This window comes from Cupressus sempervirens, chromosome 6 (genome assembly GCF_028749045.1).
Source record: "Cupressus sempervirens isolate cs-2001-9-10 chromosome 6, ASM2874904v1, whole genome shotgun sequence".
NCBI lineage: Eukaryota > Viridiplantae > Streptophyta > Pinopsida > Cupressales > Cupressaceae > Cupressus > Cupressus sempervirens.
The window spans coordinates 50,739,484-50,811,572 of record NC_143123.1 but is presented as its reverse complement, the minus strand read 5'-3'; positions in this window follow the sequence as shown (position 1 = coordinate 50,811,572).

Here is a 72,089-nt window from a genome sequence, read left to right as displayed (position 1 = left end):
GCAGCAACAAGAGAAGAAAGAAGATGATTATGTAGTGTTGGATGATACTCCAAAAGATGATGTCCCAGTCATTAATTGTGATATGCAACAATAGCAACAGAAAATACCACACACACTAGTGAATGTTAGACAATCAACAAGGCAAATTAGACATCCAGAAAGATTTTCTCCCTCTTTGTATTCTATTTTACTTACTGATGCTAGTGAACCTAAATGTTATGTTGAAGTTGTGTAGGTGGATACTAAGATTTAGTTGAAGTCTGCAATGAACAATGAAATGGACTCTTTGTTGAAGAATAAGACATGGGATTTATGCAAGTTTCCTACTGATAAAAGGGCTTTATAGAATAAGTGGGTTTACAAGTTAAAAGAAGAGGATGGAGGTAAGAAAAGATTTAAAGCCAAGTTGATTCTAAAAGTATTTGCACAGAAAAAGGGCATTGATTTTGATGAGATATTTTCTCTTTTTGTTAAAATGACTTATATCCATATTGTTTTAAGTATTGTGGCTACTAAAGATTTTCATTTAGAGTAATTTGATGTTAAAACAACCTTCCTTCATGGTGATTTGGATGAAGAGATATATATGACTTAGCCACAAGGATTTGTGGTCAAAGGTAAGGAGAACTTAGTGTGCAAATTGAAGAAAAGTTTATATGGCTTAAAGAAAGCACCTTGGCAATGGCATCTAAAATTTGATAATTTTATGCATGAGCATGGATATAGTAGGTGTCATTTAGATCATTTTGTTTACTTTAAGAGTTTGGATGATGAAAACTATATTATTTTATGCTTATATGTTCATGATATGCTTGTAGCTGAGTCTAACATGGATCATATTAAGGGGCTGAAATGTCAGCACGTGCATTTTTTATGATGGATTTGGGGGCAGCAAAAAAAATCCTTGGTATGAAGATTCTTAGAGATAGGAAGAATAGGACATTGACACTATCTCAAGCTAATTATGTTGAGAATTTGTTGTAATGTTTCTCTATGGAGAATGCTAAAGCTGTCAACACACCTTTACCTGGTTATTTGAAGTTGACTAAGGAAATGTGTCTTAAGACACAATAAGAGGAGGATAAGATGTCCAAGGTACCCTATGCTTCAGCTGTAGGAATCTTGATGTATTCTATGGTATGTACAAAGCTAGATATTGCACATGCAGTGGGAGTCGTTAGCAAGTATATAGTCATCCAGGAATTGAACATTGGAATGCAATAAAATGGATTCTCAGATATTTGAGAGGAACATCTAGTAAGTGTTTACATTTTGGGGGCTCTAATACTAACTTACAAGGCTATGTTGACTCGGATTTGGTAGGAGATATTGATACCATGCGGAGTACTACAGGTTACGTATTTACTATTGGTGGGGCAGTAGTGAACTGGGTTTCTAGGTTACAAAAGGTTAATGATTTATCCACTATAGAGGTAGAGTATGTTGCTGCTACAAAGGCAGCCAAGAAAATGATATGGCTTTAGTTCTTCTTGAAATAATTGGGACACCCTCAGAGGGATAATTATTTGTTTATAGATAGTCATAGTGCCATTCATCTTACAAAGAATTAAACTCTGCATTCAAAGACCAAACAAATATAGTTGCAGTACCATTTCATTTGGTCAGTTTTGGATGATGGACAATTAAAGCTGGATAAGATACATACAGATGACAATCCAGTGGATATGTTTACAAAGGTAGTGACAAGGGAGAAGCTAAATTCTTCTTCAGCTTCAATTGGTCTTCTAGACTAAATAGGAATAAAAGAACAGCAAAGTCCAGGGTTGTTTGATCCAGTGGTAGTCCCATATGGTAGCGTTATTGTTACAAGATCAGTCTCCAAGTGGGAGATTGTTGTCTAGTGTGGAGTTTGATTAGTCCCCATGTGGGAGATTGTTAGTTTGTGATGACTGGTCAGGGAAGTACTATACATACTTATAAATTCTTTGGGGTTCGGGGCATCGCCCCACAAAATAAATTTGGTACTATTAGCCAATTTTCCACTAAAGTTTGGGCTAGTATTTGCCAATTTATGGCCAACATGTTGTAACCTTAAAGTGGCAAAAAATACTTATATAAAAGGTCTTAGGGTTAGGGATTGTTTCATAGTGAGTGATGCAAAAATTGGTTCTTGCGATGGTATTGAGTTGTAAGGGATAATAGATTGTAATAAGGTTGTAATCACTAGATCATAATAATATTGGACTTGTTGTTTGGTGGACGTAGCCTAGGGATTGGGTGAACCACATTAAGTCTTGGTGTCTTGTGTTCTTTTTTGTGTGATCTATTATTTTTTTATTATTGGTTACATTTGTATGTAATTTTTATTTCTATTTGAGGTTTAATCCTAACACCCCTTAATACCATAAACTCATAACAAAAACATATAAACAATAGAAAACGCTAGAAAAAAATATGGACTTCTTATTTGTACTGCAAATGTGGAATTATAGAATTCATAAGTGCAATATGCTAACCCACATGGGTGCCCTCAATACAATAATTTGCAAGACAAGCTATGAACTATCACCCAGAGCTATCCTAGACAATGTTCAGACCTTTCTTAAATAGTCAGTTTTATGTCGCTCGGGAAGGTTCTAGATGCTCAAACTTAATACCTAGGGCTAACAAACCCTAACAATACACATAGAGTTAGCTAAATACATCTTTGACAAATTATTTTAGAAATTTTAATAGCCCAACTTCTAAAGGCCATAACTCATTAACCGTTGCTCTAGTTGGCTATTATAATCACTTTTTGGAAATGTCAGCTCCTAATCTATAGGCTCAAAACTATGCTAGTGCCCTTTCGTCGAGTTTTTGGATCTCATCTAGGCACTCTAAGGCCTCCAACGATGAGCCTAAATATTTTTTTTGCAAATTTTTCTACCAAAAATCTGCAATAACTTCTTTGATACTAATGCTTGAGCAATGAGATTTTTATGGTAGGCTTACAACTCTAAAATGAACCTTCCTATAGAAAATGAGAACATTCCAAGATCATATGACAAACTTACTAAAAATAGTAAGTTCCCATAAATAGTAACCATCCTGTCTACTAGTCCTTATTAAAATAGAAAAGACTAAAAATAAAATATTTTTTGGTGATGCAAGATTGCCCTTGCACCCAAGATGCTCTTGCATCATAGCCTCATCCGATTTTTCCATGAAGAGAAAATATCCTTGTCAAGCTTTGCTACTTCTCTCTTATATATTTTCATATCTTTTTCTCAAGTTCCTTCAAACTTCTTCCTTTGAGCACTTAGCTCTGACACCAATTTTTAGATAACTGGGGGGGTGTGAATTAGTTATCACTAGTTAGCCTATAGTCCTTAAAATACTTTAGTACCAACTTAAACTTCTTAAAATTTCATATCAATAACTCAATAACCAAATCTAACATTATAATTCAAACTTATATTGACTTCACATCAAATTTTTATCTTATTGTTATTTACTATGCCAAGTATCAAAGTAATCATCTACCTTATATTGAGTTGTAGCACTAAACAGTTAACATGAAATAAACTTGCAACACAATAAGCATTCACACATTTGACACAAGTATTTAATTTGGAAACCCTATAAAGGGGAAAACCACCTAGGAACTAGAAACCCAAATAATTTCACTCTTCTAAAGTGAGCTCTGTTAGGAGCCAACCTTGTTGAAGGTTACATGCACATTTTTAGTGTGACCTTCTTAGAGGGTTTTCACCAAAGATCATCTAGATTTAATTACTCCTTGACATTTCTTAAGAGTGGCTTGCTCTAAAGGACTTACAATACATTCAAAAGAATGCTACCTTATAGTATTTCAAAGACTTGTTAGGTCCACTTAGTTAAGATTTTTTATCTGCTACAATGGTAAGAAAATAATAGTAAAATGATTTGTTAGGTTTAAGCACTACCATGCTTGTTCAAATATTTGCTTTGCTCTATCTCTTTATTATGATGTCTTAATGGCTGATCCACACACTCACACTTCAACTTAGTAACACTTCCTCTACTCAATCTTTATAATATTGTCTTTATCATTTCACCTTCTATCTTTCTTTTTCAACTTCATAAACATTCAACAATGGTTACCAACAAGAATCATCTTGTTCATCCCTTTAAATAGAAAACTTTTTCATTCCAAAATCTTCCAGATTTTTCCAATTAACCAAGGTCTTAGATCTTAGATTCAATGAATCTAGAAACTCAAAAAATGTATCTCCGTCTTGAACTTTGTGCTCCATTTCAAATTGTTAATTCTCCTTCATCAAATCTTCTTTGAATTTCTCCATTCATTGATCTCATAACTAAATTTTTCCTAATATTTGAAACTTCTCGAGCATTCATAATTTTCATCAAATGTCATCCTCAGACTAAATCTTTTCTTAACTTTTTCTTCTCAATGCTTGATGAACATGTTAGAATATTTAGAATAATTGAGAGGGTGTGGGGTGAATCATTTTTCCAAGGTCCAAATCTAAAAATTGAACAAACAAACACCTAAACAACTTTAGATCTTATCATCTCATTCCTCGGTCTCTACTATAAACTTTCAGTAACATCAGCTAGCGGTCTACTATGTTGAAATGAGATTTTTTTGAAGCATAGAATCTGTAATGAAAAAAACATTATTTTGTCAATGATTTCAAACCTACTACTTGTTGGTGAGACAATTTCTTTTTGGTTTGAATTCTATCATGTGGTTGATTGATGAAGAGGATTTGAAAAGAGAAGATAACAAGAGAGCCTAGAGAAATGTTGAGTTATTTAGTGTATAAAAGGAGCACTAAGACCAAGTAAGACATTGATACTATAATGTATTGTTTATCTACTTAAATTTTGTAATGAAAGATTACTCAAGATAAGACTAGAAGAATATCAAATAAGAAAAGTGGCTACCAAAACTTTCCAAGCAAACAGTGCAAGCTGAGCAGAAAATAGTAGAAGCTGAGTGAAAGTTAGTATATGTTGAGTAAAGTTTAGTTGGTGTTGAGTGTCAGTAAACTTTAGTGTTTTCCAAGTGAACTAGTGTTGGCCAAGTGACAAAATAGTATAGATGTGAGTGCCAACAAGCAGTGTTAAATCAAAGATTTGATGAATCTTAGCCAACTAATTTGATTTCTTGAATTATGTGAAGTGTGTGGAAGATGAGTATGATGAGTTGGTGGCACAGAATTCAAGGTAAACCATTTTGAGGGGAATTCAAAGAAGATTGTATATCAAGAAGTTTCTAGAGGAACTTAAATGAAAAAGTGGGTAGATTCATTGAATCTTACCTAACCCTAAAATGGATGATTGTGGTTAAGTGGAAAAAGATTTAAATTCTCTATTTATAGAGATAGCTAGCTAGAAGAAAAGGTTTTCATGTGCAATAACCTAAGGAAGACAAGAAGTCTAGGGTGTTGCTTCATCTAATGGCCAAACAGAAGAGACTATAGTTGGCATGCAAAGCAAGAAGGCTTAAGGGGATGAATGCTTGAAGGGTGAACAAGCTATCAAAGCTAAAGAGTATGAATGCCAAGCAGAATGGATGACTAAACCAAAGATATGTAATCTGCAAGTGAGTTGTAAGTTTTTATCAAATCAAGTCTTGTTGTTGCTTTCTAACAACTGTACTAGTGTGGATAAAATCCTTTGGATTAAGGTTGACCTAACAATCATTTGTAAATCCTCTAACTAAGTGACATTCTAATGGAATGTTATAAAGTCCTAAAATAAGGCTCGCTCCTAAAAAGGTGATTGAAATTCTCTAACTAGGTCACATTTAACAATGTGTGTTGTAACCTTTAACAGGGTTGTCTTTTCACAGGGCATCACTTCAGAAGAGTGAAATTGGGTAGCATGTTACTAGTGGTTTTTTCCAAATTGGGTTTCCACATAAAATCCTTGTGTCAAATTGTGTGAATGTTCTTATGGTATTTAGTGTTTACATTTATGCAAATTTATTTTGACCTAGGACAGTAACCTACTAAGTTAAGGTATTATATGATCTAATGAATCCATGCATGTTATGGTTTTATGGAAATGGATATGTTAAATGCTAAAAAGTTTTATTTGTACATCTGGACCTTGGATAACTGATTCATCCCCCTTCTCATTTATTCCAAAGAATTCCAACACACTTATCTAAAAATAATAGATTTGCAAAATGTAAACATTAACCAGTAAAACATCATAATTACATCCACACAAGTTTGACACTAGGATTTAACGTGGAAACCCAATTTGGGAAAAACCACCAGCAACATGTTACCAATTTTCACTCTTCTAAAGTGAGCCATGTTACCAACCAACCATGTTAAAGGTTACAATATACATTGTTAAATGTGACCTTGTTAAAGGATTTAATCACCTTGTTAGAGGATTTACATAAACTGTTAGGTCATCATGACTATTAGGTCAACCTTGATTAAAGGATTTCAAATATTGTTCATAATGGCTAGAAAGTAACAGCATGTTTGATTTGTAAAATACAACTCACTTTGCATGTACAAATCTATGTTCAGCACTCCTGTATGGATTCACTGTTTGACCTCCATTGTCATCTCAATCTCTAATTCACTTGGAAAACCATCAAGAAATCATCCTTCACTTCTTCTCAACTTAATTTAGCCTTCTATTTTGATTTGGCCATCAACAACATAAGTAATAGCTCCAACTCTCTAGAACTTCTTCAAATGTGCATAGCCTATATGCCCATTAAAAAAGTTCATCTGTGTGCCTCCTTAATTAGGTAATTCTAATCTTTTTCCTCTTAAACACCATCGTAGATCTTAGGGTTTAAAATTTGATCCATCAAATACAATGAATCTGATCACCATTCTATTTATCTCTACTTTTCTATAAACTTCTCTTGGAATCCATCTCTTCGGTTGTTTACGTAATCCTCTCTTGGAATTTAATGATCCAACTCATTGATTCTTATCTTCACCACACTTTCCATATCCCAAAAAATCAAATTAGTTGGCTGGAAATTATGATTCCTCATAAACAGTTAAAATGTTGTTCCTCGACGAACATTATGTTCTAACACTCGACCATCACTAGATTATTTGGTCACTATTAAACTTCTTACTTGGCACCAATACTGTCACTTGGTCAACACTAACTTTTCTTTGCACTTACTATGGCTCGGTTTATAGTAGCATCACTCGGCATATACATCAAAAATCTTTAATCTTCTACTCTATTACTCAGTCAAGCCTATACATTTGATCCATCTTTGTTCACACTTTCAAGACTTGAACACTACTATCTTCTCCTTTTGCAACATGATTTGAACAATCACTTTATCTTATCAATGTCTAACTAATCAAATGTCCATTTATTGTTTCCTCTTCATAACTCAACCTATCCTCTAGATGTTTTTGTTATGAATAACTTCTCAAATCCTCTTCATTAATCAAATAGATATGACACTTAGATTAGATAGAAAACTATCTTACCAATATATTTGACATCAATGACAACATAATAATTGTTTCGATTGTAATTTCCAACAATCTCCCTCTTTGGCATTGATGGAAACACCTCTAGAAAATATTTCAAAAATACTTCAAGTTACCATAGAATCCCAAACTTTTACCAGCACTAGCAACACCCTCAATGTATCAGATATTCATTAATACCCTTAGTTTCATTGTGAATTCATATCTATTGAAATCATCTAAAGTAAATCTTACAAGATCCCTCTAAGTAATCTCTCCCTCTTACTTAGCATGACTCTGCCAGCTTTCACTATCTCCCTCTTTCATTATGATCTTTATCTATAACTCTCTAATAATCCCTTCCCTTGAGATATTCTCTTCCTCCTTATATTTTATATAATCTCTCCCTCTTTGATAGCAATGCTAAAGATATTATCTCTATCTCATGCATCTTGATCATGTGGATACCTTAATTTCAATTCTAAATTATTCATTTGTCATCTTCATATGACTAATCCATTATTTTGTCCTTCTCTTTTACTACTACCTTAGGTAATCTCATAAAGTAGAATTGTCTACATCAATGTGTAAGATAGTCTGATTAGCACAATTGATGCAATGATTCACTTTTTCTTAAGTATCTTTATCTAGGGGAATCACCCCCATTTTACCTCTAAGATGTTCATGAGCATCCCTAGGTAAAGCTTTAGTGAATATATCAACTATTTGCTCACTCTGATTTCACTTCTTTGTCTTGAACTAGCTCTCTCAAGTAATGATACTTGATAGCAATGTACTTTGTCTTTGTGTGTATAACAATTTTCTTTGATATTTTAATAGCACTTGTGTTATCACAATAGATAACCATTGGATCATTAATCTCTTCCTGCATACCTTTCAACAATTGCTTGATCCATATAATATTTGAACAATTCACTGTTGTTGCCACATACTCAACTTCAACTATAGATTGGGAAATACAGTTCTAGTTATTGCTTGTCCATGAAATCAATCTCTTTCCTAGAAAGAATGCACTACCACTTGTGCTTTTTCTATCATCAGCATTTCCTATCTAATCAAAGTTAGTGAATACCTTCAATTCAAATCTATCATTCTTTTTATAATACACTTCATAGTCATATGTTCCTTTCAGATATCTCAGCAACCTTTTTACTACCATCATGTGATTTTCCTTAAGATTTACTGAAAATCTACCAACTATCCCAACTGCTAATGCAAGATATGGTCTGTTATGAATAACATATTGCAGTTTACCAATCATTGATTTGTATTGTGTTTGGTTCACATTAGAAGAATCATTTTTCTTACATAATTTATGTCCAATAACCATAGGTGTACACACTAGTTTTGAATCCTCCATCCCAAAAAGATTTAGTATCTCCTTGATATATTTGGACTAAGTAATGAAGATACCTTGCTTCATTTGATACACTTATAAAGCAACACAGAATTTGACCTCACCAAATATCAACATTTTAAATTCCTTCTTCATTTCATCAACAAATAATTTGCATAATGCTTCCTTGCCTCCTAATACAATATCATCAACAAAAATTTTAGATGACAATACCTCATTGTTTATGCCAGTCTTCAAATGTTGATTGTTGTTATCATTTGTTTTTGCAAACCCAATCTTCACCAAATAGTTATGCAGTCTTTCATACCATGCTCTAAGGGTTTATTTCAAACCATATAAAGCTTTGTGTAGCTTGCACACCATATTTTTCTTACTAGAATCTACAAATCCTTCAGGTTGTTCTATGTAAACTTCTTCTTCAAGTATCTCATTCAAAAATGTAGATTTGACATCTATTTGATATACCTTAAATCCTTTATAAGCATAATATGCAAGCAGTGTTCTAACTCCTAATATTTCTATAGGGGAAAAATTTTCCCCATAGTCAACACCTTCCTCTTGTGCATATCCTTTGTATACCATTCTTACCTTGTTCCTTGTGACCTCACCTTTCTCATTCAACTTGTTCCTGAATACCCACTTTGTTCCAATAACATTTTTGTCTTTACTAGGGACCATGTTTTATTCTTTTCAATCTATTCAATTTCTTCATTCATAGTTTGTATCCAATATTCATTCTCCAAAGCATCTTTCATGGATTTGGGCTCAAACTCACAAATTAAGCATGAATCACTTCTAAGTCTTTTTCTTGTCATAACACCAGACTCTTTATCTCCAATTATTTGTTTAGGTGCATGATGTCTTCTGACATATCTATCTAACACAAGATCTTTTCTTCTTTGTTCTTCAATAGGTTCATCTTGAAAAATGATTTCAAGCTCATTATCTCTCTCTTGTTCAAGTTTGGGTTCATGTTCTATATGCTCTGCATTGCCTTCCTGATGTTCAACTTCTTTTATCTATGACTGGTGATGCAGGAGCTTCAGGAAACTGAATTCAAATTCAGAAGATTATCTACCTATGGTCAAAATGATATTGTAATAGTGTCATTAAAGTCACTTTAGGGGATTAATGATTTATAGATATCATGTGATTTTTATTTAAAATGTAATTGTGCTGATGACTTTATGAACCTGATAAAATCAATTATAGTCTAGAAATAGTTATGAGTTAGTTTTGGAGCTAGTGATTAGTTATTTTGGGGTCTATCTTAGTAGTTATGGAATCTCTTTTAAAGAGACAAAAACACCAATTAAGAATAGAGGAGGCTCGAGTTCAAAGGCAGTGTTATAGTTGCAAGAGAAAAGGAACCTGATAACAATAGAGTGTTCAAGTTTAGTTAGTTGAGGAGCAATTTTGAATGGGTTGGATAATAATGGAGGAGAATGAACATAGTGGGATAGTTTAAACTGATCAAGAACAAAAAAGGAGGGAGATCAATTTTTGAATAGAGAGAGGGATCAGGTCTTCAATGTAGAAGAAGCCCAATGACAAGCCAAGGAATCATGATTTAACATAGTGAGGGAAAAATAGAAATGGTATTTGTGTATCAATTTCATACTCCATCATTTCTCTTAATTGCATACATTCTTATTTGTATTTACAACTTGATAAGAGATCTCAATAAGCAATGAACATTTGGTAAAAAAAGAAAGAAAGACCTTTCTATGTACTCGCTAGAGAATGAAGTAACATGGCAATTTGTGTAATAGATGCATGGCTATCGACTTCCTTGTTTGGAAGTAATTTTTCTTGCATTTGCAATTAGATGGGAAATCTCAATAGGAGGGGGTATTTTGTTTCCTAGTATGGAAATGTTTGATAATTCAAGAAAGAATAGTATAGAGCATCCATGCATAATTGGTTTTTTTTTTAATAAAAGGTTGAGTGTTTGTGGTCTCAGTATTGAGTTTCAAGATTATTCACTTAATGTGTAGATGTTGGAATATGATAGAATGTCATCTTAAAATGAATTCCTTAATCAGTTGGAAGATAGGAATATTGAGGGTAGAAGTCAAAGTTCAAAAATTGTTGTTAAAGATTAGGGTTGTTATGATTTAAGTGTTTTGGCATTGAATTTCTAGAAAGTAATTGATTTTTCTTTGATCAAACCTTGTAATCAGTCCTTTTCTTTGGGACTCCATTTCTCTCTAATCTAATAGTGATTACATCATATTGGTATCAAAGCAAGCAAAATATCTAGGTAGAGATAATGCTTTCAAGATTCCTAACATCACCATGGATGAAGAATTAGAATGAAGGGCAAGATGTGCTCAAAGACATTCAATGTTTCAAACAATGTGTAAAACCAAGAATAAGGTATGCAAGGTTATTGTTGAGAATTGTTCTTTAGATAATATAGTATCTATTGAAATGGTTGAGAAATTGAATCTACCAAGGGTATCTCATGAAGAGCCTTATAGAGAATTTGGATTTGGTGATGAAAAATGGGTAGATGTTTTTTAAAAGAATATGTTCCTTTCAATATTGGAACTTACCATGACATTGTTGAGTGTGATGTTATGCCTTTGAGGGATTGTCATCTAATTTTGGGTCAAGCATGGCAATTAGACAAATCACCCATATATAATGGAAGGGAAAATACTTATGCCTTTAAGTATGATGGAGTAAAGTTTGTGTTGAACCCACTACTAGATGATGATGAATCATGGCCAAGCATGAGAAGTGTAGGTTTGATTGAAATAATTGACTTTCCAATGCATGAAGCCAATTAGAAAGAAGTTGCAAATAAAGTGATAGAATGTTTGGTTGAAAAAAATGGAGTTTTGGAATAGCCAAATAGAAAGAATGTCGAAGTATCTAAAGATGGATTAGCAGTATTAGCAAACAAAAGAGAAATTGATTCAATGGATGACCCAGAAGACAAGATGCAACAAATAGACAAAGAGGAATCAAAGGAGATTCAAGATCTTAATGAAAACCACATAGAGTAAAAATTAGAAGGACTTGAGAAAGATGTAGTAGCAGATATGTGTCCTTTGAAAAAGGATACTCATAGTAAGGTTATAATGATAGCCTTAATGATAGATCAAAAGATGAGTTTCCAAGAGGAATAAAATGATAAAAGAACTTCATATTGCGATACCTGATTTTGTCTCAAGCAAAGAGACTATAGTAAATTGATGAGAGACCATGAGAAGGCTAAGGAAATTATGTTCTTTCCAAATATGCAGAGGTGGCATGAGGAAGACAATGAGTTGGTAGCAATAGGTATACAACAAGAACTTGATTTTTGGGAGAAGCATGGAGCCATTGTGAAAGAGTTGGTCAGCAATGTAATGTTGAGGCACATCAACAAGAAGATGCTATCACATGGGTCTATTCTACAAGAGTGCAGATTGGATTGGTAGATGCAAGGATGATGGTTCATACCTCATAGCCAAAGGTGAGGATGAAGGAGCTCATGATGTCATGGGGCATACAAGTCAATTTGTTCAAGATAAGAGTTAAAATGAAGACTTGGTTTTTGTTTTGTTTCCAATATCATGTCCAAGAGACTTGGCAATTTTTCAATATGGGGAGTATGATGTAGGAGCATCAGGAGACCGAATTCAAATTTAGAAGATTAACTACCTATGGTCAAAATGATATTTTAATAGGGTCACTAAAGTCACTTTAGGGGATTAAGGGTTTATAAATACCATGCGATTTGTTTAAATTAATTATTCAATTGTATGTTGTCATTGATGTTACACAAATGTCACACTCTATTGCTAGTAGTAACCAAGCTCAAAAGACTCTAGTATCATTCGTGCAGGATTCAGAAGGTACAAAGTTTAGAGATCCAGTGTAAACCAAGTTATTTCAGTCAATGAAGGATTCCAATTCAAATCGAGTCAGGTCAGTTACCAAAGGAACTCAATGTTAACCAAGTGACTTAGTTTTAGTGTCAGTTGAGTTATAGCAGAATAATTTTGTTTATGCAAGCCGACCTAGTGGATATTAATTATTTGTTTGAAGAGGGTATTCAAGCTTACTTGACATGGGATTTCATATATGAAAGGTCAAGTTGTGGATTGATAAAAGAATTAGTAGACGAAGAATAAGATATGAGTAAAGAAGGATATCTGATTAAGGTAGAACATCCAAGGAGTTGCAAAGAATATTCTAATCAAGAAGGATCCAGATGATAAACCAAAACAGTGGTATGAATATGCAAATCAGTTGCTTCATCAATCAAGTCGATCATTGTTACTCTCTAACAATTGTAGTAGTGAAGAAATCTCTTAACAGAGTTGACTTAACAATCATTCTTGTAAATCCTCTAACAAGGTCGCATTTCTAGATTGAAGTGTCTTAAGACCTAACAAGGCCACTCCTAATAAGGTGATTCAAATCCTTTAATAGGGTTACACCTAATAGTGTGTTTTGTAACCTTTAACATGGTTGGCTCCTAACATGTCTCACTTCAGAAGAGTGAAAAGTTGTAACTAGTTGCATTGGTGGTTTTCCCAAATTGGGTTTCCACATTAAATATTGGTGTCTCACATGTTCATGTTATTTTCTTATTGATTTATGTTTATGCAACTAAGTTACTAAAGGTTAATACACATTAATATATCAAGATTTCTTTTGTTAACCGAGTTATAGTATTTATCTAGTTCTAACCAAGCAATGCAAGATCTTGGCTTAGTAAGAAGTTTGTATTGACATCTAAGGGAATTGGAATTATTTTTGTGGTAACTGATTCACCCCTCCTCTCTCAATTACTCCTCTTATATTTCCAACAGTGATTATCATTTAAAATATAATTGTGGTGATGACTTTTTGAACCCAATTAAATTAATTATAGTCTAGAAATGGTTATGAGTCAGTTTTAGAGTTAGTGGTTAGTCAATTTGGGGTCGGCCTTAATAGTTATGGAATCTCTTTTAAAGATATAAAAACACCTGATAAGAATCAAGGAGGCTTGAGTTGAAAGATAGTGACATAGCTACAAGGGAAAAGAAACTTAATAATAATGGAGTGCTTGGGTTTAGTTAGTGGAGGAGCAGTTTTGAATGGGTTGGATAATAATAGAGGAGAATGAGCATAGTAGGATAGTTGAAATTGATCAAGAAAGGAGGGAGATCGATTTTTTTAATAGAGAGAAGGATTGAGTCTTCAATGTAGAGGGATCCCAATGGCAAGGCAAGGAATCAGGTTTTAGCATAGTGAGGGAATAAATATAGAATTATGTATAACTAACGAGGGAAAAATAGAAATGGTGTCAATGTATTGAGTTCATACTCTATCATGTCTCTTAATTGTGCAATGCCCTACCCAAAGATCCTTGGAACAAGGATGAAATACAAGCCAAGATATTAAAAAAATTACAAGTATGAGTGTACACAACAATTTCATACAGGGATCATAAAGATCACAACAGAAGACTTAACCATAATCCTAGCAACCAACGAATCTCCAAACACCACTACCCAAACTGACACACACACAAACAAAAAAAAAAAACCCAAAATGACAACAACACAAAAAATCTAAGATTTTTCAAAGCATGGAAAATTAAGTAAACCTAGAGGTTACTTAAAAACAAAAATTCAATCCCCGAAAACTAGTGGAGATGCCCCTATTTTTCGCTCGAGGACCAACAACAAATAGAAATCTCATGCGAGGAAGTGTAGTAAGCCACATGAGAACATACCTTTCACGTGAGGAAGTGCATTAAATAACATGAGAAAGTACTTGTCCTAGCAGCTAAAGTACCCTAACACTAGTGTGTGGTTTCATGTGAGAAAGTGCCAAAAGCCACATGCGAAAACCTAGCACACAATGTGATCTTTCGCATTCTCACGTGAAAATCCAAAATAGCATGCCAGAAAATAGAAAGGTAAAAAAGATAACAAATGAAGTTCCTCTACACTGGGGAGTACCAGATCCACATTTTGAGGCATGGACACTCAAAAAAAATAGCTACTAGATGGATCTCCATCTAACTATCTAAGATAACAGTGAAGGGAAATAACTGAAAGCAACATCGCAGTGTACTAAAACAACATCGCAATGAACTAAATAACCAAACTGAGTACACGGTTCCTCCCAACCATAATAGCATCATAACACCAGGTCCTAGCCATCCCCCATGCATAATATCCCAAACCACCAACCAGATCATCGGAGCTATCTTATGATGACATCACTACTAAAACATGCTACAACATAAGAATAAGGAAATCTAACATGCTAGAAGTAGAGCATAAGATAATCCTACTAATCAAACTCATGATCTAATCATATGCTAACCATCATAATAATAGGAATGCATCAAATAAACTAACATCATCTAAACATGATATCCAAGCATTCTAAAGAAAGCATACTCCAGAATCTGAAGTACCGAGTGAAAACATCCAACAATGGTCACACTAGAACAATGGACCATCTCTGTACACCGATCCCCAATAGTGGTGAAGGTAGATACACCTCCCAACCATGTGGAACCCATAGGTCCACTCCTATTGTGTTGATGGAGATAATGATCCAACCACAAACACACATAAAGCACAACATCCATGGCTAACACTCACACTAGACAGTAATGATGACTAAAATCAAGATCATGAAACAAAGCAAGTACAACAAGTCCTAGTTAGACACTCAATGGGCTACTATGTAGGGGTTGACATCATGGAGAGTCACTTGGCATCAAAAAGCCCAAGCTGGTACTAGTAGCTCTCCACTTCCCAACTAAAGGAGCACATCTTGAATCCTTTTTATTATCATAAGTTTTATTACCACTCGCACATTTAATTTAGTTATCACTTAATTAAAACTTCCTCTGCCAACCCATGGGAGTAGTCACTAGGTTGTGAGATAGAAGCCCCTCCATATGCTACCCTACCCTATCCATGCTCATCCAATGATGAGTGTTCGTAAGCATGCATATTCCCAACCCAACCCCAAATGATCATAACTCTCGGAAGTACAATGGAAGATTGGACCTCGCAAGTCACTCGATAAATGTACACGTATGTACTCATGTGTGGTGCACCACCATCATGAAGATCATAACACAAGGACTGGATGAGAACACAAGAAAAATATCACTCAACCAAAAACAAATTAGGACAAATTCTACACAAATCCCAAAGAACAATAAAATTGTACATCATGAACTCACTCAATCAGCCTCAATCCAGGAGTATGGATTCTACATGAATCCCAATGATGCAACAAGACCAAACATCATGAACTCACTCGATTGGCCTCAATTCGGGAGTATGGATTCCACACAAATCCTAGCGTCTACAAAACCATAACAAGGATCCAAAAGAAACAATAACATTAGGTATAAAATCACTCAACCAAACACAAAGTCGGGAGTACAGATGTGACATGCATCCCAATGCAATATAAAAAGTGTAACAATGGTCTAACTAACATCCTATGAATATTCCAAGTCCACGACCAACATCATGCCAAGAAAACCCTAGAAAACTACGTAGCACTCAAATCGAGGCAAAAACCTCATAACTCAAAAACTTTGAAACTAAAACCCATTTGGCCTTAGGGCACAAAAGCCACAAATATCAAATAAAATTTGGGTTTGAAGTCTATATGCAAAATAGCCAACATAATAGTGCAAAACGCCAAACCCTCATCCCAAAAAATAGGGAAATGCTCATACCTACCCAACCAGGTAGAGCTAGCATACAAAAATGGAGGGAAATGCTAGTTCTCAACCTCCTAACAAATGGCTACCAAAAAAAAAAATAGAAATGGAGTTGAAACAATAAAATGGGAGAGCCCTACCTCACAGCCAAAAGGGAAAAATGGGAATCTAAACCGTAAAATAAAAATCTCGTAGAAGTAGCCAAAAATTGCGACAATCCAAGGTCTCCCCAAGCTGGATCCAATGAGACCGATCTCGCGACGATCCCACACTGGTAGCTCCCACAAAGAACAAAACAAAAATTCCTCATGAAGAGGATTTTAGGTTTTACTCTCATACTTTCTAATTCAAAAGTGAGAAGTGAGGAATTAAATTCCTTTTTCAATACTTATTCACTTTTCGAGTGAATTTAATCAATTAGGAAAAATAACTAGCCAACCTAGTTAAACCTTGAATCGACCCAAATGAAAATAGGTTATTCTTAGTAATAAGAATTCATCTATGGAAAAGCTACCAGAAATTAAAAACAATAAAAATAAAGCCTGAAAACCCAAAATCATAGGATTTCCTTGACAACCTTCATGACAATGTGAACCTCTAAATGCACAAACATGCTCATAGATCTAGTCACATAATGCAAATGAGTCTAGATTTATCAAATCACTAGAAGGTTTAATTTAAACATTTAAATAAGATACATTGACCATATAAGGATGACATTGGTAAATATGAATAGTTGAATCACTAACTCCATGTGCCACTGCTAGGGATATAAATTTTGTACACTAAAATACATGATCAAGTGCAATTGCATATAATAACTTAGTTGAAGAAATAAATGCATTAAATCACCTAATTTAACCATTTATTTAATTACATTTAAATAATCTATTTACATCACTCATGTTTGCATAAAGCATGACAATGCAGGAATGAAGTAAATAACCATAGCCTTAAATCCATCACATAACATAATCAGAGATATGCCCAAATACCAAAATACCAGATATCATCACAAAACATACTATCATCTCCAAATGGAATCACCATGCAAATATGATAATTGAGCAACATAGTAGTCTAAAATCTATGATATTGAAATCAAGGTATAACATCTAACCCTCAGGTCATCTCAAATGTAAAACATAACATGAATAACAAGTATCTCTTAGATCAAAATATAACAAGGTAAATATCTGCAACACATAACCAATAAATCCAACATGGACAATCCATTTCTAATCATTTAAGCATTTAATAATGGTTGTTTAAACAACATTAAAAAGGTACTTAAAGCACATAAGCAAACACAGTCATAAACATGACTAACCACTACTACAAGAACCTAGTCTAGTCTAGCAGGTAATAGTACACAGTGCAATATCTACACACATCTCTGGGTAATCACAAAATAACATCATGATACCACATCGATCCTGGTAATGATTGGCACAAACATTAGTGAACCATAAATCACATCATAATCTCATAAATCAGCCATAAGCATAATCAAAGCAACTAATACAATAACATAAATCCAATCACCTCAAGGGTATAGACCACTCATGGTCCCAATCACAATCCCTCAAGAAGCAAGATCATCAATGTTGCATCCATTAGGATGACTTATAGAAATCAAATGGGAGAGGCACTACAAATTGCATGTTCTTATTTGTATTTACAAATCAATAAGAGATCTCGATAAGAAATGAGCATTTGGTTTTTTTTTTTTTAAGTCCATTCTATGTACTTGGTGGAGAATGAAGTGACACAAAAAATTGCATAACAAATGCATGGCTATCGGGTTCCTTTTTTGGAAGTAGTTTTGCTTCTATTTTCAATTAGATGGGAAATCCAGATAGGAGAGATTTTTTTTTTCCTATCATGGAAATGTTTGATAATTCAAGAAATAATAGTATAGAGCCTCCATGCATTTGAATACAAATTATTTTTTTGAATAAAAGGTTGAGTGTTTGTGGTCTCGGTATTGAGTTCCAAAACTATTATCTTAATGTGAAGATGTTGGAAGATGCCAGAATGTCATCTTAAAATTGATTTCTTAATCACTTGGAAGATAGGAATATCTATGGTAGAATTTAGAGTTCAAAAATTATTGTTAGAGATTGGGGTTGCTGTGATTTAAGTTCTTTGGCACCAAATTTCTAGAAAGTAATTGTTTTTTGTTTGATCAAACATTGTCATCAGTTGATTTCTTTGTGGATCCATTTCTCTCTGATCCAATATGGATTACATAAACTAGGCACCATTTACCTATTGCTCAGTACCCAAATTTTATTGCTTGGCAACTAGTTTTGGCAACTCGACATTCCCAATCTGTTGAGGATCCATTTTTTTATTTTCTTATTCAGGTGGAGTACTTGGAGCACTATCATTCACATATATGCATGAACTATAATCTTTAGGTTATGTCTTACATTCAACTTCATTTCCCTCTATATATTCATCAACTTTCATATTTGCACTTTCCACAACTTTGTTAGTGTTAGAGTTCAAATACTTATAAGCTTTGCCCTTAGTAGAATATCCTAAGAATATACCTTCATCAATTTTAGCATCAAGTTTTCCATTCATACTATCTTTAAGTATGTAACATTTATTTCCAGAAACTTTGAAATATTTCACATTAGGTGCATATCCATACCACAATGCAAAAGGTGTAGCATTTGTACCTTTCTTGACTTGCACTCTATTTAGAGTATAAATAGTTGTACTTACAGCTTCTTTCTAGTATTTTTGTAACATAGTCTTCTCCATCGTCAATGTTCTAGCATAGTCCATTATTGATCTATTCCTCCTTTTAGATATTCCATTCTAAGGAGGGGTCCTAGGTGCAGACATATGTCTTTTGATTCCTCTATCATTGAAGAATATATTGAACTCATTGGAAATGAATTCACCACCTCTGTCAAATCTCAAACACTTCCCTATCTCCTTTTCAACTCTAGCTAAATACCACTTAAACGGATAAAAAGCATCAATTTTTCTTTAAGAAACATCACAATCATCATTCTAGAATAGTGGTCAACAAATAAAATGAAATATTTGTCTCCACAATAGCTTTGAACTCCAATGGGTCCACATAAGTCAAGATGAACCAATTCCAAAATATCATCGGATGAATATGTTTTGCTCTTGAAACTAGACTTTGTCATTTTTCCCAACTAACATTGTTTACACATAGCATTGTTAGGTTTCTTCAGTTTTGGAAAACCTCTTACTCTTTTCATTTTACTAATGCTAACCAAATTGTCAAAATTTACATGATATAACCTCTTGTGCCATAACCAAATATATTCATGTTGTGTAATCAAACATGTCTCATCAAATAAATCTAGATAGAACAAGTTACCTCTTGTTTGATCACCACTTCGAATCAGTTTACCATCAGTATCAAATATTTTGGCCTTTCTGTGATGGAATTCAACTCTGTAACCTGATTTTTTTAATTGTGAAACACTCAACAAATTATAGTTAAGTCCTTCAACCTAATAACCATTGTCACTTTTGATCTCATTAGTTAGTTGAATTGATCCTTTACCTTTCACAAGACATGGAACATCATTACCAAATTTAACGCAACCACCCTTGTATGGTCCAATGTCCTCAAATTTACTTCTATCACTAGACATGTGATTAGAGAAACCACTATCAATTATCCATCTATTACTTTTATTCACATAAGAAATTAAAGCAGTTTTCTCATCTTCATCATAATCTTCTTTCATAGAAACGTAGACTACCTCTTCATCATTACTTTCAGATTTAGTATCAATTTCTTCTTCAGAAATATAACAATATTTCTTACCTTTTTCCTTGTAGTCCTTTTTCTTCTTGAAGTCTCAATCATCTCTTCTTCCTTTGTACTTGGTCTCATTCTTTTCATCCTTTTCTTCTCTGTCAGGAAACCTTGTAGTAATATGACCAACCTTGTTGCATGAAAAATAGATTATGGGAATTTTACCTTTGTATTTTCCTTTGCCTCCTCCAAATATCTTAGCTATTAGTACTTCAAGTTCATCAAGTTCATCATCAGAAGTATCACTGTCACTTTTCACATGCTTTCCTTTTCATTTCTTGCTAAGACTCGGTTATGATTTGAATGCAGATTCAATAGTAGCAGGATTGTAATTATCAAAATTAGACATCTCTAAAGTAGTAAGCCTACCAATTACACCTTCCAAAGTTAGAGTATTACCTGGTGTACATCTCAGTTCTTATATTACAGAAACCCTAATAGCATACATAGCAAGTAGAGTTCTCAATACCTTACTAATTATTTTTTCATTTTCAATATTTCCTTTAGATCCTCTAATAGCATTGACAACCTCTTTGATTCTTGTACAATATTATACTATGTTCTCACCTTCTGTCATTCTCATTTCATCAAACTTGCATCTCAGACTTTCTGATTTGGCTCTTAAGACATTATCATCTCCTCCATAGATGGTTTTCAGTTTATCCCACATGTCCTTTGTATTCTTACACTCTTTTAGGTCATCAAACTCAATAGAGGTTAGGGTTGAAGCAATCTCCAACATTGATTGATTATGTTCTTTCTTTCCTTTCAGTTGTTGAGCAGTCAGAACAATTGTTGTTATATCCACATATAAATTTTGCAAAAACTATAATGTGGCATCACCAATACTAGCTATATGTAGCCTCATCAATTTTTGTCATGCAGGAAAATTTTACTTGTTCAACTTTGGTACCTCCCTTTTGTACACCATGATCTTTATCTTTGAGTGTCTTCAAACTTCTCTCTACAAGAACCTATGCTCTAATTCCAATTGTTAGAATATTTAGAATAATTGAGAAGGTGGGGTGACTTAGTAATCCAACATCCAAATGTAGCAATTGAACAAAAAAAAACTTAAATAACTTCAGATCTTATCATTTCATTGCTCAGTCTCTACTGTAAACTTTCAGTAACATTAGCTAGTTGTCCATTGTTCTAGAAATAAATAACTTTTAGAATGTAAACATTAATTAGTTCAATAAATATATAGAGAATAATCCACCATAATGAATCAGTTCAAATAATAAAAAATAGATTGACAATACTTCTCTTTAAGACCTTATGGATAATCAATCTTGATGTATTCATCCTTCCTAGGAGAGAGTTCTTTCTCATTCTAGGCCTTATGGGTACCCGCTCTGGGTGTATCCATCCTTGCATATGCATTTTTATACCCATTCCTTCAAAGAATACTAGATTCTCTGCCTTACTTCCTTAAGAATATTCAATTATGGAATATCTGGTGAAGTCCTTCAAAGAGGTTATCTCTCTGCCTTAATTCCATACTAGGAATTATAACATTCAATTCAAAATGTCCTTGCTTTAGTATTTATTTCCAATTTGATTCCAATGAAGAGTCCTTTACTTAGTTACTCATAACCAAGTCCAATGTGATATGATATTTTCTATTGCCCATACCTTGAATGATTCTTAATAGATGGTATGTGTGTGTAGATATGTCATTGTTCCCAAGGTATTACTCGGGCAGCTCTGATATGGATTATACTTTTGTCTATTATAGTTTGAATAGAGTCTTCAATCTTTATGTGTTCTCAACAGATGAGGTCTCTTCTCATTTTCTAAATATATGAACTTGTTGTCAATCTAAATGATGATAATGTGTAGCCATGTCACTAACGCTTCCGATTTCTTTAAGCATTTTTCTTCATATATTTGCTATCTAAAATAATTGGTTCCCTTTATTATCACTTAATATTTTGGTCTATCTATAACATTGTTGTATATTCTTCTTCTTGTTCACTAGTTGTACGTATCTTCTTTCGTCCTTCTTCCACATGTCTTCTATGACAATTTTTTGTTCTTATATGTTGATCCTTATTAAAGGTTCACCCTACAGAATGGCAAGATCATGCTCTAATAACACTATAATGTCCCCTCTTAGGCTATCATTAACTTCCAGGCACTAACTTGAATTGTTCATTCCTTCTTCTTTTTTATTCTTGATTCTGATATAAGCTTGTGTACCGCTACTTCAGGGTCAATGATATATTAATGCCACTGGGTGTCTGATGTAGGTGATTGAATATAGTTTAAATGATTAGTTCTTGGTAAATAAATTTATACTTAACGACCCTTATGATTCCTGACATATAATACAGAATGATCTCTTATGGTTGCCCCTTGCAATTATATTTCTATACTAGATGTGAATAATAATATACTATTAAAGATTGAATATATCAACCTAGACTTGATGTTCAATACTAATTCGGATGGGATAGATATAAGAATTGTTTCATCTCCAAAAATTCATCTTTCGCTTATGTATGTAAAAGTAATGATACACTAGTCAGCATAGCTCAAACCTTAGTTCCCTTATATAGGCTTCCTTACTATTATCCATGTATCCACTTAGTCATACCTATTCAAAAAAGAGTCACAGCTTGTGGTGAATCAATTCTTTAATTTAATATTCTTACAATATCTTACTATAGTTGCCTCTATATTTTGGTAAATTATCTTTGTAAACATCTGTTGTCCCTGTTTAAGTATTCCCTTATGAGAATACTATTTGGAAAATTCATTTGTTTGAACTGATTCATTATGGTGGATTATTCTCTATATATTTATCTGGCAGATGTCTAGTTTTTCCTTGAATTGATCAATACCCTTGTCATCAGATTCTGAATTGAATTTATATAGATCATTGTTTGACTTGGAACTGATTGTCTTTAACTTCTCTTCATCAATCTATTTTGTCTTATCCCTATACGTAGATAATTTATGTGTATGATGTAGGTGATATATGGTTCTGAACGGTATCGTCCCTTGCCAATTTCTATTTTGGAACATATAGCAAGTTATTACTATTTCAGAGACCAACCACAGATTGTATTTTTGTCTTCAGTGAAATCTAAGTGTATACTAAATGGTGTTCTCTTATATATTTATTCATAGGGAAGTTGCTTTTGTCTTTCATCGGGTATAAATTTCATAGTTTTCCTATGCTACTTGAAATGTTTCCAACATATTGAGAAACCCTTCATACATCATATTCATGTTCGCATTTATTCATTATGTATTTGACAGCATGTGATAGTGACTGAGTAACAAGGTTCCTCTTCTCCATATTTTATTTCTGCTAAGAAAGGGCTCGCATCATATTCTTGATCAAAACTTTGATGACATGTTTAGATAGTTGAGTTGCTACTTTATATTCAACTGCTCCACTTCATGCTAGGAAGACTATTTAATTTGTACTCTTCTGATAGTATTTGTGCTACTTTCGAACTGCTTATTTTTCCTTTAATTACTAATACAGACGTGTGTATGATTTGGCATTGTCTAACTCATATGTTGTTTCCTTTACACGTATGCCATCATTGATATTCATGCTGACTTATCCAGGCCATTCGTTACTTTGATTTGGAGGTGAGTTTGAATAAACGCTACTTCCCATACGTGAGTTTGAATAAACGTTGCTTCCCTTATAGGTTTTCTTCCATTCATGTATATGTTCTTATATCTTCTCTCAACCATTCAAATCCATTCCTTTTAATCATTCCCCTTCATACGTTTCATACCCTTCTTATGCTTTTCTTTCCCCATTTTATATTTTCCAACTTCAACCATTGTGTCCTTTGGTAGTAATATTTGTATATTTGTTATATTAAATTATATTAGATTATTTAATATTTTTATTATTATCATCATCATGAGATAATAATATTATGGTCCATGATTATATAATATTAGATTGTACTATTTATATAATATTAATTAGTATATCAAATAGTTAATTCACTAATAATTCATATTATAATTTATTCATTTTATTTTTATTTTTATTTTACTAATATATATAATATTATTTATTAAATTCAACCTTATGAATGTGGTATTATTATTTATTTAACTTTTATCAAGTGCAATTATAATTTTTATTTATTTATTTATTTATTCCTTATATTAACTCTACTATTAAAATTGGTCTTGGAAATGGGGACATTACACTATACCTCCTTAAATAGGTAATTCTAATCTTTTTTGCTTAAACGCCACCATAGATCTTAGGGTTTACGATACGATCCATCAAATACAATGAATCTGATCATCATTCTGTTTATATCTACTTTTCTAGAAAATTCTCTTGGAATCCATCTCTTAGGTTGTTTATCTAATCCTCTCTTAGAATTAAATGATCCAACTCATCGATCCTTATCTTCAACACACTTTCCATATCCCAAGAAATCAACTTAGTCGACTAGAAATTACGATTTCTCACAAATAGTTAAAATATTGATCCTTGGCCAACATTGTGTTCTGACACTTGGTCATCACTGGATTACTCGGTCACTATTAAACTTTTTACTCAACACCAACACTATCACTTAGTCAACATTGATGCTTGGTCAACACTAAATTTTCTCAATGCTTATTGTGTCCCGGTTGACACTAGCATCACTCGGCATATACATCAAAACTCTTTAGTCTTCTACTCTATTACTCGATCAAGCCTATACATTTGATCTATCTTTGTTCACACTTTGAAGACTTGAACATTATTCTCTTCTCCTTTTGCAACATGATTTGAAAAATCACTTTATCTTGTCAAAATCTAACTAATCAAATGTACATTTGTAGTTTCCTCTTCATAACTCAACCTATCATCTAGATTTTTTTTTTATGAACAACTTCTCAAATCCTCTTCATCAATCAAATAGATATGACACTTAGATTAGATAGAAAATTGTCTTACCAATAGATTTGACATCAATGACAATATAACAATTATTCCAATTGTAATTTTCAATAGAACACTACAAATTTACTTGGAAAATACATCACTCAATTAATACTAAAATTACTCAGTTAACACTAAAATTCTTCACTTCTTTTCTAGGTTCTCAGTGACAATTGTGGTGGCTTGGTTAGTATTGTATTTCTTCACTCACGGTGCAGTCAAGTCAATGTAACTTGAACATACATCATTGTAAAACAACCAAACCAACATTATACTATCTGAATCTAACTCATTCAATATCCCATTGAAAACCATACACTTATCAACACTCTAACTCATCATAGTTTCTTCAAACATTCTTCATCAATCAAATGATATGACACTCTAATGAATTAGTATAATGCCTAGCTAGTTAGGGATTAACATCAATGACAACATAGCAACTATGATGAATCTTTTACATACATTAACAACATTCTCAATTGCGGTTAATACAAGCATGTATCTATAGTGGAATCTAGGTAAAATAGGCCACCTCTTGTTTTTTCCTTAGTCCTAATCAGCTCTCCATCAACATTAAAGATTTTGACCTTTCTATTTTTGAACTCTAGCCAGTGACATGTGTTATTCAGTTGTGAAACACTCAACAAATTGTATTTTAGACCTTGAACCCAATAAGCATCATCACATCTAATCTTTTCATTCGACATTAGTGAACATATTCCTTTCACAAGACTAGGAACATCATTTCTAAGCTTAACAAATCCACCATCACACTCTTCAAGTTTATCAAACTTATCAATATCACTAGTTATATGATGTGAACAACCACTATCAATAAGCCAAGTATCATTCTTACTAACATGATATATAAGGGATTTTTTATCTTCATGCTTTCCTCCTATGAATCTTCTTTCACAACAACATACACAAATTCCTCACCTTTATTTTCATCATTAGACTCTGACTCAGTGTTATTACTCAGCTATGTAACATGACTTATTTCCTGTGTCTTTATAATCTTTATTCCTTTGGTATTTTTTCTGCTTTTGTCACTATTGTCACTCATGTTCTTGTTAGGACATCTAGATGAAATATGACCAACTTTATTACATTTGAAACATATCGAGGGTAATTTACCTTTGAACTTTCATTTTCCTCTTAGTAGCCTCCTAGTTAGCAATGCTTCTACCTCATCTTATTTAATCTCATCTGAATCAAAGTCACTTTCATCTTTTCTACTCTTATCTCTCCTTGAACTTCAAATAGTTAGAGATAACTTGAAAGAATTTTCTACCTTAAGTAAATTGTTATCAAAGTTACTTAACTCAAAATCAGTTAATCTATTGACCAAAGCATCAAGAGTATGTTACCAAGAATAGCTCTGAATTCTTGAATAGATGAAACTCTAAGAGCATAAATAGGCAACAAAATTCTTAGTATTTTACTTACAACATCTTCATCACTTATGATTCCTCCAACATCTTTGATCACACTAACCACTTCCTTGATTTAGTTACTATATTCTGAAATGTTCTCTCCTTCTTTCATTTATATATCATCAATTTTTCCTCTCAAGCTCCCATCTTTTAGCCTCATCACATTCTGATCTCCTCCACGAACAAGTGCAAGATTATCCCACATCTCTTTGGCAGTAGCATAGTCCTTGACACCATAAAATTCAGCATCATTAAGAGAAGAAGAAATCTCTATCATCAGGGTATTGTGTTCTTGGTTTTTCTTCATTTTCTCAACTGCCACTAGGAAAAGTGGTGGTTATGTGTACTCATTATCCAAATACTATAATGTATTGTCTCCAATCCCTAACATGTATAATTGGATCTTGTTTTTCCATTATGAAAAGCTCTCTTTTTTCAACTTAGGAGCCTCTTTCTTATACATCTTTAGATATTTAGCTTAAGTCCTTTTAAACTTTCTCCTTCAAGAACTTAGCTCTAATACCAATTGTTAGATAATTGAGAGGGAGGTGAATCAGTTGTCCTTGGGTCTTTAATCAAAAAAATTCAGAAACTCAACAACTTTAACTTTCAATAAATAAGAGTAGTAACAGATCAAACTTCAAAATAATCACCAATTCAATCTTTGCCAGTAAATTTTTAGCTTATATCGAGTATCAGAGTAAACTATAAACTACATAAACCTTATGTATACTGAGTTGCAGTAGTAAATAGTTAACATGAAATAACATGCAACACAATCATTCACACATTTTGACACAAGTATTTCTAACATGAAATCCATGTCAAGCGAAAAAACACATGGGACCAATAACCTAAAATTTTCACTCTTCTAATGTGAGCTCGGTTAGGAGCAAACTTGGTTAAAGGTTACATGCACATTGTGTATTGCATAAAAATGTAATAAAGGAATAAACATTAAGCAACTAAATGCATCTTCCTACATTATCATGCAAAACCTCAAAATATGAAAGGAGACATGGACATAAACATAACATGAAACAAAAAAGGAGTATGAACTATCAAAATATCATTATGCAAACCTCATGAAACCATCAAGTGATTGATGATTTCCTTACTCATGGGATGTGGTTACTCACAAATCCTGTAGCATAACAATGAGGTAGATGGTGCTTCCTGGAAATGAGGAGAGAGCTCTCCTTTTTATAGAAAAATGGATGGCTGAGATTGAATGCAAGATGGAAGGCTAGGATCTCTCAGGATCAATGAGGTGTCCATGAGGTGGAGGCCAAGTAGACTCCATGTGGATTAGGGTTTTTGACCATGCAAAGGGGGCAAGATGCTCACACATGTGTGAGAAACCTTTGATGTGACAAGTCAATGATAGGTGTAAGAGGTGTGGAGGCTCAAGGTTTCTCACACATGTGTGAGACACCTTTGAAAGTGATGGGTCAATGACATGTGTAAGAGGGTTGGAGGCTCAAAGTTTCTCACACATGTGTGAGACACCTTTGAAAGTGATGGGTCAATGACATGTGTAAGAGGGTTGGAGGCTCAAGGTTTCTCACACATGTGTGAGACACCTTGGTTCACATGTGAAGGGGGACAAAGTTGTAAGTGTGTAAGAGTCACATGCCACATGTGACTAGGGTTTGCTAATCCTTTGATTAGGATTGTGCAAATGATTAGGGATGAGATTAGATGAGGAACTAAGATTAATTAGTGGATAAGTGGGTTGACCTAGATTAGAAGGATGGTTTAGGTTAGGGAAGTGAGGTTAGGTGAGGGTTAAAGTTAGGAGCCATGTGCTCAAATAGGATTAAATGTAATATTTAATTCCAAGTGGGATTAGGAAAGGGATTAATTAAGTAAATGAAGTACTTAATTAAAGGGAATGGGTTATGATTTAAATAAACTTTAGTTCATTTAAATCAAGGAAATACAAACATAATTAAATAAATGTAAAATTCATTTAATTAAAGGTAGGGGAATTAAATAGATAATAAATATCTATTTAATTGGTCAGGAAATGGGTTTTGGACAATTTTAGGTGTCTACATTTTGCCCCTCTTTGATATAGAATTAGTAATGTTATATCAAAGAAGAATAAAATATAGTGGTTGGGAGGATAAGACTAGTGGCATGATGCCCCAATCATGGAAGGATGAGGAAGGATGATGAGGGGGAAAGGTATGCCCCCTCGAGAGGACATGTGGGTTAGGAAAACACGGATGTTCTCTCGAAATGGATGGAAGGATGAAAGGGAGGGGTAAAATGATAAGAGTGATAAAGTTATTCTACAATGGTGTCAACAACCTAAGTTTGATATTGTATTTAACACTATGCACCAAGGTATGAGGAGCCAAGATGACAATGTGTCAAGTACATGATAAAAAGGGGTCTAATACAACCATATGCCTTGGGAAACCATGATATGGAAGACCATGATTCCTAGGGACAATAGGATGCAAAGACCATGATAAATGCAAAAAATACTAATGCAAACAAGTAACAAGCAATCATGCATGAAAAACCAAAAGCAAAGCAAAAATTTGCCCCTAGTCAAGCTGAAAACCCATGAATGGACTGATTGATGATGATTGATTAAGGATGGCAAAGCTAATGCTAAGTGTAATGCACATCCAAGGATTGGGAAGGATTCATCCCATCATGATGTTGAAATATGGTCAATGGATTAGCAGCTGATTAGGTCAAATGGATGAATTGATTAAGGATTGATGCACCAGATTACAAGATTAGTATTGATTGCATAGTGAGACTTTTTTTTTATTTTTTGCTTTAATGGCGAATAGAAGAATGAACATGGATGAGAGTGGAAGAATGATTTTGATAGGATGAAGAATGATGAGAGTAGAATTGAAATTGATGTGAAAGGATTAGAAGAAGGGAAATTTGATTGAATTAGAGGATAAATGAATTTGATTGAAGTGAGTTGGAAGAATTAGATTGAATGTGATATGAATGTGGAATAGAATGGATTTAAATGAATTGATTGAATGAATTTGGGATAGAATGGATAGAAATGAATTGATTGAATGAATGTGGGATAGAATGGATTGGGAACAATGACAAGGGAGAACCAAGGTAGGGTAAATGGAGGAAAAGCAACGTGAGTTGTTGGATGACAGGAATAGTGGAAGGATATGAGGGGCCAAATGATATGGGATCAGAAAATGTGGAGCCAAGGATCGTGTTTTGAAGGAGTCCATATGCCCCATACCAACGATAGGAATATGTTGGAAAAAGTGGTGGGAAAGGATGCATGAAAATGGAATGGTGGCACAAAGGCTAATGTGTGGAGGAAGAGAGGCATGTGTTCTTCCAAAGCATGTATAAACATTTTGGTATTGTGCCTCTAATATGGATCATGAGCATGGGCATGAAAGTGGAATGGATAAGGGCTATGGGAGGGAAGGTATGAAAAAGGCAGAATGATATGGAGATTATGGATGAAATGTGGATATGAAGTGGATGGGATGGAAGGAATGACCAAGATCAAGGACATATGAAAAAAGGAGCATGAAATTATGTATGCGTATGGATGGAAAATGGATGAACATGACTAAAGACGATGGGATGAAAGATATGGCTAGCATGTCAAGATCAAAGATAGGAAAGGAAGATGGAAGTATATAGGAAAACGGATGGACAATGCGCAAGGGATATGGATGGGTGAAAGGAAAGTGAAATTCAAGATCAAAGATAGAAGTGGAAAAGGATGATGAACAGTAGATGGAATCATGGAAAATAAGTATGGAAGTTTGGTATGGATGGAACTTGCCCCCAGTGTAGAGTGCAAGTGGAAGAGGAAAAGTGAATGGGTGGATAAGGGAAATTGGAAGGTAATGGATACGTGAGAGGAAAATGAAGGGAGGACTCAAGCATCTAGATATATGGATGTGATCCCTTGATATCATTTCCTTTCTTTGTTATTTTCAAGGAATTTTTACTATTTTCTCATAGATGTTGGTAGGATAGTGAATGGAGGACAATGACTTATGAAAAAGGTTGGATTAAGGGGGTGGAGTGGGAGGGAGGAAGACATGGTTGGTGGATGCTAGTTCAGAAGACTTGTGAGTGAGTGGATGAAGAAGGCAGAAAGATCATCATTGGCACACACCTTGAATGGTGATGGAAAGGAGGAAAGTGTGGAGGATATGTAAGTGAAAGTTGGGATTTTGGGATAAAGGGACCCAAAATAGATGAAGGAGACAATGGATTTAGGATGGTGGATTGATGCAAGGGGGAAACCTTTGGAGTAGCTAAATTGGATTTCATTTAGAATCTTTCTTTGAGATTCATTGCTACATTAAGTAGCTTTGGGATCCACAAAAATTTTGCATTTTTTATTTTCAGCCTTTGCAGCCTTTTGATTTTTTTTTGGATCGTATTTGTCTTTTCTTGGACATGTCGTTTAGAGGGGACATGTTGATCCTTGGGCTTTTGTAGATTTTTGGCTTTATGCTCTTTTTCTTTAGCATCCAATTTGCTTCCATTGGCTATGGTAGGGGTGCATGAAGAAGAGCAAATGGATGGTGGAAATTGGAAGGAATTCAAGGATGTGTGCCTTTGTTGATCTTTACTAGGAACATGACGGGATGATGTGGCAAACATGGATATGGTGGATGGATGTATGTAAGGACCCAAAATGGATGGAAGGGATGAAGGGTTTGGCGGTGGAATATAGGGACCTAGAATGGATGGAAGATAAGGACCTACAATGGACTTGGAAGATGATTGATGGGAAGCTTTAGGTTTGGAAGGAGTAGCTATGGATTTGGAAGAAATGGAAGGTGTACCAACATCTTGAGTAATGTTTTCTTAAATGTGATACTTATCATTTTCAATACAAGATGTGAGTCCAGGTAGATGGGGTTCATGAGGGGATTTGATAGGTGGGATAGGATCATGTGGAGGATTAGGATCGCAAGGAGGATTATAAGGGATAATAGGATCTTGGGATGGAGTAGGATCATGAAAAGAAAATGAAGGGGTGCTATGATCTTGACTTAGAAGAGGATCATGGAGTGGAATGAGTGGATCATGAGATGGAATAAGATCATGAGATGGAATGGAAGGAATGGAACTGTGAGATGGGGTGATTTGATCTTGACATGGAGGAGAGCTAGTGGATGGAGTGGACAGAACCTCTTCATGAAGTGGAGGGTCTACAGATGCTAACTCTTGAGAGGGAGTGGAAATGGTGGTATAAGGAATGCCTTGATCTTGATTACAAAGGGGATCATGAGATGGACTAGGAGGGATAGATGGATCTTGAGGGATAGAGGAACAATGAGATGGAGAAATGCTTAGATCTAGAGGAGAAGATGAATCTATAATGTCATGCTTTGGATGAAGGTCATGAGATGGAACTAGGGGTATCACTTTGGGTGATTGGATTGCTTTGTCTTGTTCTTTACACTTAGCCAAGAGTGATGTGCAAAACCCCTTACGAGGTGGGGATGATGTTTGTGGAGGATTAGGAGTGTGTGAAGGTGTAACTATGGGTAGAGGATTGCATGGAGGATTGGGGTTGGATGGGACATGAGGACTAGGATCTTCAAAACATGGGGGAAGAGGACACATGGCCTGGAAGGTGGACTCTTTATGCTGACTTGCTAAGAGACAATTCTTTAATTGTTCCATTTCCATGGCAAGGGCATTTTTGTTGGAGAAAGTGTGTGGGCTATGAATGGAATCGTATGTAGTGTAAGGATAATGAGGTTGATTTCCCTTGTCAAAGGTAGAAGAATAATGAACATGAGATGAATTAGAGTTGGATGTGAAGTGTTGAGGATGGATTTGATATGTTGATTGAATGGGAGGTATAACTCCATATTGCCTTTGAAGATTGTCAACCATTTGATCAAGAAAATTCAAATCCATGGATGTTAGATGAAGAGTGATGGAAGATTTGATGGTGGAATATGAACTTGGGACTAGGAGCAATTTTGGACTTTGTGTTGATTTGAATAGGATTAAATTTGATTTGATATGATATTGATGTTGATTGGATCAGGGTTTGATTTGAATTGATAAAAACCCTATGATATTGTGAACAAGTGAATGTGAAATTTGAGTTAAAGTCCAATGTTTATGAAAATGCTCCTATCTCCAAAGTAGAAGATTTTATGAAAAATTGTATTAGAAGAAGATTTGAATAGATGAAATTAGAAAGATTGATTATGGAGGAAGATGTAAATGGATCGAATTAAGAATTGATTAGAAATGATTGAATTTGACAAGGGATTGGATTAAGAATCACGAGGATGAATCATTGAATGAAGGAATTGGATCTTGATGTGGATCATGAACCATGATTAGGATGAAGATTAGGGATTTGATTAAATGAATAAGAAAATGAGGAAATGATTTGGATAAATAGAGATGATTAAGACGCTAATGAATGGTTTGAATGATTAAGAAGGTGATTAAGATAAGAGATGCATGAGGGTGATGATTGTGATGGAAAGAGGAAGTGATGTGGAATGATGTGGACAACTTGACTAAGAAAACCTAAACCAAGACTTGTTTTTGTTGTTCTTGAAATTGTTTTGATTTTTTTTGGATTTTTGAACTTTTACGATTTTTTGGATTTTTATGTTTTATGATGTTTTTGGATTTTTAGGTTTAAGATGCAAAATCAAACAAGGAAATATGTACAAAGAAAGTGTGTTTCAAACACTTAAGAACGTCAAACACACCAAAAATCCTACAAAGCTTCAACTAGGATGTACAAGGATCAACTAGAGGGCATCCTCAATATACGCAAGGTACGTGAGGCCCAAATCTGTAGATGAAAGAAAATACTGCCACACAGTCAGGGGGAGACGGTAACCCAAATCTCCTCCTTCACTTCCCAAAGGTATAAAGTTCTTTGGGGCTTAGCCAAGAGTGACAATATTATGCTTCCAAGAGAGGTGTTTTTCGATTCACCTCCCAATTTTTATACTCCGCCAGAACATTGGAGTTGAGGTTGTCCCAAGGGGTGATGAAATCCCCAAGCAGGCCTCCTAAAAAAAGAAAAACAAGACCACTTATTTCTTGTGCACCCAAGATCACCTGAAGGCACGAGGGGAGAGAATACATTAGTGGCCTTGGGGTTCAAAAGACACGCGTTCATTCCTAGTGAAACTATAAGTTTTCTATCTATGTTGAAGACACACGTGATTAAACCATACAATGTTCGTTCCAACTTGAAATTATCGTCAACATAAATGAAAAGCACAAGTTCGTCAACAAGAAAGTAAACTGAGTGTGTGCATAGCAAGATCGCTAAAAATGAAATCAATTTTCCTTAAGGCATTCAAGATTGTGTGAGTTTTTTTTAAGCACCAATTCCAAATGTTTTGCTAGTCTAAGCATACATGTCCATTCCCTTAAGGAATTCAAGATTGAATTTGATTGTTTTAGCATTTAACCATGCATTCAATGACAAGTTTTTAATCATGCAAGTTCATTCCAAAATAAAATTAAGGCAAAAACTTGCAAGCAATATGGTTAGTGAGAAAATATCCCTGCAAAACCACAAGTTAGCGCAACAAAAATGTAGAACAAACATGAAACAACCCTGCAATGAAAGTGTTAGCATAAAGTTTGGAACTTGAAAGGAAAAATAGAGATCTAAACAGCATTAGAATCTAGCAAAACTAGCACCATCACGATGGGCTCAGAATCAATTTTTTGGTGATATTTCATTTTTCAAAGACGTAGACTGTATGCTCAAGTTATGAGCAAAAAACCAAATTTGACGGTTAAGAGAACGTCAAGCAAAAAAAAATTTGTTTTTTGTGACATTTTGCTAAAAAAAGTGTCTAGATGATTTAGAAAAAAGATAAATGTGATTTCTTTAAAAAAAAAATGGAAAAGGAAAATTGTTGTTTGTTTTTTTTTTTTTTAATATATATATATATATATATATTTTTTTTTTTTTTTAAATTTTTTTTTTTTGGTTTTTGAGTTTTTTTTTTTAACATAAGAAAAATAAAATCAAAAATAATAATAATAATAATATTAAAATTTGTGTTTAGAAAAGGGGAATGGGCAGAGGTCGGTGGAGGGAGGAGCAGTGAGAGGGCAGAGGAGCAGAGCGAGTGCCGCATGCGGAGGGGAGTTGCTGGTGGCAGCGCTGCAGGGGGTGGCCACAGGTGGTTGCATCACGGGTGGGGAGGAACAGGCAACAGCAGGGAGTGTGCTGAGTGGCCACCACGGAGCAAGTAGAGGAGGCAACGGTTGTGGGTGCTGCAGGGAGAGGTAGTGGCAGCGGCGGCCGCAGGGGTGAGTGGCAGAGTTGGACGGAAATGCATGGTAGCGAGGGTCACAGAGCGAGGAGGTTCGATGGACGCAGAAGGACGAAAGTGGTGCGACAGGGGGAGAGGAGGCGAGCGGTGGCGTCGGGTAGTGGCACAGGGTACAATGGTAGGGTATGGCTTGCGACGAAGGGCGAAAGAGTCGCAGTCGAGCTGTAAGAAGCACCAGGCCACGGGAGTAAGTGGAGGTCGACCGTGGATGAGGAGCGGCGTTCGCAGGGAGGAGCAAGGCAAAGAGGCTACGAAGCTATGGGGCGGTTTGAGTAGGGAGCGGAGGCCGCGACAGCGGTTGCGCCGCTCGCAGGCAGCCTGCACAAAAAAGAGTTGAAATTTTTTTTGTTTTTGTTTATATGTTTTTTTAATGTTTTTTTGTTTTTTTTGTTTTTTTTGTTTTGAATTTTTTGATTTTTTATTTATATATACAAAAATGTTAACAAATAACTTTTTATATACATAAATGCTAAACCCTCCCCCTTTTTTTCTTTTTTTTTTAAACAATTTAAATATATATTTAAAATGTATAGAAGAAGATATAAATGAAACTAAACAAGCACCCCCACCCCGCTTTTTTTTTTTAACCTATTTATCTACCAACAAACAAGGATTTTTTTTTTTTTTTTTTTTTTTTAACGAGGAGTATATTCAACGTGTATCTACCTCAACAACTTGAAAATAGAACAATAAGCAAAATAGAAAGTGTTTTATGTCAAAAAACTTCCCTTATGTCCTCCAAACGTGGTGATGGGCTCCTTGACTCGATTAGAGGCTCCTCATGAAACTTGATTTCTAAATGCATGCCTTTGACCCACAAGCTTTAAAACTCACAAAACACTCAAAAACACATTAGATCGTTAGTTCAAACCCGTGAAGTGGGTCCCACTGGGCGTGCCAAAATGTATTGCATAAAAATGTAATAAAGGAATAAACATTAAGCAACTAAATGCATCTTCCTACATTATCATGCAAAACCTCAAAATATGAAAGGAGACATGGACATAAACATAACATGAAACAAAAAAGGAGTATGAATTATCAAAATATCATTATGCAAACCTCATGAAACCATCAAGTGATTGATGATTTCCTTACTCATGGGATGTGGTTGCTCACAAATCCTACAGAATAACAATGAGGTAGATGGTGCTTCCTTGAAATAAGGAGAGAGCTCTCCTTTTTATAGGAAAATGGATGGCTGAGATTGAATGCAAGATGGAAGGCTAGGATCTCTCAGGATCAATGAGGTGTCCATGAGGTGGAAGCCAAGCAGACTCCATGTGGATTAGGGTTTTTGACCATGCAAAGGGGGCAAGATGCTCACACATGTGTGAGAAACCTTTGATGTGACAAGTCAATGATAGGTGTAAGAGGTGTGGAGGCTCAAGGTTTCTCACACATGTGTGAGACACCTTTGAAAGTGATGGGTCAATGACATGTGTAAGAGGGTTGGAGGCTCAAATTTTCTCACACATGTGTGAGACACCTTTGAAAGTGATGGGTCAATGACATGTGTAAGAGGGTTGGAGGCTCAAGGTTTCTTACACATGTGTGAGACACCTTGGTTCACATGTGAAGGGGGACAAAGTTGTAAGTGTGTAAGAGTCACATGTCACATGTGACTAGGGTTTGCTAATCCTTTTATTAGGATTGTGCAAATGATTAGGGATGAGATTAGATGAGGAACTAAGATTAATTAGTGGATAAGTGGGTTGACCTAGATTAGAAGGATGGGTTAGGTTAGGGAAGTGAGGTTAGGTGAGGGTTAAAGTTAGGAGCCATGTGCTCAAATAGGATTAAATGTAATATTTAATTCCAAGTGGGATTAGGAAAGGGATTAATTAAGTAAACGAAGTACTTAATTAAAGGGAATGGGTTATGATTTAAATAAACTTTAGTTCATTTAAATCAAGGAAAGGCAAACATAATTAAATAAATGTAAAATTCATTTAATTAAAGGTAGGGGAATTAAATAGATAATAAATATCTATTTAATTGGTCAAGAAATGGGTTTTGGACAATTTTAGGTGTCTACACATTGTTAATGTGACCCTATTACGAGATTTAAACCAAAGATCATCTAGACCTTATCACTCCTCAAATGAGTGGCCTATTCTAAAAGGATTTAAAAAATGAAAAGGAATGTCACCTTTAAAAAAATTACAAATAATATTGTTAAGTCCACTTGGTTCAGAGATTTTCCACTACAATTGTTAAAGAATAACAGTCAAATGATATGATAAGTAATGCAACTAACTTTTTTTTTTAGATCTCTATTTCGTTCATCCTTTCTCTTTTATTTTTCCTCTTTCTTTCTTTTGGCTGATCCACTCACTCACACATCAACTTAGCACTTCTTCTGCTACATTTCACAATGTTTTTCTGCTCGGTGACCCTTTGGCTATCAATCACAATATCAACTTGATCAGAAATAATGAACATCTTGTTCATCCCTTAAGTAGATAGGTTATTGTCACTTCACCAGATTCTCCAATATTTTTCTACTTTATCGCAACCATCTGAGCATCATCCAACTTGGATACATTTAATCTAGACACTCGATTATCGTATTTTCTCCTTGAACTTTTATTGTTGTTTGTTTCTCAAAAAAAATTGTTAACTAATAGATATTGTGCAATGAAACATAGTAAGGGAAACAATATTGATAGGAAGTATGATACAACTTACTTCTAGATGTGATAAAACTCTAGACTGGAATCAATGTGACATCAATACTAGAAAATTTTAGAGGCAACAAGTTCTTGTCTAGTATAATAAAGAACTATTATGTATGTGATCTGATATATAGACTGGATGATGGGATTATTATACTAGATGTGATAAAAACTATATTCTAGTGTGATATGATGCTAATTTACATGATGAAATGCTAGGACTAGGCACAATGACCTACCTATCATTATTTCATTACACAATATTTCTCCCTAATTTCTTCAAGTTCAAATTTTATTATTTTAAATTTTGATTGTTTTGAGTCAAGTTCAATATTTTGAATCTATTGGTAACTATGTTTGACAAAAGTTTGGATGTTTTTCAGCAAGAACACTCAAACACAAAATGGTTAACTTGCTCAAAAGTGCATTTTTCAAGATGTGACTATAGATGTAGATAACAAGTTTTTCCAATGTTAATAAGTGTGCAAGAATAAACTGGTGTAATTTGGGTTTTAGATGTCAGATTCACTTGCTTGGTTTTGAAGTAACAACTTGATTTGGAATTTTTGTATAGTCACAAAGAGGACATATATCAAAATAGTTTTATCAAAAGAGGACTTATGCATGTCTGTGCAACTCATGCAATTGTGTCACCCCTAAAGGGCGCCCTTGTTTTTCACATTTTTGAGAGATTAATAGAATATGTTTAAAGGTAATCTCACAATGTTTTGCCTTCAAATGCACAAGTGGATTCCTATGTTAAGTGTCAAAAGGAGAGAATATTCCCCCTCCTTGCATAAATATTATAGCTCCTTTAAGAGGTGAATTGAGTAAGAAAGCTATCTATGAGGATTTTAATGAAGGAATCCATTCACACCCATCTGACATAGTCTCATAAGTAGGATTAATGCCTCAAAACCCTATGAACATCCAAAAGTGTGTAGTCTTGCAAGCAAGATTAAAGCATCTATACTCTACACAACAGTCAAGTGTGTCCAAAGAAGAGATCAATCAATGACTCCAAGGACAAAATAAATGTCATTAAAGACTTTGGCATCTACCCATTCTCACTAAGGTCATTCCCAGGATATTTTTACCTCAACCAACAAGCCCTCTAAATATTAAAGCATAAAATGGATTGACAGTCAGGGTTTAGATTTTTTATTCTTTCAAAGAAATAAAAGAATACTTTCCTACCCGTTTATGCTCGGCCAAGCACACAAGTCAAATTTCATCCAAGGTTTCTCACAAATGCCAATTCAAAGGCTTATAGATTTCTTATTTTCTTGCTTGGATAAAATAGCATACTCCTCAACAAAAAAAAAAGACAAATACAATAGCCACTTAATTAGCTATATGCATATGAAAACAACTAACCAAAATACAATATTTGGTTGATTGAAGAATGGATATCTACAAAACCATATTTTATTAGTTTATTTTTATTTTCATTTTGCCAAGGCAACCTACAATGCTAGATGTTAGTAGTGTAGCTTTATTATCTCTAACAAGTATATCATGCATGCATAATGTTAGATCAAATAAACCAAAGAAAATGTTACACCAATTTAAGTTAGCATCATAGAAAAATATTTAGAAGGCATATGAAAGCATATTAATTTATTTTTATTTTATTTTCTTATGATGAAATTCACTTGTTGTTATTGGCAAGGTAAAATAGTACAGAGGTCATCTTCACCATATTATCATGCAATGAGATGCCTCTATTGCACACAGTAAATGTTAGTGCCATGCAATATGATGCTTCAACTAAGAGTGGTGGGATGATCTAACCCCTTCTATTGCATGATAAGATTCTCTAAAACAATGCGATAAGATTCTAAAAAGAGTTTTTTCATGTATACTAGAAAGTTTTCTCACATGATAAATAAATTCTTTAGTCGTAAAATAAGATCAAAAGACCAAAATAGAGCTAAAAACATATTTTAGCCCCACGATGGGCACCAAAAATGTGTGAGAATATTAGTGTTCCAATACTAAACATCTACACTTCAATAAACCATTACTTTTATTGGGTTAGTAGAAAATGAAAGAAACTATGATAAACAAATAAAACCCAAGATAAATTGATCTATTGCTTCCTAGTTAGATCGAACAATGGATTATGAGATTAGCTCTCATATTTAATGATCTTAGTCATTGTTAGACACTCTAAAATAGAGGATTCTATTGATTTTGTGTAGTGCCCAGCCATAGTTTATTTATAAATTATTATTATCGAACTCTTTGAGGTTGTTTTTCATTCTTGTGTTAGTTTTTAGAGATACTTGATTTATAGTTATATGACACTACTTCATGTTTGGATTATATAGATGATACATTTCATGTGTTATATAATAATTATTATTACTTTCATAATGATGATATTTTTAATGATTATGATTACTTTCATGATGATGATGTTTTAATTATTCTTAGTTAGTAAAGTAATTACTTTCATGATGGTGTCATATGATATCTCTTCGGATGATGATTATTGTATCTTCATGATGATGAGGTGTTTATATTAGAATATGATTCTATTTACACTTGTGATTTATTTATGGTATTTGTCCCATACTTTCATGTGTATGGTGTTGTTAGCCTTAGTTTTGAGTCTTCATTTTTAAACTTTTTCTAGTTCCCTTTGAAACCCAAAATCCTACGTCCAACAAGCCCTTCTCGATTTCTTATTTTCAAAAGAGTCACCATACTTTGCATAAAGAAGCTGATTTCGTGATGCTTTTTGCAATTCTTTCTTTTGAACCACTTTAAACCTCTTTGAACCTCAGTTCAAAGTAGTTCAAAGCAATTCAACCAAAGCATTTTGACACTAATCTTCTTCTATAGGTGGAACCTACTAAGTGCAGCGAAGATGTTTACTTGAACCACTTTGAACCTCTTTGAACCTCATATCAAAGCAGTTCAAAGTAGTTCTATTACTGAAGATTTTTGCACACAGAGGTTAATGATTCCCAAAGGACAAGCAGTTCCCAAGGAATTAAATGAGGTGTTAGAAGTAATGATTAAAGGTCTTGTTCAATTTATTTTTGTTCAAGATGAAAGATCAATTTTCATCATGATTAAAGAAGGAAAATCTTTCATTTAGGAGTTAGATTAGATGTCAAAAATTTATAATTATTGCACGAAAATTCACAAAGGATGATCATTTAATGAAGGTGTCTTGTCACAATTTCAAGCATGCAAATCAAGCTGAAACAAAATCGCCATGAATACCTCATTATGAGGTGGTACTTTTGCCATCCCCTTACCTTTTAAAGTATAAGTTTCACACTTAATTTTTTTATCATGTGCAATGGGGAATCAAAAGTGGAGCACCAGTAAGCGAAGAGAAGAGGTCTAGTTTTCTTTCAATGGATTACAAGTGAGAATACAAGAAATATCTTGTCCTTTCTTCTATGTGTTTCTTTGAGGAACAAGAAAGGTGTTGGGATTTTATTTCGTTGTTTAGAATGAGGTTTGTTTTGCATTTCTTTGGAAATATTTCCAGTCTTGAGTGTAAGAGAGCCATCATTTCTGACACTAATTTAGAAGGAGTCAAGGTTGAGAAGCTACAAGAAAATTTTCTTGAGTGAGTTCATGAAGTTAATGGTTGTTTAGAGGTCCTAATGAGTGGTCTAGTTGAAGCTGTTGCTTTTCCCCTCGCCTTTTTAAGTCTTGAGTTGCTTCAGTTGTGTATTGATCACTATGATGTAAAAACCAAGAGTATTTTAAATAAGGATGGAGAACCAATGTTGTCCATCTCTAGGGAGACTATCTCATCAATGTTACATCTGCCTGAGTGTACCTTTACTACTTTTATCCCTACCCAATCTCTGGTTGAATATCAAGGAAAACTAGACAAGTATCGTAACATGTTTGCTAGGAAATGGACAGAGACTAATTATAAACATTGCTCGAGACTGCACAAAATAATTACCAAGGATCATATGAAGCCCCATGTTCATGACCTCATGGTTTTGTTGCACCAGGTTAAAGGGTTTGTAGATGTTTTTATCATTGAAGATTGGATGTAACGCTACATAGAGATTATCCTAAAAGGAGAACAACTTTTAGATTGGGCAAAATTGATATCTAGTTCATTGAGGAATCAGTCAAACACTCTAAAATATCCAGAGAAGATTTCCATGTGTCTTCCTACCTGACCTATTGCATTGCATGTGTCAACAATATTACTTCCCTTCCCCATGAACCTTGGAATGAAGATGTTGTTAGAAATATGGATTACTAAGAAGGGGGGTGAATCAGTAATCTACAAACTTTAGTCACCAACTGGATATTATTTCTTACTTTAAACCATGCATAACAAAGCAATAAAGTAATGCTAAATAGTAACAGTAACAATGCACAAAGATAACTCATAACACCATATTTTGTTAACTAGGGAAACCCTGGCCAAGGGAAAACCCCGGTGGGGATGATACCCACTAGATAATATACTGATATATAAGTTCCTTGTTAGAGGATGGACCCTGTTAGGAGTCAATGAAAAAATTTAGTATAAGGAGTCCCTATTAGGAGACTTTGAATCCCTGTTAGGAGATTCCAACCCTATTAGGAGTTGTGGTACAGTAAATGCAAGATGAACCCACTGCCCAAACATGCACTTCCAATTACAAAAAGAGCTCACTACCCAAACAAGTAATTAGACTTCTAGAATAGGTACCGTAACTTCTTCCTTGATTGATCTTTGATCTTCAACTCAATCTTAGATCACCAAATAGCTCATATAAGACTTCGCATATATCACTTTCAAAAAATTTTGCATATAATCACAATTCACTTACTTTTCACACTCCTTATCCCAAAATGTCCTTTGCATAAATACCATGCCTTTTCACAAATTTTTGTCGGGTCGGCTAAGACCACAATCTACTTTTCCAACTTAGAGTAAACATCTAGGATGTTGGCCTAATTGGACAAGTAATTATTTTGTAAACAAAATAATTCTTTCCTTTAATTATGTTGTCTTGTTTCACTTCAAACATGATTATCTATGTTCTGTACAGTCCATACTGACTTTTGAGGTTATACACATATCACCAACATGTATACTATCTCCAACTAACTTATCTAGTAATAATATGACATCAGCAACAAGTTATAAACAAAATAATAAATTGTTGTAAACCAAATTCTATACTTAGACAATTTTTTGATTACCAAACACTAAGTATCTTTATTTTCAAGGTTTCCTGTAAACTTGTACATCATGTACTACCATAAATGACAAAAATTACATATCACTATTAGCCAATTTTCAACAATCTCCCCCTTTGGCATTGATGACAACAAAATAGGGAAAATTGGCTAAGTGACAAAAACTACATCTAAATCTATTATTTGTGTTAAGTTTTTACATATGCTCCCCCTTACAATATACTTTGCAATATTCTGCAACTACTCCCAATTTACTATTCCCAATTTTCTACTTTCCAATTTTCTACAACTACTACTCCCCCTTTGACATCAATGGAAAAGGTCAAAATGTCAAAAAATATGTCCAAAAATGTTGTCCTTCCTTATGTTGATATGATCTTCATGCAATCATTAAAGTTTGCCTTCAGACTATCCATACCCTTAGTCCATGTTTTCTTGGTAGATTTAGCTAAGGTGAGTATTACACTTAAAGCATATGATGCAATCTCAACTACATTAAGATCTGAATACAAAAAGTTAGAATATGTGTCCTTGGCCTTGACACATTCCTCTAGTTGTTTCTCAACAAAAGATAATTTCATAGCAATAGATTCTCTTAAATCTAATATCCTCTTCAAGGTTTGTTCCTTCCAAAGCTTTAGTTTCTTGATATCACTATAATATTAGCCACTTGTCCTTCAAAATCATCTACTTTGTAAGATGGATGTTGGATCTAGCTGGATAAAGCCTCTAGCTCACTCAACTTTCCTTCTATCTGACTATCAATGTCTTTAGTCAGTTTGTATGATAAGGTACACTTGACATACAAATTTTTCCCATCCTGTTGGCATTTCTAAAGCTCCTTTATAGAAGTATCAAGATTAACCAAATCATTCTTGATGTTTTGACAAATGGTGCTAAACAAGTTAGCATCATGGGAAATATGTGCCTTTTCTTCTGCAACATTCAATAAATTGGTAAACTCTTCATAAAATGATTTTAGCATTGCCTGTGCCTTCTATTTAGGATCTGATTCTATGTGTTGTACTACCAAGGTACTGTGTAGTCTGTCAGTAACTTCCATTAAGGTTCTCTATAAGCTCTTCACTTTCTTGTTATTCTCAATAAGCTTGGATAGGGATGAGATTAGATCTATTTAATCATCATCATCAGTAGTTAAACTAGCAAGAGAGCATAAAGTAGATGAACTAGATGGTTTAGTATCATCCTCCCTTTGTTTCTTAGTTGCCTCTTTTGTTCTTCTCTCTTCTTCCTCAGTTTTCTTTCTCATCTCTTCTTTTGCAATTCTTCTCTTTTCCTCTTCTTCCTTTCTTTTCTTTTTGTCCTCAAGCTATTTCTTCTTGACCTCTTCTATTTTCCTCTTCAAGTAACCTTTTCTCCTTTTCAATTTTTCTTAATTTGTCCTCAATGTCCTTGGTATCTGGTTCATTAGGTTCAAAACCACCAAATGGATTGGTATCATCAATGTTAATGGTAACATTGGTTTGATCAATTTTCATAGTGTCACTGCTCACTAATACTTCTAAGGTTCTAGGTGTTGGAGGAGATGTTGCCTTTGACTCTATCAACATTTGACTAATAGCTACTGTAGTCTCACTTCTTATTTTATCCTTTTCACCAACCATAAATAGAAATGGTCTCAATTTGTTTCTCAAATATGGTGCAACGTTATTCAATAATCTTTTAATTTATTCTTTGTCATTAGTCTTGCAAATAGTTCTAAGCATAGACTTTCAAAGTTCCAGATATTCTTGCAATAAAGTCTTTTGACAAACAGAGTGACAAAATATGGCTTGACTAGAGATATCTTGGATTATAGTACAACTAGGGCATGCATGTAAGGCCATCTCCACATTCCTAAGGATCCCTATAGTCTTGACAATACTACCATCCAACTGTAATACATCCCTAACAATGGGCTCATATTTCATTCACAAAGCATCAACAACACACCTAGGCATCACTGAACTACTAGCCCCTGAATCAATCATGCAATTATGGACTAGTTTTCCCCCTATAATTAGAGAAACATAGAATGGAGGAGGTCTAACCTTTTTACTTGTTTCTACCTCCCTTGATGGTTGTACTAGGCTTGTGGCACTTTCCATGCTGAGTGTCTAATCCTTTGGTTCAATTCTTTCCAATTCTTGCTATAGCAACCTCTTTTGCATGGGTAAGTAGGAACAGCATCACATTTGTCTTCTTCATTTGCTCTACCACACTAAATGGCATAGTAGGTGTTTTGGTAGAAGCTTTGGGAGCTACAATTGTATGAGGTTGAGATGGAATAACCTGAGGATCACTTGCATCCTTTCTGCCATGATTTTGCCTTTGTTGTTGAAAGGCACTTGATTGATTATTTGCTTCTTGCTTATGAGATATTGCATTTGAAGTTGAGGCCTGATTGGGAGGAGGAGGGACAACATCTTCCATAGCTCTTCTTTTGCTTCTAGTGTTATGAGCAATGGAATCCTAGTTTACATTGCAATGCTCCTCCATCTGATGATTCATAAAAGAGCAATCACCCTATCTTTGCATATCTGAGGCATCCTTAAATTGATCCTCCTTGTATGATTGTTTTATTGTAGGTTCTTGGACTTTCAAAGCCATAAAAGATTCAGCCTTCTGACACATACAATAGGCATAAGAGTAGTTACAGGAGGGATAAAAATCTTGATCTTAAGCCATATTGTTTTGAGGGACTATGGCCCTACTTTGGTTTACATTTGAGGTTGAAGCATGGCCACCCTGCCTACTCTTATCAAAAGAATTGTTCCAATGATTAGGATTTGAAGGCCTACCACTGCCTAGAGTTTGATATTGCAATTGATGAGGCTTACTAGCTTGAGCTTGTTGTCTTTCTAAAGTCACCACCTTGTTGCTTACTTTCTGCATCATAGAGGAGTTATCCTCCAGCTTCTTCTATGATCTTGCAATCTTTTCTCTAGGTTCTTTTCTCTTTTATCCATGTTCTGCATCAAATATTGCATCATCTCTTTGATTTCATCTATCCCATTTGAGGATGTGGAAGCTTGAGGGACTGGAGTAAGGGATTGTGATGTAGAAGTTGTGGGGAGAGGAGCCATTGTTGGTTGATAATTTGGAACATCAGGGAAGAAAGGCATAGGAGGCCTTAGAGCTAGCTTACCTCCTTTTATTAGGATGTTCTATGATTTTATTGCTATGTCATAAGCATTAGGCAAGGTATCTCCTCCCATGGTTTGGATTGTAGTGGAAATATCACTATTAAAAGCTCTAAGGTAATGCAAGAAGGCATTACTAGGGGTAGGCTTCACTCAAGTAGGTATTCTATCCCATGTCTTTTGAAATCTATAGTTGAAATTAGTCATACATTCATGGGGGGCTCTTTTTATAGTAGTCAACTACTCTAAAAGTGACAAATAGTCGATTTTATCCTCAAAATGTTTGCACAATCCTGCTCCTAATCTATCCCAATATTTTATAGAACCATGAGCTAAACCTCTATACCATTGTAGTGCTTTTCCTTTCAAGGATGAGGCTAGGAGCCTAACTGCAACATCATCCTCTGTAATACCATGGATATTGCAGACATTTGCAACCTCTTGAATGTGTTCTGAGGGAGAGATAGAAGTTTCACCAGTAAACTCTGGTATACTTTTGAGGGTAGCTACTGGTATGTCATGTCTTTGGGCTAATAAGAGAGGGCTCCCACCATTAAAGGTGGAAAAAGTATGAGCTCTAGGCAACGCCATATAGACAAGTGATCTATTGATATGTATTGATGGCAGTCTAGGCTGAGATCTAATAGTAGGAGGAATAGAGATAGATCTTGTAGGTGTATTTGTTACTATTACACTCCTAACTGGTGATAAGGATATTCTAGTCCTCCTTCTCCTAGGGTTTGAAAATGAAAGCTCTTGATACTGAAACTTAACTCTAGAAGATGCCCTTGTTTCAGCTCTGGGCATGAATCACTACAACTTTGGTCTGGAACCAGATATGTATTTGAAGCTCAAAGTCGCCAAGTACTTTGAAGAATGAGCCTCTTAAAGGCTTAAACATTGAAGCCAGTACTACCTCCTCGGTATTGATCTTGAAATCTTCCCTTTTAACACTAGTAGGCTTGAATTTTTCTAAAAAAAGTTGTCCCACCGGGCGTGCCAAAAACTGTTGTCACTTAGGTTTGCACCCTTGTCCAAAGCCTATGCATGAGGAAAACCTAGTGAAACATGGAAACAACCTCCAAGCTGTGGGACTTGAACTATGAGGTTGAATCTCTAGAGAAGGCCGACTTCCTCTTACTATCAGGATGCACCTAACTACTCTTGGGGAGGAAAAGGGAGAAGGAGAGCATGAAAGCAAATCTACCTAATCTAATCTAAAGAGGTGATGCACCAAAATAGAGTGTTCAGACCAATCTCTGCCCATATATGCACTTTTGAACCAGAATGAAACTAAGGATATACACATTCAGACTTGCTTTAATCTAATAATCACATGTAGATCAGAAGACCAAGATGAATGAAACAAGAAAAGAGAAATTCACTTATAGTATCATTCATAGGCCAAGGAGATATAGTCATGCAGATCATAGATCTCTACAAAACACCAGTAAGAGGCAAAGAATTCTTGCACTTTTATACCAATGGCTGAAAGAGATAAGATAGAAAAATCAAGTAGTTCAGAGGCACAGGGGAATTTACACTGAGAATCTGCAGAGCAGTAATAGAGAAAACAGAGAAAGGTCAACCCTTACAAAAGTCACAAAAATTGCCTTTATAGTTCAGGCATAACTAAGATTTTCCCTCCAAAACTATTACTGAGATTTTCCCTCCAAAGCTATCTTGCAACCACAGCCATCAAGGCTCTGCCAAGAACAATCATGTGGATCTGAAGAAATCTGATCTAAGTATAGCTTTAGGTACCATGAAATCTGACTGTTAACTAAAATAGGGCCTTGAGAAGACAGAGGCAGTGCCATTGATTGTCTTGATCAGGTAGATGGATCAACTGGGGGTAGTAGAGTGCTTTTCTACATTCAACATTCATTCTAGAGTGGGTGGCATTGATCATGAAGATCAAATCACATAAAAAATCCCAACTTTCTTCATTCTTGAGCACCTGAAATAGTAGGGTCAGCAAGTCAACTAAACTCTACATCCAAAATGGGCTACATGGGCCAATAACCTCCTTTTATCTTGCCACCTCGCGGGAGTCCTACGTAGTTGACCATCTCTTTCATTACTAACGGTGCCATCTTCTCAAACTCCAACTGCGACGGTCACATTAACTGCCAACGTATCTAACCGTTCAATGCCTTCACTGGACCCATTGGGACATGTGTCATCGAGGCTCTATGTCGCTATGCGTATCCTCTAAGAAATTTCCCATAGTGAGATAGCGCCCACTATGGATTTTAGATTGATCTAATGATCATGAAGACTCGCCATATTACTACACTATCTCCTCAAAATTTTGGGCCCAGGAAACACTTGGCAACCACCTGGCACAACCTGACATCCTCATCTTGTCGTGACCTGGCCCCACTGATCCACGTGGCACAATGGCACTATGTCGCTATGGGTAATATCCTCGTAGCTTTCCATAGTGACATAGTGCCCATCATTGATCCAGATTGATCTTACGATCATAAAGACTCGCCATATTACTGCGCTTTTCCCTTAAAACTTTTGGGGCCACGAACTAACTCAGCATACCTGGCATCCAACTCAGCCCAATCTAGTACCATCCCTGCGGTTTCATAACACTTGGCCCCACCCTGCCACATGTCATTGAGGCGCTATGTCACTATGGATAATATCCTTGTAGCTTTCCATAGCGAGATAGCGCCCACCGTTGATTTTTTGAGATCTGGCGGTGAGCAAGATTGATCTGACCTATCAGTATACCAACCAATAAGAACTAGCCATGTGCCAACTTGTCTGACAAGTCCTCATTTGCGGCCTGCCAAGGGAAGCAGGACCCACATTCTACATAGTCATACCTTAGCCAATGAAAAAATTGACCAATTGCCAATGCGTGTTGATATCCGACGGGGCATACTTGGGACCCACCTTCCTTCTGATGTCGTCATAGTAACACTTTCTGTTTGGGTGCTATGTCGCTAACGGCAAGGAACATAGATTTTTTGATAGCGCCATAGCATCCACCGTGGGTCTATTAAAACTCGACGTCGAAGAAATAGCAAAGAAAGGGAGGACCCACCTGACACATAGCCAAAAGGCATTATGTCACTATGGCAAAACAACATGCAACTTCTCATAGTGAGATGGAGCCAATCATAGATATCTCTTGATCTGATGATGGGCACTTGCGGGCCCATAGAAACACTAAAATGTGCAGGGAGGAAATATCATAAGGTTAGATCATTTGATTTTTTTGGTATTCTTAGGATGTTTAAAATAACATTAAATTGAGAAGTGACCGTTGGGCGGGCAACTATTTAAAATTCAAATATTTGGTGGGGGGCACAATATGTAACATTTCTAGTGACTCATAGGGGATGCTAGCCTGCTATGCATAAGGCCAGTGACCTCATGCATCCATTGGGCTATAGAGTCAAAAAGATGTGGATCCTGTGTATACTGTGAAACCCTAACCCTACCTTTGAGAGGAAAACCCTAAAACTCTTGTCTCTACAACTGGAACTAGAGACCAAAACCTCCTTCTGCGACCTTCAAAATTTCAAAACTTGTTGTCTCATGGAGACAATCCTGTGCTTGTGCACTTCTTGGAAAAGCAGGGAACAAACTGGAAACAAAACTAAGCTAACTATGTACATGGAATCTCAAACCCTCAGAAACATGGCTTGAGATAAATCCCATTGATTGGGATGGGAAAAATTTCACCACTAGGCCTGCTTAACTGAAAAGTGTTGGCATATTTGCAACTGATAATCAGATAAGGGCCACTCCACAATGCATCAAACTTTGAGTGTCTTCCTGGTTTTTCCCTATCTGCATCCCATTTCAAAACCAAATCTCCCTCCCTGAAGATTCTGACCTTGGCCTTCCTGTCAAAACTCCTTTTTACCTACTGTTGGTGTCTCTAGGGTCTGCATAGCTTTATTTCTCTTCTCTTCCAGCTCCATCAGCTCTGCCATTCTTACTGTTATGGCTTCATCTTCAATCAACTCCAGTTGATGAGCTAGCTCTAGGGATGGGAACTTCAATGAAATTGGAAGTCTTGCTTCTCTACCATAGACTAACACAAATGGTGAATTCTCTATTGACCTTTTAGGCATTATTCTGTCAGCCCACAATGCATTCTTCAGTTTTCTATGCCAACACCTCTGGTTATCTTCTATTCTCCTTTTCATGATTCTGATCAAGTTCTTATTGGAGGACTCAGCCAAACCATTACCCTAAGGATAGTAATTTGAGGATGTGCTCAAATAGATATTATGATCCATTGCTCATGCAAAAATTTGAGCTCCAACAAAAGACTTTGCATTATCTAAAATAATGGTTGAAGGGGCAACAAACCTAGTCACAATTCCATCAAGGAACTCAACAACTGAAGATTCAGCGGCATCCTTCAATGCAACTGCCTCTGTCCATCTGGTGAAGTAATCTGTAGCAGCTAAAATCTATTTGTGACCTAAATTAGAAGGAGGATTGATAGGGCCTATGAAATCCAATCCCCATTGAGCAAAAGGCTGGTCCACCTGAATGGGATGAAGGGGGAGAGCTGCAAGTCTTTGTTTGCTAGAGAAAAAGGCACATTTTTCACACTTCCTTAAATACCTATGACAATCATGAAACAAAGATGGCCAGTAATAACTAGTCCTCATGATCTTTGTTGTAGTTGTCCTTGCTGAGAAGTGGTCGCCATCAAGACCATCATGAAGTTCTTTGATCATTCTTTCAGCCTGGTCTGTATCAAGGCATCTTAATAGGGCTCCATTAAAATCTTTTCTAAAGAGGATACCATCAACTATGACATAAGGAATTGACTGTAATCTATATTGTCTCCTTTTAGTTCTATCTAATCCTTGAGGGTATCCATTGCCTAATAAGAAATTCATCATATCATTCATCCAACTCCTTGGGTCGCTATTTCTTACCTCTTGTTGCTCTGTCAGTATCATAGCAGCTTCCTTATCAGGTTCTTGAGATGATAACATTTATTTACACAACCCCCTCCCTCTTACCAGCTTGGTGATTTGGATGTCAACATCATATTCCATCACTTTAGTAATCCAGCCAGCTCTCTTCTCACTAATATCTTTGCTCAAAAGGAAATCCTTCACACTGGCATGGGGTACTAACAAATGAATCTTATTATGAGACAAGAGGTGTCTAAATTTCTTTAAATCTCTGATGACTGCAAGGGCTTGCTTCTCTACATAGCAATATTTATCTTCATACTCTTTAAGCCCTTCACTGAAGAAAGTTATGGGTTGCTTGTCACTTTTATCATTTCTTTGAGTCAGGATAGCAGAAATGCTTGACTCACCACCTAGGGTATAAAGGATGAAATCTTTCTCAAAATTTGGATTCATTAGAGTAGGGGTTGAGGCTATGGCTGTCTTGATCTCTTCAAAAATTTCCCTCCCTTCCGTGGTCCATGCAAAGACCATACCTTTCTTGAGCATAGTTGTAAGACGTTTCACCACAGTAGCAAGATTAGGGATAAATCTTCTCACAAAATTTATCCTGCCTAGGAAACTTTGCAGCCCTTTCTTGTGTTTAGGAAGGGGGAGGGCGAGTATTGCTTTTGTTCTCTCTGGATCAATGGTTAAGCCATCCTTAGATACAATATGTCCTAATAATTTTCCTTGGTTAGTAGCAAAGATGCACTTGCTTGGGTTAAGGGAAACCCCAAACTCTTTGCATCTTAGGAATACCTGTCTTAGATGATCAAAATGATCTTCTATATCATTTGAATACACAGTGATATCATCAAGGTAAACTAAGACAAACTTGTCAATCAATCTTTTGAAGGCCATCTCCATTGCCTTCTGAAATGTAACACCTGCATTGGTTAGGCCAAATGGCATATTACAATAAGCATAGGTACCCCATTTAGTGGTAAATGCAGTCTTGTATCTATCAGACTCTTTAACCAGCACTTGATTGTAGCCAGAAAATCCATCAAGAAATGAAAATCTCTTTGAGCCACTAACCTTGGACAAAATCTGCTCCATAGAAGCAAGAGGATGGTGATCTTTAAGGGAAGCTTGGTTAAGGTCCCTAAAGTCCACACACAATCTAATTTCTCTGTTCTTCTTCCTAACAGGGACAAGGTTTGCTACCCATGATGAGTGCTTGATAGAAAAAATTATATTGGCCTCAATCAATTTGGATAGCTCCTTTCTCATTAAGGGTTCAATTTTAGGATTCACCGGCCTCTGTTTTTGTCTTACTGGTTTTACATCATTAATTAAATCTATGGTATGTTGAAATAACCTTGGGTCAAAACCCTTTAAATCATCATATGTCCAAGCAAATACATCATTAAATTCTTGACATAGATGGATAAAATTTTCTTGTTCAATTTCAGAACATACCTTACTTATGTTTAAGGACTTTCCATCTGCAATCATGACTGGAGTGTAGTCACCTTCATCAGCAGCTAGGTTCATGGCCTTGCCTCTTGCTTGATCATCAGGATTAAAAACACTCTCTAGAGTAATGAGACCTTAAAGCAGCTTGTTGGAGCTGAGGTTAATGATTTGGTCACCATATTGATCTTGTAGTCTTGACTGATTTCTCTCTGAAAATTATGCCTCATTCTGCAAGAAGCTCACAATTTGCTCATCCGACTCAAACACTTGCCAATGGATGTTGTTATTAGGGATGGCAGGCCTTACTACCACTCTAATTTGTTACTTCTTCTCCTCCTCAAGATTCCTTGGCACATCATAAGATGCACCTATTGCTGCAAGTCTATCAGCATGTCTATTTTCTTTTCTAGGGATGCTTTGAATATTAAATGCATTAAAACCCTCAAGCAAATCCCACACCCTATTTTTATAAGACTTGAGCAAACCATTCTTGGTGGTATTTTGATTTCTCATTTGATTAACCACCAACTCACTCTCTCCATACACCCTTAAGGCTTGGATTCCTCTTTTTTGAGCAAGCAGGAGACTTGAATCAAGGATTCATACTCAGCTACATTATTAGTGCAACTGAATTGGAGCCTAAAGGAGAAGTAGTACCTTACTTATGCAGGAGAAAACAACATGACACCAGCCCCTGACCCAACCTTATTCCTTGATCCATCAAAGTACATACTCCATATCCCATTCATATCTTCTTTAGTACCCACAAGATTGGGAACTAGAGCATCTTTCTCTAATATACAATATGTATTGAGGCTTGTCTCAAGGGTTTTTGGCATAGGGTCAAATTGATACACATTAGCCCATTCATCCAAGAAAAAATTAGGTATCTCTGCTAGGGGAGTGGTGGGCTCATTCACTATGTCGTTCTCATCCATCTCTAGAATAGGGCAATTCATATTGATGGGGTTGGGGGTGTAAGATTCAGTATGATGGAGGGCTTGAGGCTCTACTCTGATTGAAGCATTGGCACCATATCTCATTTTAAAAGACATATATGACCAATCAAAAGAAATGAAACCACCTATTTGGGTAGTAAAGTCTCTTGACAGACAGATGGCAAAACATGGCTTGACCTCAGCAACAGAGATATCTTGGGTTACAGTACAACTAGGGCATGCATGTAAGGCCATCTCCACATTCCTAAGGATCCCTACAGTCTTGATAGTACTACCATCCAACTATAATGCATCCCTAACAATGGGCTCATATTTCATTCCCAAAGCATCAGCAACACACCTAGGCATCACTGAACTGCTAGCCCCTGAATCAATCATGCAATTATGGACTAGTTTTCCCCCTATAATTAGAGAAACATAGAATGGAGGAGGTCTAACCTTTTTACTTGTTTCTACCTCCCTTGATGGTTTTACTAGGCTTGTGGCACTTTCCATGCTAAGTGTCTGATCCTTTGGTTCAATTCTTTCCAATTCTTGCTGCAGCAACCTCTTTTGCATGGGTATAGTAGCAACAGCATCCCACATGGAGATATTCACATTTGTCTTCTTTATTTGCTCTACCACACTGAATGGCACAACAAGTGTTTTGGTAGAAGCTTTGGGAGCTACAATTGTATGAGGTTGAGATGGAATAACCTAAGGATCATTTGCATCCTTTCTGCCATGATTTTTCCTTTGCTGCTGAAAGGCACTTGATTGATTATTTGCTTCTTGCTCATGAGATATTGCATTTGAAGTTGAGGCCTGATTGGGAGGAGGAGGGACAACATCTTCCATAACTCTTCTTTTTCTTCTAGTGTTATGAGCAATGGAATCCTGGTTTACATTACAATGCTCCTCCATCTGATGATTCATAAAAGAGCAATCACCCTATCTTTGCATATCTGAGCATCCTTAAATTGGTCCTCCTTGTACGATTGTTTTGCTGCAGGTTCTTGGACTGTCAAATCCATAAAATATTTAGCCTTATGACACATACAATAGGCATAAGAGTAGTTACAGGAGGGATAAAAATCTTGATCTTAAGCCATATTGTTTTGAGGGACTATGGCCCTACTTTGGTTTACATTTGAGGTTGAAGCATGGCCACCCTGCCTACTCTTATCAAAAGAATTGTTCCAATGATTAGGATTTGAAGGCCTACCACTGCCTAGAGTTTGATATTGCAATTGATGAGGCTTACTAGCTTGAGCTTGTTGTCTTTCTAAAGTCACCACCTTGTTGCTTACTTTCTGCATCATAGAGGAGTTATCCTCCAGCTTCTTCCATGATCTTGCAATCTTTTCTCTAGGTTCTTTTCTCTTTTATCCATGTTCTGCATCAAATATTGCATCATCTCTTTGATTTCATCTATCCCATTTGAGGATGTGGAAGCTTGAGGGACTGGAGTAAGGGATTGTGATGTAGAAGTTGTGGGGAGAGGAGCCATTGTTGGTTGATAATTTGGAACATCAGGGAAGAAAGGCATAGGAGGCCTTAGAGCTAGCTTACCTCCTTGTATTAGGATGTTCTATGATTTTATTGCTATGTCATAAGCATTAGGCAAGGTATCTCCTCCCATGGTTTGGATTGTAGTGGAAATATCACTATTAAAAGCTCTAAGGTAATGCAAGAAGGCATTACTAGGGGTAGGCTTCACTCAAGTAGGTATTCTATCCCATGTCTTTTGAAATCTATAGTTGAAATTAGTCATACATTCATGGGGGGCTCTTTTTATAGTAGTCAACTACTCTAAAAGTGACAAATAGTCGATTTTATCCTCAAAATGTTTGCACAATCCTGCTCCTAATCTATCCCAATATTTTATAGAACCATGAGCTAAACCTCTATACCATTGTAGTGCTTTTCCTTTCAAGGATGAGGCTAGGAGCCTAACTGCAACATCATCCTCTGTAATACCATGGATATTGCAGACATTTGCAACCTCTTGAATGTGTTCTGAGGGAGAGATAGAAGTTTCACCAGTAAACTCTGGTATACTTTTGAGGGCAGCTACTGGTATGTCATGTCTTTGGGCTAATAAGAGAGGGCTCCCACCATTAAAGGTGGAAAAAGTATGAGCTCTAGGCAACGCCATATAGACAAGTGATCTATTGATATGTATTGATGGCAGTCTAGGTTGAGATCTAACAGTAGGAGGAGTAGAGATAGATCTTGTAGGTGTATTTGTTACTATTACGCTCCTAACTGGTGGTAAGGATATTCTAGTCCTCCTTCTCCTAGGGTTTGAAAATGAAAGCTCTTGATATTGAAACTTACCTCTAGAAGATGCCCTTGTTTCAGCTATGGGCATGAATCACTGCAACTTTGGTCTGGAACCAGATATGTATTTGAAGCTCAGATTCGCCAAGTACTTTGAAGAATGAGCCTCTTGAAGGCTTAAACATAAGGTTAGATCATTTAATTTTTTCGATATTCCTGGGATGTTTAAAATAACATTAAATCGAGAAGTGACCATTGGGTGGGCAAGTATTTAAAATTCAAATATTTGGCTCGAGGCACAATATGTAATAATACTAAATATGTATTTTCTTTTGTCTTTATCTAAGTTCAACAATAAATTAATATAAGCAACTGCTATATCATCATTTTATTCATAACTCAAGGGATCAAGAAATGTTTCCTGAGGTTCCACTACTTGAATATAGGTATAATTTATATCAACCAAAATACAAATGTCTTCCTTAAATCTGTCCACAATTGCAAGTGCAATTCTTAATCTTTGTTTCATTTCATTCTGAAATGTTCTCATTATTAAGTTGCCACTATCCAATATCTTATATGCAGGATGCCTTCTGCATACTTTTGTAATCTTCTCCATTGTGCATCTATCACTACTCATTATGTTTATGACTAATAAGTAAGGAAATCTTGTAAGTACATGAACGAATATGTGATTGATCAATGACTCGAATCTAAACACACTATTCTTTATCCTCTTAATCTTTTCTAGGTTCTCTAAGAGTTGCATTCTCAGTATTCCACTAAGATTCACTTGTTCCTTCTCTATACATATCTTATATGTTGCATAGATGAATCCTACTAAAAGTTCATCAATCTTAGAACTTGCACAAACATAATAGGCAATAATTCTACTCAAAAATCTTACATTATCTTGCTTGATGGTGCTAATCACCATAGCCTTTCCATTATACATTGCTTTAGTATAACTTTCAACCTTTTTTTTGACCAATTTCTCACCTATAGGTACACTACCTTGTTTACTAAGACCAGTTACCTCATGAATAAGGTCGACAAAAATATCAATTACATAATCTTGCATCCATAATTTACCATCATGTATCCTACTCAATATGATCTATGTCTACTCATCTATGTCTAACTCAAGGTAGAAGTGACATTTAAACAAGTCTAATTCCTTTAGATGTTCAAATCTGAGCTTCACAGTCATGTCGTGATTGAAAACCAATTCCATATCTTTGTTCATGAATTCACTACCAATAGAATCAAAGTTACTATTTAGATAACTTCCTACATCTTCAAGATATACTACGTTGTTTAGAGTGATAGACAATGCTGAGTTAGGGTTGTTTTTAGTAGGTTTTACAGAAACAACCTTCAACTTAGGTCTATCCTCGTTCTCAACACTGTGTACTACTAACATATCCATGATTTTATCAATTATGAACTTTCACTAAATAAATTTGCAAAAAAATGATAAAATACCTCTTTCTAAAAATAGGGTTTGCTTCAAAATTGCTCTAACAAGTCACTTCTGAGTGCTCTTCACTTCGGATGTGTTCGCAATGAAGTAAAAATCAATTTTGTACTCCATTTATTCCATTAACTTGAACTTGCATTAATTATGTACTTTACAAACATGAAAAAGTTGTTAATTGTCTTATGTAATAAAATAACTACTCAAGATCATCTATTCGATATCTAGATGTCACCTAAGGTTTGCCGGCTAGCTTCCATCATGAAAAAACTCTCCTGAGTTCTTCACATTATGAAATTCTCTGCAAAAAAATACTTTTCATCTTCTACTACAGAGCTAACCTTTTTCTATAATACCAATAACTCTAAATTCCTTCATAACTTGTTTAGATGAGCTCCAAATTACAAGTGAGATTAGGTACCATCTAAACTTAACTGGATACACCTTTTCCCAACTTCACTACCTCTAATGCTTTCTCTAAATGAAGTTCTCAAATTCTGATGTTGCAAACAAGCTTAATTCAACTTAATTGAATCAAACTCAACAACTAACTTTGATCTTCATTTCTCATCATCATCTAGCTTTTCCCTTGAGATATCTACTCCTTTCACAAATGCCTCATTAATTTCTTCTCGAAGTTCACTAACAATGTTTCTGTGTTCTTCATTGTCTCTATTGGTTGTGGAATTCCTTTCATGGTTCCTTCTATCATTTTTGACATTCTTTCCATCATTCCTTCTATTTCTAAAGTTTCTTCCATTGTTCCTTCTATCTCTGAAGTTTATGTCCATTCTATAGTACTTCATTGTGTGTCTAAAGTTGTTGCATAACTGACATACTGGTGCTCTGCTTCTAGGATTTTGTTGATCATCAGGTGCATGACAATTTTGAGCAATGTGTCCTAAGTTGTTACACTTATAACACACAATCTATCTTCTGTCTTCATAAGATCTTCCTTCTCTCGATGTCCTTTCATTAGATCTTCTTCTATCTGCAGGGTTAGTATTTCTAGACATTCTATTATTTCTTCTATCATTATCATACTTAGGTTTCCTACAATCAATTGCATTATAACCCATACCATGAAAATTATGACAATAAAAGTCCTTCACATGATTAAATGACATATTTGTACAATCTCTTTTCATATGACCTATTTCATTACATAAAAATCACTTACGTCTAAATTCATACCTAGTTTCCTTAGGAGATTCCACTTGCTTTGGTTCATCCAAAATTTCAACTTCCTTATCTTGTCTAACTTCTTAAGGTTTATCAAAAGATTGACTAGATTCAATCTTATCATCAGATTTGTCTTTTTCTTTCGGATCTGATCTAATCTCAAGCTTCTTTGCAGACATGTTAATCAGGTAACCAAGACCAATCTTATCATAAGTAGGTCTTTGTATTGACATTGAATCATCAAGCTTTTCTCTGCTAGAATAAAGCTTCTCAAGTTGCTACTTGTATTGAGTTAATTCACCTTTCACAATAGTATTTTACTTATGGAGTTCTTCATGATCTTCTTTCAATGTTTCAAACTCAAATGTTTTATTTGCCAGACTTGCTCTCAGTTTTGCATTTTTGGTCTTCAAATCAAATTCAACTTTGCTAGGATCATTTCTTAGAGTCAACTTCAGATTTGTAATCTTCAATTTATGCTCCAAGATCTTGTACTTTGTCTTCAAGTTTGAATAATGATCATCACTAGTTCCAGATTCAATAGATTCAAGCTTGGATTTGAGATGTTCAATCTTTTCTTTCAATTGACCAATGTATAATTTGGAGTCTTCATATCTATCGTTCAGCCTATCTCTTTCTTTAGTAAGGATATCAATTTGTTCAAGAGCTTCTTCAAGGTTCTTCATCAACTGTTCCATATCCATATGGATCTTACTTAAGTTGTTAAGCCTCTTCAAAGTAACTGAGCTCTGATACCAATTGTTAGAAATAAAGATTATGGGGCGGGGGGGGGGGGTTGTGAATCAATAATCTACAAACTTTAATCGCCAACTGGATGTTATTTCTTACTTTAAATCATGTATAACAAAGCAACAAAGTAATGATGAATAGTAACAGTAACAATGCACAAAGATAACTCATAACACCATATTTTGTTAACTAGGGAAACCTTAGCCAAGGGAAAACCCCAGTGGGGATGATACCCACTAGATAATATACTGATATATAAGTTCCTTGTTAAAGGATGGACCCTATTAGGATTCAATGAGAACATTTAGCATAAGGAGTCCTTGTTAGGAGACTTTAAATCTCTATTAGGAGATCCCAACCCTGTTAGGAGTTGTGGTACAATAAATGCAAGATGAGCCCACTGCCCAAACATGCACTTCTAATTACAAGAAGAGCTCACTGCCCAAACAAGTAATTAGACTTTTGGAATAGGTACTGTAACTTTTTCCTTGGTTGATCTTCGGTCTTCAGCTTGATCTTGGATCACCAAATAGCTCATATAAAACTTTGCATATATCACTTTCACAAAAGTTCGCATATAATCACAATTCACTTACTTTTCACACTCCTTATCCCAAAATGTCCTTTGCATAAATACCATGCCTTTTTAGAAATTTTTGCTAGGTCAGCTAAGACCACAATCTACTTTTCCAACTTAGAGTAAACATCTAGGATGTCAAACCTAATTGGACAAGTAATTATTTTGTAAACAAAATACTGCTTTCCTTCAATTCTATTGTCTTCTTTTGCTTCAAACATGATTATCTTTGTTTCGTATAGTTTGTATTAACTTCCAAGGTTATACATGTCATCACCAACATGTATACTATCTCCAACTAACTTCGCTAATCATAATATGATGTCAGCAACAAGTTATAAACAAAACAATACACTGTAGTAAACCAAATTCTATACTTAGACAATTTTATGATTACCAAACACTAAGTATCTTTATTTTTGAGGTTTCCTATAGACATGTACATCATGTGTTGCCATAAATGACAATAATTACATATCACTATTAGCCAATTGTCAACACATGTAATTGTCTATTAGTATTGTCCCCTACTCCAAAAGGATAGAGTATTGGAAGAATTGAAAAAAACACATGATGTTCTAATGGAAAGTGTGCATTTGAACCTCAGAAAAGCACCGATGCCAAGGATATGGAAGCCCAAAAGTTGATTCAAATGTATGCAAGTTATTACATTCAATTCCCTAAGTTTACATACCTATGAGCAGGGGGGATTTGAAGAAGAACTAGTGAAGTTACCTCGATATGCTTTAGATTGTTTCATTATAGCTGAGATATGTAGGTAGTTGTTTTCCATGATTAAGTATAATCTACCCCAGGAAGAATGGGAGACCATTTTCCCTATCAAGCTAAATTGTAACAATATGATTAATGCCTCTATGATTGGAAGCAACTTGATCAGTTTCAACTTTGGATCCTACTAGGGAAGGAGGAATTTTGATAGCGAAGGGTTTGCAACAAAGGTACTCGGTTTGAAGGATCAATCACCAACAATTCCTCATTTAGGAGATCTATAGCAAGATCACAATGATGATAAAGAGGTGGTAAAGAGGGATTGTTCAAGACTAACACTTCCACAAATTAATTCCCTGAAATTGAAGTTCAAATTGGAGGGGGTAATTGAGGATGGTTCGAATATTATTGAACTAGGATGGGAAGAGGCAAGTGAACAAAAATAGTTAGAAGTTGACTTGAGCCAAGGTGAAGAAGATGATATAAACTTGAGGACTAGATCTATTCTCACCCATACAAATAACTGGTTAAGGAGAAGAAACATGGAGGTTGTCAATGAAAAATAAATTACAAAGTCCCCAAAGATGGTTTCTTTCTCTTAAAGACTAGATCTATTCTCACCCATATAGATAATTGGTTAAGGAGAAGAAACATGAAGGTTGTCAATGAAAAATAAATTACAAAATCCCCAAAGATGGTTTCTTTCTCTTAAACATTAACCTCTAACATCCCAATTTTATCTCATGTTGTAGGTAGCACTTCGACCCCAAGAAGCAGAAAAGAACAATGTCTCCTAAACAAACCACAACTCCTAGAACTAGGTCTAAGACCAAATCTTAGGCACTCATGCAATAGGATATTTAGAAGGAGAAAATAATGACTCAAGGACAAGGCCAAGGAGAAGAGCTCACCTTTTCGGATAATCAAGATGGCGATGTAGAGTTAATAGAGGCTTCGAAGTCAAATCAGCCTAGTTTCATGACTCCTCCTAGAGGAAATCAAAGGGATGACTACTACTTCCACCATTCCATCATGGTTATCTAATTTAGTCAGCAAGAAATGCAACCTTCAACCGATGTCTACACTAGTTAAGGATATCATCACAAAATATGTAGCCCGTAGTTCTAAAAGAAAAAGGATAAAAAGTGGCGCGTGTTTGATCAAGGACCTAGTGACAAGAAAGGTGATGGCAGAGGTGGCTACCTATAAATAGAAAGATGAATCTAGGGAGATTAATGCAGAAGGTTTCAAAGTCACTACTATGGAATTGGGGGCCATCACCAGAGATATCGAGAATCACTTCTTCAATTTTTTTGCAGATCATATGTTGACTCAGTCTAAAAGGGATAGCAAAGAAAAGAAGGAACTAAAAGGGTTGGTGATTACCATGATTGCATACATAGATTCCCTGATAGATTTGGGTGCCCTTCCATTGGTTCAAACTCTACAATCTTTTGATCCCAATTCATTAGATAGCCAACAATTGGTTAAGCAAATGCAAAGGGGAAAATTACTCTTAGATGCAGTGCAAGAGTGGGTGGAATCCATAATAAAAGAGGGTAGTAAATTCATTTTGGATTTCACTACCAAGTATGCTAAAGGAGAAGCACTGTTAGGTGAGGTCCAAACCCTTGTTCTAGTGTGGGAAGCTGATCAGATTTGATGTCAAGCCATTGTGTTTCAAGTACATGAAGTTGAAAAATATGGTGTGTTGAAGTTTCAGAATATGAATCCTATGAAAACCATAGATGCATGCATGTTGTTCATCCTTAAAAGTAATATGGGTTGGAAGGATTCAATTTACAAAGAGGCCATTGAAGACATGTGATTAGTGGAAATTGAAATCGCTAAGATGCATAAGGAGCTCTTGAAGGATATGCAGATTGTCAACCCTAGGGGTATTCTACAATTTGAAGATGGCAACATGGACTTTGAGGTTTTAACCAAAAACTTCAACGATGTAATGTCTAGAATAAAGGACAATGACACCCCCACTTCTAAAGATTTCACACTCTAGTCAACATTGAATCAATACTATATTTGAACAATAACTTTATGTCAAATCAAAGCTACAGGATTAAGGAGCTTAAATGGTAGAAAGATGTCTACAGGTCAAGACTACTCAACCTGAAAAATCCTCACTCTCACACAATGCAAGAATTTGTGAGTGCCTTTAGAAGCTAGAAACCAGTCAAGTAGACCATGGTGGATGGAGGAAAGGCTAACGAGGAAGTTTAGTTGCAAATAGTTATTTTCTAGCATTTGAATTTTCAAACTGTTTTAAAAATTGTTTCTCTTTTCTTATAATTATTTTCAACCAAAAGGATGGGCTTTAATGGAGGCTTTTTCGGGTTTGTAAAAGACTATAAATGTTGGAGCATTTGGCTAGAATAGGGATAGATTTTGGTAGCCTAAAAATACTTTGTTAAAGTTAGTACTATTTTAAGTCAATTGGGTGGAAATAGTAATAGACAGGTAGTAATATATATGAAGGTCCTCTCTTAATGACTTTGTCCTTGAGAACTTTTTTTTAATATATATATATATATATATATATATATATATCCTATTTTGTTGTGTTTCACAACTTAGCATTTGAGCAGAATTAGTTATGGCTACTTTGTGAGCCATGATGGTTAATTTTGTATGACATCTACTGCTATTTCTCTTATTATTTTTTTTATTTCTCATTTCCCAAATTTAGTTTGTGTTGTTGTAAAATTTAAGTTCATGGCTAAATCTTGATTAATTGTGGAAAGACTGTGAGCTTTTCATTTATTAATTTTCTGAATTTGTAAACTATGACCTCAGTACCCAAGGGTACATGAGTGTCCCTTAAGCACTTTCTGGGAAAAAGTGTGCATTTAGTTTGTGTTGATCTTTTAAACTTATTGATAAATCATTTGTAAAGGAAGTTGTACTTGTAAAAATTCAGAGGGAAATGATTAACACAGTGTTTACCCAACTGTTATGATGAACTTTATTTAATTTTCCAGCCTTGGGCATAGATTGGATTACTGATTTAGTAGGAAAAGACAATCTATTCAATAACATGTGTGCATGTTTCTTTTGCATTTTTGGTTGATGTGCCTAATTTGGTTGGGGGGAGTCGTAGTCACCTATGATTTAGGATCTACATGATGTACCACTCCATATCATTTTATGTTGAGCTTAGATATATATGTACATCCTCATCATTTATGCAGATTTGTAGGTACCAGGCATTGACTTCCCTGAAATATCAAGATTATTGCAATAACTCAATGGTAAGAATGAAGAGATAATGTTCAATTCCAATCCTAGCCAAGTCTAATTGTTGTCTTGAGAGGGAGGATATTTATTTAATTGTCTAACCTTTTTAAACCTATGATTTTATCTTGGAGTTTGTTGTTTGATTTTGGTTTTGGTCGATTTTGCTTATATTGTTTTTATGTGGATTTGGCTAGGTGATTTACTTGGTAAATGATTTAATTATGATACTTGGATTAATCATATGATATTGGAGATTATTGAATATTATTTGATTAAAAGAAAATATTAAAATATGATGATATTTAATTAATTAAATATGTGCCTTAATTTAAGAAGACTTAATTTAAAAGTCTAAATTAAAAATTTGGAAAAAGAGAATTAAAATATTAAAGATTTAATATTGACTTATTATAATTGTCTAATTAATTAGTGATCAAATTAGAATTATACTTGATAAGTGGGCTTTTAATTCTTATTATTATTATTTTATATTAAAAAAATATAATTTACATAGGGAAGAAGAGCAATTCACAAAGCACTGCAGGAGAGAGAATAAAGAAAATATACAGTACTTAGAAATGCAAATGGCAGAAAAAAGGAAACAACAGCCTAGAGAAACCATAGGCAATACAGAAAACAAATATGCATAGACATGAGTGCATCTAATCACATACAACTTTTTTTCAAAGTTTGGATAAGACGGTGAAGACTATGAAGCACACCAATTTGTTGATTTTTGATTAGTTGATCTACTTGATGTTGGATGCATTGGGTCTGATATGATGTCTTGACGCTCTTCCTAGAGTCCACTTAAAGTTGAGTTAAAATAGATGTAAGATAGTAAAATATGTCATAGTAAAGTTTTAGAATTGCAAATTCCTTATGATCACATGAGTTATCAAAGACTTCTTTGCAACAGACTCTTCATATGTGCAATACAATATTTTGTCAAAGAATTTCAACAATGACATTACTTTGAAAACCAAATCCAAGTAAAGCCTCCTTCCAATTAAGATTATGATAAAAAAATAGCAAGTAGAAGGTGAAAATTAGAACTCCGTATTTTCTTCACAAAAGAGCAACCCCAAAAGATGTGTCATATGTTTTTAGATTTTTTTTGAAAAAAAGGATAGTTAATGGGTTGAACCACAATACATTTCAGCTTGCCACCAACTGGAAACTTGCAATGTAGTATATTAAATCCCAAAGATCTCTCACCTTGTTGATGCCTTTTTTGGACAGCAAATAAGATAATTTAGAAAAACTCGAGGCTAAAGGTTGATCACGATACAAAATATGCATGTTACACTAAATAGATCAAGTGGAAGAGTTGAAACCATGTTGGAGAGAACCATCTCTCCATTTTAAAAGATGGATGACCCTTTGCCACACTTTCCAAATTGACTGGAGAGAAGGTGATGCCTTAATAGAAAATAAAGGATTATAGTGTAACTTATCCACCCAATCCATAGCTATCTATTTAACTTTAACAGTGGCAAGGGATTTTCTATTCTAAACAAGGATTTTCTACGATTCTTCTCCTTTAACAATTCTAATAACTCTATCAATTAAAATAATAAATTATACTTTGCAGAAGTAACTAAGTGGTAAAAGAAAAGAAAATATTTTTTTTAATGCAAAAGTGCATTAAGTGTGCATGAAATAATTAATAAATTGAGTTAGCTAATTATTTAATCAAAAGTGAGTGGTTTTTTATAAAATTAGATGTTAGAAAGTTCTAAGTAGGGTTAGGACTCTTTATTAGAGGGTTTTTGGTCATTTGAGCAGACATAAGTTTTGGGAGAGCTATTTTGGAAATTGAAGCAAATTGATTGTTGAAAGATTAGGAGGATTTTGGTTTGCAAATGTTCATAGTTTGTCTAGAATTTCAATTGTCAAATTGAGGTAGGATCTTAGATCCATCTTGGGAATTAATTTGGAAAAATTATATTTACCTTATGTTTGCCATGTTGTTGAGATTTATTTGTGGAATTTATGGAATTGGATTCTTATATTTTTTGGAAGCTATGATCATTATAAAACCCTTTTATTTGAGTTTCCACAATTGAAAATTGGACAAAAAAATAACAGTTAAAACAACTATACAATCTAAGATCTTGTGTGATTCTATGTAAATTAACAAGTTTCATTCAGTTTAATGCAATTTAAACAGTAGTATATCTCTTGTTGATTGCTGCTAATTTAAAGAATTAGGTAATTTCTTTTTGTAGTTGATAAAGTTTAGTGTTTGTGAAAAGGATGAGAATAAGAATGAAACTTAGAGTTTAAAGTTGACACTTTTAATCACAAGTTGATTAAAAAGGTCCAAATTTGCTAATCTTTGACTCTATGTCCCATTTGATAAGACACTGGTCCATTTAAAAGTTCAAGAATATATTGATGATTCATTTAATTATAGAACATTCATAACAACAAATCAATTTACTATTTAATGTATCAAGAACTTAAGTGTTGGTCATCACTTATTTGCATCTACCTTTTGGTTATAGTTAGATACTACTTTCAAAAGGTTTATCAACAAATTACAGAAGGATATTGACCATTTCTATTGTAAGGAATAATCTAGAAAGAGAAAGTAACAAATTAACCAAATTAATTCCTTAGGTTTGCCTGCCTTGACCTTGCAAAGCCTAAAGTGACTCTGTTAATGTTGGCCCAGAACTAAGATATAAACCTGCTAATTATAGGATTTAGCTCATCTTTAGGCTTGCCTCTGTCTTTGTTTCCTGGTATCAAGTTTTAAATCCACTTGATATGTTCCATACCAGAAAGAACTCCAACATAGAGTTTGTAAAAGACTATAAATGTTGGAGCATTTGGCTAGAATAGGGTTATATTTTGGTAACCTAAAAATACTTTGTTAAAGTTAGTACTATTTCAAGCCAGTTGGGTGGAAATAGTAATAGACAAATAGTAATATATATATATCCTATTTTGTTGTGCTTCAAACCTTAGTGTTTGAGCGGAATCAGTTATGGTTACTTTGTGAGCCATGATGGTTAATTTTGCATGAAATCTACTGCTATTTCTCTTACTGTCCATTTTATTTCTTATTTCCCAAGTTTAGTTTTAGTTGTTGTAAAATTTAAGTTCATGCTTAAATCTTGATTATTTGTGGAAAGACTGTGAGCTTTTCATTTATTAATTTTTTGAATCTGTAAACTATCACCTTAGTACCCAAGAGTACATGAGTGTCCTGTAAGCACTTTCTGGCAAAAGTGTGCATTTAGTTTGTGTTGATCTTTTAAACTTATTGATAAATCATTTGTAAAGGAAGTTGTAACTATAAAAATTTAGAGGGAAATGATTAACACAATGTTTACCCAACTGTTGTGAACTTTATTGAATTTTCCAACCTTGGGCATAGATTGGATTATTGATTTAGTAGGAAAAGACAATCTGTTCACTAACAGGTGTGCATGTTTCTTTTGCATTTTTTGTTGATGTGCCTAATCTGGTTGGGGGAGTCGTAGTAACCTATGATTTAGGATCTACATGATGTACCACTCCATATCATTTCATGTTGATCTTAGATATATATGTACATCCTCATCATTTATGCAAGTTTGTAGGTACCAGGCATTGACTTCCCTGAATTGCCAAGATGATTGCAATAACTCAATGGTAAGACTGAAGAGATAATCTTCAAGTCCAATCCTAGCCAAGCCTAATTATTGTCCTGAGAGGATATGTATTTAATTGTCTAACCTTTTTAAACATATGATTTTACTTTTGAGTTTGTTGTTTGATTTTGGTTTTGGTCAATTTCACTTATATTATTTTTATGTGGATTTCGCTTGGTGATTCACTTGGTAAATGATTTAATTATGATACTTGAATTAATCATATGATATTGGAGGTTATTGAATATTATTTGATTAAAAAAAATTAAAATACGAGGATATTTAATTAATTAAATGTGTGACCTAATTTAAGAAGACTTAATTTAAAAGTCTAAATTAAAAATTTGGAAAAAGAGAATTAAAATATTAAAGATTTAATATTGACTTATTATAATTGTCTAATTAATTAGTGATCAAATTAGAATTACACTTGATAAGTGGGCTTTTAATTCTTATTATTATTATTATTTTACATTGAAAAAATATAATTTACATAGGGAAGAAGAGAGATTCACAAAGAACTGCAGGAGAGAATAAAGAAAATATACAATACTTAGAAATGCAAATGGCAGAAAAGAGGAAACAATAGCCTAGAGAAACCATAGGCAATACAGAAAATAAATATACATAAACATGAGTACATCTAATCACATACAACTTTTTTTCAAAGTTTGGATAAGAGGGTGAAGCCTATGAAGCACACCAATTCGTTGGTTTCTGATTAGTTGATCTACTTGATGTTGGATGCATTGGGTTTGATATGATGTCTTGACACTCTTCCTGGAGTCCACCTAAAGTTGAGTTAAAATAGATGTAAGATAGTAAAATATGTCATAGTCAAGTTTTAGAATTGCAAATCCTTATGATCACAAGAGTTATCAAAGACTTCTTTGCAACAGACTCTCCATATGTGCAATACAATAGTTTGTCAAAGACTTTCAACAATGACATTACTTTGAAAACCAAATCCAAGTAAAGCCTCCTTCCAGTTAAGATCATGATAAAAAATAGCAGGTAGAAGGTGAAAACTAGAACTCCATATTTTCTTCACAAAAGAGAAACCGATGTGTCGTATGTTTTTAGATTTTTTGAAAAAATGACAATTAATGGGTTAAACCACAATACATATCAGCTTGCCACCAACTTGAAACTTGTAATGTAGTATATTATGAGTCATTAATTGGGCTTCTTAATCTTTGACTTCCAAATATTAGCTGAAATTTTTACCTAAACCTTTTCACTAAATTTATAATTTCATTGTTGTTCAATCGAGACTTTATGGGAAGAATAGGAAGCAACTGTAAATATATATTTTTCAAAGGAAAAAACAAGAATGAAAATGTTGAAAACCATAGCCAGTCTTTGAAGAAACTACATTGAATTGGAGTACAAAGTTTCATTGACAATTCCAAAGGCACTAGAGATTCCACAAAGATAAGAAAAGATTTGTATTTATTGTTCAAATTAAATTGGGTTCAAATGACATCCAATGCAAGCCAATCAAAAGTATTGAAGTCCCAAAGATCTCTCACCTTGTTAATGCGTTTTTTGGACAGTAAATAAGATAATTTAGAAAAACTTGAGGCTAAAAGTTGATCATGATACAAAATATGCATGTTACACCAAATAGATCAAGTGGAAGAGTTGAAACCATGTTGGAGAGAACCATCTCTCCATCTTAAAAGATGATTGACCTTTGCCACACTTTCCAAATTGACTAGAGAGAAGGTGATGCCTTAATAGAAAAGAAAGGAATATAGAGAAATGTATCCACCCAATCCATAGCTATCTATTTAACTTTAATAGTGGCTAGGATTATTCTATTCTGAACAAGGATTTTCCATGGTTCTTCTCCTTTAACAATTCTAATAACTCTATTAATTAAAATAATAAATTATGCTTTGCACAAGTAACTAAGTGGGTAAAAGAAAAGAAAATATATGTTTTTAATAAAAAAATGCATTAAGTGTGCATGAAATAATTAATAAATTGAGTTATCTAATTATTTAACCAAAAGTGAGTGGGTTTTTATAAAATTAGATGTTAGAAAATTCTAGGTAGGGTTAGGACTCTTTATTAGAGGGTTTTTGGTCATTTGAGCACACATAGGTTCTAGGAGAGCTATATTGGAAATTGAAGCAAAATGATTGTTGAAAGATTAGGAGGATTTGGATTTGCAAACGTTCGTATTTTGTCTAGAATTCCAATTGTCAGATTGAGGTAGGATCTTAGATCCATCTTGGGAATTAATTTGTAAAAAATCTATTTACCTTGTGTCTGCCATGTTGTTGAGATTTATTTGTGAAATTTATGAAATTGGATTCTTATTTTTTTGGAAGCTATGATCATAATAAAACCCTTTTATTTGAATTTCTACAATAGAAAATTGGATGAAAAATAACAATTAAAACAACTATACAATCTTAAATCTCGTGTGATTCTATGTAAATTATGGAAAAAGAGCTTTAAATTTAAAACCCTAGATAAATATTTACGACTACAATGGAAGGGAGTGGAACATATTTTTTACATTAATAAGAAACAAGGGTTATTTTATGTTACCTTTAGCTCATCTCGCCTTTGAGATAAGGTATACAAGATCAAATACTGAACTGTTAGGGGAGTTAGTATTTGCATACAAAAATGGACACCCAACTTCAGGCTGAGCATTTAACTATCGATATTTCTCATTTTGGATACAACTATTGGGCTTGGCATTGGAATATAGAACTAAGGAGATCGTAGAAATCCTGGCAAATAGAATAGGCATCTTTCTCAAATTGGATGGAATTTTTTTTAACAATTAGAATCTCTTAGTCAGACTATGTGCAATGCTTGACACTAATACCCATCTACCAGATAAGATCAAAGTTGTATCCAAACTAGGACTTTGGGAACAAAATAGTGATCAAATTAGAGCGAAAAATATGTTACAAATGTCACATACAAGGACATAAATCAACCATTTGTGGAACCAAGGATCCAACAGTGAATGTACTAGAGCTTGATGATGCTAATACAGTCTTTCAGTTACAACAGGAATCACCTATCCCAGCAAGCAGAATAGGGGAGGCAGACTTGGTCAGCAAAAAGCAAATTGGTAGGTAGACCCACCAAAGGCTTGGTCACCTGCTGGATATGACTATGGACAGTGAAAACTTCATCCCTATGATTGGTATTGTTGCAACCCCAACAAAGGGAAATGACCATCCTTCTCAAGAAACATATTAAGAAACTTTTATCAATCCGATTATCAAGTCTTAGATATTGACATTCTCATTATAGAAGCTCCTTGAGAAAAGTCTTATGAACAACAGATCAAAGATGCAATGGGAACATATAGTTGGAAGAAGATAATATATGATGGTATCAGAATACACATTAAGAGGGGCGAATGAAAACCTTCAGCAGTGGGATGTGTCTAGGGATGTGAGACTGCAATAGTTACCTAAATAGAAGCATTGTGGTGGACTGAAGACCACCAGAATAAATAATGGGCCATACCTGAGACCCTCGAGCAGGAGGAGGAAATACTAGGGGGTTTATATATACATTAATTAATGACCAAATTAACCATATATTTGAAAGTAGTGAAATTTATGATGATGGTCTGCTAAGCTTGACAAGTAAAGGATTTCATGAAAAGGTTGTCGATCTCATCAACAACACTAAGGAACCAAAAGAACCCTACCAGACGCCTGAAAAGGAGCACGGTAATGAACCACCAGCTAGGGAATTGAATCAAAATTTTGATTGCACTCAAGTATATTCTCTTCACCAAAAGCCCCCTGAATGTTACTAATAGATAAAGACTCCAAAATAGAGGGGCAGAAATCCCAATTCACAAAAGACCAAAGAAAAAATTGATCTGGACATCCAAACTACTCTTGAAAACACATTTATAATCATTAAAAGGATGAGGATTGCTAAGTGCACTCCTCGGAAGAATTGAAGATCAACTAATCGAACGTTAGAGGCATGAATGCTTCTGACAAAATGGCTCACATCAAAAAAACATATTGATACGACTAGAGAAGAAGTGTTCTTATTATAGGAAACAAAACTCTCACACCAATCCTATGAAAACTCAATACAAAAGTGGAATAAATGGAGATCTCTTCATGTCCAAGCACAGGGTGCATCTGGAGTTATATACGTGTGATGAAATCCAAATAGCTGCAACATAAGTCTAACCCAAGGTCATCCGAATTGGCAACAAGTAACTATAGTATGCTATGATCTAGATTTTACTCTCTTTAATATTGATGGGCCTAATAGCACGAATGATAAAGTAGCTATATGGAACTCCCTATCAATAGCAATCTCATATCTTAAAAATGAGAAATTTTTATTTGTCAGGGGACTTTAATTCCATGGTATGTGAATATGAAAAGAGCGGGGGTATTTCTCCTCTAGCTAAAATATTAGCTTACTTTGTTAACTTCATTGATAAGAATGCCTTAATCGATGTACCCTCCTTGAATGGTGTGTTCACACAAACAAACAATAGGAAAGATTTTATGCAAATTGCAGTAAGATTGGATCGCTTTCTTCTCTCTCATGCATTGTTCCTTATAGACTTTTCAATTTCCTCAGAAACTCTAACCCTCTTAGCCTAATATCACTTTTCCATCTCTCTCTTCATTAATGATGGAGCCAATGAACATTCTCACAATCTGTCATTCAAATTTTGAAAAATGTAGATTAGACATCTAGACTTCCTTAACCTACTAAAGTAATGGTGGTCAGATGCCCCATTCATCAAGGGGTTCAAGATGTACCAAATTCACATAAAGCTGAGATACATCAAGAAAAAGATCATCATATGGAATAAGAAGGTATCCAAGAACATCTTTGTAGCAAAAGTACTAGTTGAAGCAGATCTAAAGGAAATTGA